This window comes from Arachis stenosperma, chromosome 9 (assembly GCF_014773155.1).
Source record: "Arachis stenosperma cultivar V10309 chromosome 9, arast.V10309.gnm1.PFL2, whole genome shotgun sequence".
In the NCBI taxonomy this organism is placed as follows: domain Eukaryota; kingdom Viridiplantae; phylum Streptophyta; class Magnoliopsida; order Fabales; family Fabaceae; genus Arachis; species Arachis stenosperma.
This window is the reverse complement of record NC_080385.1, coordinates 128,576,755-128,648,843: the sequence shown is the minus strand read 5'-3', so window position 1 is coordinate 128,648,843 and position 72,089 is coordinate 128,576,755. Positions and strand designations below refer to the sequence as shown.

The 72,089-nt window shown below is 38.8% G+C and overlaps 1 protein-coding gene, 2 long non-coding RNA genes and 1 other non-coding gene across 4 annotated transcripts; 2 read left to right on the top strand and 2 right to left on the bottom strand.

Annotated features, from left to right (window-relative positions):
* Positions 1 to 17,957: 17,957 nt before the first annotated feature.
* Positions 17,958 to 47,489, bottom strand: LOC130949923 (uncharacterized). Its single transcript, XM_057878520.1, has 3 exons — positions 47,449 to 47,489; positions 18,345 to 19,068; positions 17,958 to 18,203 (listed from the first exon to the last, which is right to left on the bottom strand). The coding sequence occupies exons 1-3, from the start codon at positions 47,487 to 47,489 to the stop codon at positions 17,958 to 17,960; spliced, it is 1,011 nt and encodes a 336-aa protein (XP_057734503.1).
* LOC130953257 (small nucleolar RNA R71) lies at positions 30,459 to 30,566 on the bottom strand. Its single transcript, XR_009075429.1, has one exon. It is a non-coding gene; the product is annotated as a small nucleolar RNA R71 (small nucleolar RNA).
* A 1,505-nt stretch (positions 47,490 to 48,994) lies between the features above and the next one.
* LOC130947906 (uncharacterized) lies at positions 48,995 to 49,412 on the top strand. The gene is made up of 3 exons (XR_009072858.1): positions 48,995 to 49,088; positions 49,164 to 49,257; positions 49,363 to 49,412. It is a non-coding gene; the product is annotated as an uncharacterized LOC130947906 (long non-coding RNA).
* A 221-nt stretch (positions 49,413 to 49,633) lies between these two features.
* LOC130947400 (uncharacterized) lies at positions 49,634 to 50,437 on the top strand. The gene is made up of 3 exons (XR_009072642.1): positions 49,634 to 49,660; positions 49,825 to 49,890; positions 50,233 to 50,437. It is a non-coding gene; the product is annotated as an uncharacterized LOC130947400 (long non-coding RNA).
* The last annotated feature ends 21,652 nt before the right edge of the window (positions 50,438 to 72,089 follow it).

The window sequence follows — 72,089 nt, the reverse complement described above, 5'->3', positions numbered from 1 at the left end:
TTTCTGAGGATAAGGCATCTTGGCTTTATATTCTTCAACCTTAGTTACTGCAGGTTTATTCCCTACAGAGGTGGTTGGAGAAGCCTTTTTAGAGGGGTTACTATCAGCACTCTCAGGTGTCTGATTCCTCATTGGCGTTTGAACGCTAGGAATGGGTGAGGAATGGGCGTTTAACGCCAACTTTTACCCTTTTTTGGCGTTTGAACGCCAGAATTAGGCAAGGAATGGGCGTTTAACGCCAATTTTTCCCCCTTTTCTGGCGTTTGAATGCCAGGAGTATTCCTCTCTGGGCTCTTACTATCCTCAGAGGGATTTTGGACAGTGGTTTGGTTATCCTCTGTCAGCTGTTCCTTTCTTGGCTTTTTGCCACTTTGAGCAGTGCTGTTCAATGTCTTTCCACTCCTCAGTTAAACTGCTTGGCATTCTTCTGTTATCTGTTTAGATAACTGCTATTTTGTCTGATTCAACTGTGATTCTATGTTCTTGTTAGCAATTTTAGTTTCTTGGAGCATCTCTTTAAATTCTGCTAACTGTTTTGTCATCAGGTGTAATTGCTGATTAAGCTCAATAATCTGTTCTTGAGGATTAGGACCAGTAGCTACTGCCATAGCTTCTTCTTTTGTAGAGGACTCATTGCTAGAGTATAGATGTTGATTTCTAGCAACAGTATCTATAAGCTCTTGAGCCTCTTCAATCGTCTTCCTCATATGTATAGATCCACCAGCTGAGTGGTCTAGGGACATCTGAGCTTTTTCTGTAAGCCCATAGTAGAAGATGTCTAACTGTACCCACTCTGAAAACATTTCAGAGGGGCATTTTCTTAGCATACCTCTGTACCTCTCCCAGGCATTATAAAGGGATTCATTATCCTCTTATTTAAAACCTTGGATGTCCAGCCTTAGCTGTGTCATCCTTTTTGGAGGGTAAAATTGATTCAGGAATTTGTCTGATAACTATCTCCATGTTTTTATGCTTGCTGTGGGTTGGTTATTCAACCACCTCTTAGCTTGATCTTTTACAGCAAATGGAAACAGTAATAATCTGTAGACATCCTGATCTACCTCTTCATCACGTACAGTGTCAGCAATTTGTAAGAATTGTGCCAGAAACTCAGTAGGTTCTTCCTGTGGAAGACCGGAATACTGGCAATTTTGCTGCACCATGATAATGAGTTGAGGGTTTAGCTCAAGGCTGCTTGCTTTAATGGGAGGTATACATATGCTACTCCCATATGCAGCTGTGGTGGGGTTAGCATATGACCCCAGAGTCCTTCTGGACTGCTCAGTTCCACTTAGGTCCATGATGGAGAAAGGGAATATGATATGGATTCACAAGTAAGGTAAATATTTATTTATTTATTTATTTTTGAATGAGTAACCAAAAATAGTAAAATAAATTAAATGGAAAATAAAATAAAGATTCGAAAACCAAAAGAGAATAAAATCAAAACAAATTGAAGACCAAATTAATTAATTAATCAAAAAGATTTTGGAATTAGCAATTAAAAAGATATGATTGAAAATTATTTTGAAAAAGATTTGATTTTTTTAAAATAAGGAAAGAGAAAAAAACAACAAAATGACACAAAACTCAAAATTTTTTAGAAAATCAAGCACAAATTTTCGAAAATTTTAAAGGAAAACATAAAGAAGACATCAAACTTAGAATTTTTAAAGATCAAGAAAGGACTAAGAACATGCAAGTTTGAAAAATTAAAAGAAAATAGAGGCATGCAATTGACACCAAACTTAAAATATGAAACTAAACTCAAATAAAAGACTCTAAACCAACAAAAATGAAACAATCCTAATCTAAGCAACAAGATAATCCGTCAGTTGTCCAAACTCAAACAATCCCCGGAACGGCGCCAAAAACTTGGTGCACGAAATTGCAATCACACTTTTACAATTCCGCACAACTAACCAGCAAGTGCACTGGGTCGTCCAAGTAATAGCTTACGTGAGTAAGGGTCGATCCCACGGAGATTGTCGGCTTGAAGCAAGCTATGGTTATCTTGTAACTCTTAGTCAGGATATCAATAATTCTCAAGTTTATTTGTGAAAAGTAAAAGAACATGAAATAGATACTTGTTTTGCAGTAATGGAGAACAGGTTGAGCTTTTGGAGACGCTCTATCTTCTGAATCTCTGCTTTCCTACTGTCTTCTTCTTCATGCACGCAAAGCTCCTTCCATGACAAGCTGTATGTAGGGTTTCACCGTTGCCAATGGCTACCTCCCATCCTCTCAGTGAAAATGTTCAACGCGCTCTGTCATAGCACGGCTAATCATCTGTCGGTTCTCAATCAGGTTGGAATAGAATCCAGTGATTCTTTTGCGTCTGTCACTAACGCCCAGCCCCTCAGGAGTTTGAAGCTCGTCACAGTCATTCAATCCTTGAATCCTACTCAGAATACCACAGACAAGGTTTAGACCTTCCGGATTCTCTTGAATGCCGCCATCAATTCTAGCTTATACCACGAAGATTCTGATTAAAGAATCCAAGAGATATCTACTCAATCTAAGGTCGAACGGAGGTGGTTGTCAGACACACGTTCATAGGTGAGAATGATGATGAGTGTCATGGATCATCACATTCATCAGGTTTAGGAACAGGTGATATCTTAGAATAGAAGCAAGCGTGATTGAATGAAAAACAATAGTAATTGCATTAATCCATCAAGACACAGCAGAGCTCCTCACCCCCAACCATGGGGTTTAGAGACTCATGCCATAGAAGATACAATATGAAACGTGTAAAATGTCATGAGGTAAAGATACAATGTCAAAAGATCCTATTAATAGTGAACTAGTAACCTAGGATATACAGAAATGAGTAAATGACGTAAAAATCCACTTCCGGGGTCTATTTGGTGTGTGCTTGGGCTGAGCATTGAAGCTTTCATGTGCAGAGACTTTTTCTGGAGTTAAACGCCAGCTTTTGTGCCCGTTTGGGCGTTTAACTCCAATTTTTGTGCCAGTTCCGGCGTTAAACGCCGGGAATTCTGAAGCTGATTTGCAACGCCGGTTTGGGCCATCAAATCTCGGGCAAAGTATGGACTATTATATATTTCTGGAAAGCCCAGGATGTCTACTTTCCAACGCAATTAAGAGCGCGCCAATTGGGTCTCTGTAGCTCTAGAAAATACACTTCGAGTGCAGGGAGGTCAGAATCCAACAGCATCTGCAGTCCTTTTTCAGCCTCTGAATCAGATTTTTGCTCAAGTCCCTCAATTTCAGCCAGAAATTACCTGAAATCACAGAAAAACACACAAACTCATAGTAAAGCCCAGAAAAGTAAATTTTAAATAAAAACTAATAAAAACATGCTAAAAATTAACTAAAATGTACTAAAAACATACTAAAAACAGTGCCAAAAAGCGTATAAATTATCCGCTCATCAGCGACTCAAATGGTCAGCCACTAAATTCTATAAACCACTTCTATCCTTAACTTCTAAATCAAATTCTTGCAGCAACAATATCCAACATATCAACCTTGGCTTAGACTCCTTCTTAGATAGTAAATACCTTATAGCTGCATGATCTGAATAAACTACTACTTTAGTACCAAGTAAATAGGCTTAGAATTTATCCAGAGTAAAAATAATAGCCAAAAGCTCTTTTTCAGTAGTAGTATAGTTAGATTGAGCAGCGTCTAAGGTCTTAGATGCGTAGGCAATAACAAAAGGGTCCTTACCGTCGCGCTGAGCTAGTGCTGCTCCAACTGCATAGTTGGAGGCGTCGCACATTATCTCAAATGGTTGACTCCAATCAGGCCCTCTTACAATGGGGGTTTGGGTCAAGGCGGTCTTCAGTTTATCGAACGCTTCCTTGCAGTCAGCACTCAGCTCGAACTCAACATCTTTCTGTAGCAGTCTGGATAGGGGCAGTGCTACCTTACTGAAATCCTTGATGAACCGCCGGTAGAAACCTGCGTGACCAAGAAATGAACGAACCTCCCTCACAGAAGAGGGGTAAGGTAGACTAGAAATAACATCTATCTTTGCTGGGTCAACTGAATTACCAGCATTAGAAACAACATGTCCTAGAACGATACCTTGTTGTACCATAAAATGACATTTCTCAAAGTTTAATACAAGGTTTGAACTAACACATCTTTCTAATACCTTAGCTAAACCATCCAAGCAAAGATCAAATGAATCACCATAAACACTAAAGTGGTCCATAAAAACTTCTATACAGCTCTCTAGAAAGTTTGAGAAAATACTAATCATGCACCGTTAAAACGTAGCCGGTGCATTACATAAGCCAAAAGGCATTTTCTTATATGCATACGTTCCAAAGGGACATGTAAAAGTAGCCTTCTCTTGATCTTTAGGAGCTATATGAATTTGAAAATATCCAGTATATCCATCTAGAAAATAGTAGTGTTATTTACCTGACAGGCGATCAAGCATCTGATCGATGAAAGGCAACGGGTAATGATCCTTGCGAGTAGCCTGGTTGAGGCACCTGTAATCAATAAAGACTCTCCAGGAGTTCTGCACTTTCTTTACTATGAGCTCTCCATGTTCATTCTCCACTGTTGTGACTCCAGATCTTTTGGGCACCACTTGTACTGGACTGTCCTATTCACTATCTGAGATGGGATAGATGATGTCTGCTTCAAGTAATCTGGTCACTTCCTTCTTGACAACCTCCAAAATAGTAGGGTTAAGCAGCCTTTGAGGTTGATGGACAGGCCTTGCGCCCTCTTCTAAAAATATTCGGTGTTCACAAATGCAGGGGCTGATGCCTACTATATCTACCAAGCTCCACCCAATTGCTTTCTTGTGTTTTCTCAGCACACTAAGCAGCTACTCCTCTTGTTGGAAAGTGAGTTCCCTTGCAATGATGACTGGGAGCTCATGATTATCCTCAAGGTACACATATTTGAGGTGGGGTGGAAGGGGCTTCAGTTCTATTTTCTGCTCCTGACTAGGCACTTGATCATCTGGAGCCATGTGTGGTGGTATGACATCTTCAGGAAGCTCAGCAGGCTTTCCCACACTTGCTTTTTGCTCCATGTGCATCTCTTCTATTTCTTCTTGATGGACTGCAGCCACTGTCTTCTCAATAATGTCACACTAGAAGATGGAGTGATCTTCTGGTGGGTGTCTCATGTAAGACCCAAGACTTTTGAAAAGTCCTATTTTAAACTAATCTCAAACCACATTTATTTACGATTTTATTTTCAAGAAATTATTTTATTGAAAATAATTAAAGACAGTTTTGATTAATTAGATTTGAGATGAATTAAGATTTTTATCCAAACTCTATAATTATGGATTATTTTACTATTTACAATGTAAAGTTTTAGAAATTCAAAAATAATGAGGTTTGGCTATTTAAATCAGAATTTCATCTAATTTATGATTATTGAATTATTTTTTATATTTAAATTATAGAGTTAGTAATTATGAAATAATAAGGATTTTTATATGATTTGGACTAAATAATTAATATTTTAAAATATTGATACTACTGTTTTGAAAAAATAAAGGATTTAATTATATTATTTTTAATCATTTGATTTAAACATTTTATTGAAAATAATTTATAAAAATTAATGAGCAAATAGTATTTTCTATAGGCAATTAGCGTTGGATTTAAATTTGGTTCAATCTCTATATTATCCCTATTTTATTTGAAATTACAAAATTACCATTGAACCAAATTTTACCCTAATCCTAAAACTCAACACACACAACCATAACCCTGAAAACCCTACCCGGTTCCCCTGACCCGGTACACACTACTGCACCTAACCCTACAGCAGCAGTAGCTGCAAACTGAATGAAGAGAAGAAAGAAAGGGGAAGCAGGGGAGGGGTTCCATGGAAGTAGAGTGAGGGGGGAGGAGGAAAGGCGGCACGGTGGGTGTCACTGCCACCGTCGCCGTCATTTCTAACAGAAGAAGAAAGAGAGATCTGAGGGGAAGTAGAGGAGATCGAAGAAGAAAGGGGGAAGGAGGTCACGTTGTTGCCGCTGCGTAATCCGCACCACCATTGCCGTCCGTCCATGGAGCCTTGTGTCGCGGCGGAGGAGAGGAGGAAGGAGCTCACTATCGCGTCACCGCGTCGCCATCGAGCTCGCTGCCGCCGCTGCCCAAGAAGCCCTCGCCATCACAGGTCAAATCTGAAGCGCAAGAGGAGGCCGCGAAGGAGGAACCACGCCACCTTTGTTGCCCGAGGTCACCGCCGCTGTTCACCGCTGTTGGGTTGCTGTTCTGCCGTCACCATCAGTAGGGGTTCTGCCAGGAGGGAGTTCGAGAGCAGAGCAGACAAGAGAGAAATCTGAGGCTGAGTTGGGAGTCCAACCATCATGCCCAGCCACCGTTCGCGTCGCCGGTGCCGCCTCCGTCGGAACTGCCACTGTTAGGAAAGGGTTCAGGCCACTGCGGGTGTCGTTATCAGAGAAGGAAGTTACGCCTCTGTGATTCTGGCCGCCAAAAAATGCCACTGCCGTCATCGGAAAACTCTGCCGGTAAGGGTTTTGAATTTGGTTTTCACTCGTTTGAGATTTCCGGAAGCTTTTCATCGCTGCGTGTTTGTTACAGTCATCGTCGCTGGAGTTCTGGTCGCCGCTATCGCTCGAGGTGGCTGCCGCCAGAACAGGTTAGAGACTGTCTCCGCTCTATTTCCTTTTCAGTAAGTATCTATGTTTTGGAAACCCCTACTTTAGTGTTCGGTTGTGTTTGGTTAAAGATCTTGAGGTTTGGTAACGTAGGTTGAGTTCTGATGATTGCGTATCGCATAAGCGTTGCTGTGACTGCTGTGCCGTTCCTTTTATTCCAGTAAGTGTCTCTATCTCGGAATTCTCGCCATTAGCTTTTAGTTATGAGTTTGAGATTTTTTGCGATATTGATGTATTAGGAAATAGTATCCAGCTTATATGTGGCGTTGAGGCTGTTTCTACTATTGAGAAAAACACGCGGAGCTGAGTTTTTGATTGTCGATTTCGGGTTGAGGCGGAAAGGACTCTGTGACGCGTTTGGGTTATGGTTATGCGTTTTGAGGTAAGGGCTTTTGTACAAACTAGTTTTATTTAAATTAGAAATTGTTATAAATAGATATGCTGTACAAAATGTATTTTTGGTGATTATGTGAGTCTTATGAATTGTCTGGTTTTATCTTGAATGAATATGGTTGCCTGTTTGATTGTAACAATGTCTGATTTTGATAAATTGGAGATGTCTGGATTGGTTAATTTGAATGATTTTTAATAATTTGAAAGTTGAGTTTGTTTTATTGGAAACTGATCTGGTCTTGAACCTGTCAGAAAGAGTTGATGATTGGTTTTGTTGGGACCCGAAAAGGGTGGCAAAGTCCAAGTTTTAGGGGAGATGCTGTCGAAATTTCTAGAAAATCTGAGATTTTGATTGGAATTGTTATTTTGGAAAAGAATGAATTATGCTTTGACTTAAAGGTTTGAGAAATAAGTTATGTTTGAACTTGCCTTATTAGGAAAATCTCTATATTTTGGATGTAATTATTAAGAAAGGGATTATGCCTTAAAAATCAATTTAAATATGAAATTTTTATGTTTTGGAATTTGATTTATGCAAACAGATTTTGGAGCGGTTTTAATGGATTTAAAATAAACATGGTTTTCAATTAATCTATTTCACTTTACGACATTTAGGGAGAGCTTGAAGTATTTTCTGGAACTTTGATTTATTAAAATTGAAACACTTCCCGAGCCCTTGAAAACAGATTTAAGAATGAAACTGAAATTGGTTTTCGGTTCAAAAATGATTTGGTTTTGGGTTTAAACCCTATTCTATTTATTCAACTCAAGAAGTTAAAGTTTCAGAGGTTTTCAAGGAATTTAAGAAATGAGTTAGGTTATTCTCCCCTGAAGTCTTGGGACTCTGCTGAGGAATCTTACGACCAAATCTTGATTTAGAAATGAATTATTGAGTCTTTTAAAGAGATTTTGAATTTGGCATGGTTTTGAGATTTTTGGAAGTGTTGGAAAGATATGGAAAGTGGCTCCGTTTTAAAAAGTGATTCTTGGCTAGCTGTGATTTGACTACATTGTTATTTAAAAGTAAATGGGCCAAGAATGATTTTGAAATAAGATATTGAGCCTGATTGATTGTGCATATCATCAAAATTGATGAGTTATTGTTTGGTAGGCGTAAGGGCCGGGTTCGTCCCGCTTATGCTGAGAGATTTGATAATTGAGGAGTTTGTTGATAAGTCGCTTGCGCCTGACAGGGACGGTGGTTAATCCCGCTTGTCGAGGTTGCGGCGCCCGCGTAAGGACGGTGGTTAATCCCGCTTACGTGTAGATGTGAGGTCAGAGGCAAAGTATCCCGCTCACATCCTTTCGGATCACAGGAGTGTGCAGGCACTGACATCCTGGACCGTGTGGCGGGCACGTTATCCCAGAGGGTTCCTATTTATACGTGATCGAAAGGCAACATTCCCATGGAAATGTGTCGGGTTGGCAATTGAACCGACAATGTGATATCACAGCCAGTAGGACAGACATTCATCATTTGCATCTATGTGGTATTGTTTGTGTATGCATATTGTATTTGGTTTGCCTATGTGAATACTTATGTTAACTGCTAACTGTTATACTTGTTGAAATTGCTCTTGATTGTGCTTGAACTACATTAATTGTGATTGTGTTTGAATTGATTGGTTTGTGATGAGTTAGTTGCTGATTGAGCTGTTTGGGCCGGGGACCGTGTTAGATTGGATGGGTTGAGACCGTAATTGGTATATCGAGTTCTAGAACTGTATAAAGTATCTGATCAGTTCAGCATAGACTTAATGAACCTATGCTTGGAACGGAATGATCATTTATACCGCGTAGGTAACTGCTTTCATGGTTGCGGTCTAGGAAAAACTTTTCAGGTATTTTCTTTAAGAAAGGAAAAAGTTTTGTTTTAGAATATTTGAGAAATTTAGCAAGTCTTCAAAAAGGAATTTTCTGGATTTCGAATGTGAACCTATGGTTTTTGGAAAGACTCATAAGACGAGCAATGATCACTGAACTCTAAGAATGATCTTATCTTTACATATCTTGTTATAGCAATTTCTGTAATCTTATAGTGAGAACAAGCGAGGACGACGTTCTCACTCCCCTACAGGTTATTCCTTTTCAAGATATGGAAGACGAAGCTTCAGGAGAATTATGTTTATTTTCTGTTTATTTGGTCTTTTTGTATTACCGTAGCTATTGTTTTCCCTCGCCTTTATCTTTATTAAGTTTGTAAGATGGATAGGAAATCATGATATGTATATTTGTATATTAGTGTTATATACATATATATATATATATATATATATATATATATGTATATATATCTGAAGGTTGTATCTGATTTGTATGTACATGTATGTTTATGTTTTCACGAAAAAGAGTTACTGAAAGGTTATGCGATTTTAAGTTTTAAACATGCTCATATTTTAGTCTTAAATATTAACAAAGTCGTGGTAATACTCGAGCTATCATAGTGGCACAGCCGGAAGCGTAACATTATGATAGTTAGGGTGTTACATTTGTGGTATCAGAGCGGTCTTTTCTGTAGAGCCTGAGGAATGGACCGACTATGCTTCAATTGCATACTCTGAGCATTTGTCATGTAATAAGTCTTGTTGAATGATGAGAATTAGAGCTTTATGCACATGACTGTCTATTGATTAATGCCATTAATCTTGCGTTGCATAATTCTTGATATTAAGTTTGGCCGGCTTAATACTAGTGAATTATGTATATGAAAGCACTGCTGGGTTATCATAGATGACATACAAATTTTGAGTAAAGTAAATCGAGGATTTTGGGAACGTTTGAGACGATTTCTCGAGGTTACTCAGTTATGTGCTTTGGATTCTGTTGGATGTATGGGACTTATTGTTTCTCAACTTATCTTGATGTTCTTGTTGTCATTTATTTTGAGAAGCAGTTTGGAGTTTTCAATCCTATTCTTCTGTTCATATGCATTCTTCTTTGATCCTAAATTGCATATGCTGGTTGAATTTCTTGGTGTATCTGTCCTTCTCTGTTTGAACTCTTTTTCTTGACCCATGTAATTTTTCGACATGACTTTGAACTTGTCTTGATGCAGTGTGCCTTTTTATGTCCTTACTCGTAGTCTTTTTAAAGAAATGGTGATTCAGTTTTTCTCTTCATTGACTATATTTATAACCAATTTTCAAGCTTTTATAAAATCGCTTTTGATTTAATATACACCTATCCATATAAAACTTTGAAAATATCTTATGCAATTCAAAAACTATTTATTTCTAATACCTCGCATGTTCTTTTACTGGTTTATGGAACTACACTTACTTTAAATACAATTTGACTTTTTAAGATAATTTCGTTACGGTCCCTATACGTAACTCTATTTGATTACGTACTTAGGTATTTTTTAAATTCTTAAAGGAAAGGCTTTTCACTTTATTTCTAGTTAGTTTTCATTTGACAAATTGACTTTAATTTAGCATGATACATTATTTACGTATTTGTTGTTCTTTTGAAAAGATTGGGTTCATACCTTTCCTCTCAAGTATGGGCTAATTCTTTAAGCTTTTGTTTCTATGGTTGTGATACTTGATTTTGTTTTTAACTAATCTTTTTCTTTTATGAGCACCATCAGTAGCCTCAGTTTTCCTTCTCTTGTGAATTCCATATTCCTCTAAGTCAGCTTGAATTTGTTTCTCTCTGGTGCATTGTTTGTCCTCTTAACTGTCCTTCTTTAGTCAAAGGTTCTTTCTTGAAAATTCGCTGTCGATTGAGTTGTCCTTCCTTACGAGTTTTGTATTCTTGGACCAATGTAAAGCTTGTTTGGTGTCCCATGCTTCGTGGATCTTATTTGAACTCCCTTGATTTAAGATCTTTTCTTGTTTGGTCTGATTTCTTTTAAGTATATCTTAAATATTCTTGAATTTTCTTATGTGATGGCAATTTCAAGTGTATTCTTAGAGTTTTGATGTGAACTTTTAAAACAAGTTTTGAATTCTCTTAAAAAGTCTAAATCAATTCTTCTTGCTTAAATTTCATCCATAGTTATTCTTTAAATTGACAAAGTTGTTTTGAAGTTGGCATGCACTAGTTTAAATGAAGTTTTGAAACCGACTGATAATCAAACTTTTATCTCAGAGTTTTCTTTTCTAAATAGAGTTTAACTTGTTCCATATTTGCTATAAAATTTTATACATGCTTGTTTGAATTTAAACTTTGAGAGTTCTTGGACAAACGTTTGATTTTCTTATAACCTTGCCACAACTTCAGTGTATACCTTTATTTGATTGAGTACCTAAACGTTCTTCAGGATTTTCAAAATTTTTTGGCCTTAACTCAATTGACTTTCATTTTTCAAACCTCACCTATTCCGTCTTTTACTTGGAAGCTATTTAGACAAAATGCAATTTAATTTTCTTTTAACCACATTGCAGTGTTGATATGTGTTTCTGTCACCCTTTTTGTGAAATGCGAGTTATATACATTTCTTTTAACACATGAGGTGTTCTTCTTTCAGTTTTTCATTCCTTATATTCAAATGTATTATGTGTACTAAAACATAAATTTTAAACCTTGAGAGTGTCATCACTAGCTTTAGTTAACTTTAATTTCTTCTATGATTTTATACTTGTTACCTCAGCTTGATTTAGTTCCAAACTACTGCCTTGCTTATCCTTTTGTGTTCCTATCAGTTATCTCTAATTCAAGAGTCTTCCTTAAGGTTGTTAAACTGAATTTCTTTCCAATACTCTTCATCGATTGTACATCCTTGTTTACTTGTGGATTCAGCAGTTTTTTTAGAACTCTTGCAGAGATTATCCTTGTTTGTTTTTCTTTTTCAAAGTCTTTTATCTTTCTGAGTAAACTCGAGAATTGTTTTGATGTCACGTGTGATCTTTAGGTATAGTAATGCGATGCGTTAGTTCCTTAAGACCTGTTTGTGGATCCGGAAGGTGAAGCGGCAAGTGTGCAACGTTATGAGACATCGTGAGAGTTTCGTTCCTTGCAAATAAGTTTGAAGATGTTATGCTTGCGAATGGTTATGGAATTGTGAAGTGGTTGACGGAGTTAGGAAGTTGAAGCTTAGAGAGGGGTACGAGGTACATAAGTGAAAGCTATATCTGTTGTTAGATACCAACTTGCTTTGTAGCCTTTTTGCCATGAAAACTATATCCTTGCCTTGTGACCTCCTATCTTGACTTGCACCTATTTTGTTCCTCTAAGCTTTTGTAGAATTTTGAAACCATATAATCTTCTTGCATTGAGCCTATCTTGTATCTTTCACCTTACACTATACCTTATCCTTATGTTTAAATCTTATGGATATTAGGTATTTGAACTTATGTATATGTATATATATGTTGAGATCTCTTGCTTTTCTAAAAGGTTTTTAAGGCTATGTATTATCTTATGTATTATTTTAATTTTCGAGGACGAAAATTTTTATAAGGTGGGTGGAATGTAAGACCCAAGACTTTTGAAAAGTCCTATTTTAAACTAATCTCAAACCATACATTTATTTATGGTTTTATTTTCAAGAAATTATTTTATTGAAAATAATTAATGGCAGTTTTGATTAATTGGATTTGAGATGAATTAAGATTTTTATCCAAACTCTATAATTATGGATTATTTTACTATTTACAATTTAAAGTTTTAGAAATTCAAAAATAATGAGGTTTGGCTATTTAAATCAGAATTTCATCTAATTTATGATTATTGAATTATTTTCTATATTTAAATTATAGAGTTAGTAATTATGAAATAATAAGGATTTTTATATGATTTGGACTAAATAATTAATATTTTAAAATATTGATACTACTGTTTTGAGAAAATAAAAGATTTAATTATATTATTTCTAATAATTTGATTTAGACATTTTATTGAAAATAATTTATAAAAATTAATGAACAAATAGTATTTTCTATAGGCAATTAGTGTTGGATTTAAATTTGGTTCAATCTCTATATTATCCCTATTTTATTTGAAATTACAAAATTACCCTTGAACCAAATTTTACCCTAATCCTAAAACTCAACACACACAACCGTAACCCTGAAAACCCTACCCGGTTCCCCTGACCCGGTACACACTACTGCACCTAACCCTACAGTAGCAGTAGCTGCAAACTGAATGAAGAGAAGAAAGAAAGGGGAAGCAGGGGAGGGGTTCCATGGAAGTAGAGTGAGGGGGGAGGAGGAAAGGCGGCACGGTGGGTGTCACTGCCACCGTCGCCGCCATTGCTAATAGAAGAAGAAAGAGAGATCTAAGGGGAAGTAGAGGAGATCGAAGAAGAAAGGGGGAAGGAGGTCACGTTGTTGCCGCTGCGTAATCCGCGCCACCATTGCCGTCTGTCCATGGAGCCTTGTGTCGCGGCGGAGGAGAGGAGGAGGGAGCTCGCTGTCGCGTCACCACGTCGCCATCGAGCTCGCTGCCGCCGCTGCCCAAGAAGCCCTCGCCGTCGCAGGTCAAATCTGAAGCGCGAGAGGAGGCCGCGAAGGAGGAACCACGCCACCTTTGTTGCCCGAGATCGCCGCCGCTGTTCACCGCTGCTGGGTTGCTGTTCTGCTGTCACCATCAGTAGGGGTTCTGCCAGGAGGGAGTTCGGGAGCAGAGCAGACAAGAGAGAGATCTGAGGCTGAGTTGGGAGTCCAACCACCACACCCAGCCACCGTTCGCGTCGCCGGCGCCGCCTCTGTCGGAACTGCCACTGTCAGGAAAAGGTTCAGGCCACCGCGGGTGTCGTTGCCGGAGAAGGAAGTTGCGCCTCTGTGATTCTGGCCGCCAAAAAACACCACTGCCGTCGTCGGAAAACTCTGCCGGTAAGGGTTTTGATTTTGGTTTTCACTCGTTTGAGATTTCCGGAAGCTTTTCATCGCTGTGTGTTTGTTACAGTTATCGTCGCCGGAGTTCTGGTCGCCGCTGTCGCTCGAGGTGGCTGCCGAGGCTGCCGCCAGACCGGGTTAGAGACTGCCGCCGCTCTGTTTCCTTTTCAGTAAGTATCTATGTTTTGGAAACGCCTGCTTTAGTGTTCGGTTATGTTTGGTTAAAGATCTTGAGGTTTGGTAACGTAGGTTGAGTTCTGATGATTGCGTATCGCATAAGTGTTGCTGTGACTGCTGTGCCATTCCTTTTATTCCAGTAAGTGTCTCTATCTCGGAATCCTCGCCATTAGCTTTCAGTTATGAGTTTGAAATTTTTCGCGATATTGATGTATTAGGAAATAGTATCCGAGCTTATATGTGGCGTTGAGGCTGTTTCTACTATTGACAAAAACATGCGGAGCTGAGATTTTGATTGTTGATTTCGGGTTGAGACGGAAAGGAGTCTGTGACGCGTTTGGGTTATGGTTATGCATTTTGAGGTAGGGGCTTTTGTACAAACTAGTTTTATTTAAATTAGAAATTGTTATAAATAGATATGCCGTATAAAATGTATTTTTGGTGATTATGTGAGTCTTATGAATTGTCTGGTTTTATCTTGAATGAATATGGTTGCCTGTTTGATTGTAACAATGTCTGATTTTGATAAATTGGAGATGTTGGATTGGTTGATTTGAATGATTTTTAATAATTTGAAAGTTGAGTTTGTTTTATTGGAAACTGATCTGGTCTTGAACCTGTCAGAAAGAGTTGATGATTGGTTTTGTTGGGACCCGAAAAGGGTGGCAAAGTCCAAGTTTTAAGGGAGATGCTGTCAAAATTTCTAGAAAATCTGAGATTTTGATTGGAATTGTTATTTTGGAAAAGAATGAATTATACTTTGACTTAAAGGTTTGAGAAATAATTATGTTTGAACTTGCCTTATTAGGAAAATCTCTATATTTTGGATGTAATTATTAAGAAAGGGATTATGCCTTAAAAATCAATTTAAATATGAAATTTTTATGTTTTGGAATTTGATTTATGCAAACAGATTTTGGAGGGGTTTTAATGGATTTAAAATAAACATGGTTTTCAATTAATCTATTTCACTTTACGACATTTAGGGAGAGCTTGAAGTATTTTCTGGAACTTTGATTTATTAAAATTGAAACACTTCCCAAGCCCTTGGAAACAGATTTAAGAATGAAACTGAAATTGGTTTTCGGTTCAAAAATGATTTGGTTTTGGGTTTAAACCCTATTCTATTTATTCAACTCAAGAAGTTAAAGTTTCAGAGGTTTTTAAGGAATTTAAGAAATGAGTTAGGTTATTTTCCCCTGAAGTCTTGGGACTTTGCTGAGGAATCTTACGACCAAATCTTGATTTAGAAATGAATGATTGAGTCTTTCAAAGAGATTTTGAATTTGGCATGGTTTTGAGATTTTTGGATGTGTTGGAAAGATGTGGAAAGTGGTTCCGTTTTAAAAAGTGATTCTTGGCTAGCTGTGATTTGACTACATTGTTATTTAAAAGTAAATGGGCCAAGAATGATTTTGAAATAAGATATTGAGCCTGATTGATTGTGGATATCATCAAAATTGATGAGTTATTGTTTGGTAGGCGTAAGGGCCGGGTTCGTCCCGCTTATGCTGAGAGATTTGATAATTGATGAGATTGTTGATAAGTCGCTTGCGCCCGACAAGGACGGTGGTTAATCCCGCTTGTCGAGGTTTTGGCACCCGCGTAAGGATGGTGGTTAATCCCGCTTACGTGTAGATGTGAGGTCAGAGGCAAAGTATCCCGCTCACATCCTTTCGGATCACAAGAGTGTGCAGGCACTGACATCCTGAACCGTGTGGCGGGCACGTTATCCCAGAGGGTTCCCATTTATACATGATCGAAAGGCAACATTCCCATGGGAATGTGTCGGGTTGGCAATTGAACCGACAATGTGATATCACAGCCAGTAGGACAGACATTCATCATTTGCATCTATGTGGTATTGTTTGGGTGTGCATATTGTATTTGGTTTGCCTATGTGAATACTTATGTTAACTGCTAACTATTATACTTGTTGAAATTGCTCTTGATTGTGCTTGAACCACATTAATTGTGATTGTGTTTGAATTGATTGGTTTGTGATGAGTTGGTTGCTGATTGAGCTGTTTGGGCTGAGGGCCGTGTTAGATTGGATGGGTTGAGACCGTAATTGGTATATCGAGTTCTAGAACTGTATAAAGTATCTGATCGGTTCAGCATAGACTTAATGAACCTATGCTTGGAACGGAATGATCATTTATACCGCGTAGGTAACTGCTTTCATGGTTGCGGTCTAGGAAAAACTTTTCAGGTATTTTCTTTAAGAAAAGAAAAAGTTTTGTTTTAGAATATTTGAGAAATTTAGCAAGTCTTCAAAAAGGAATTTTCTGGATTTCGAATGTGAACCTATGGTTTTTGGAAAGACTCATAAGACGAGCAATGATCACTGAACTCTAAGAATGATCTTATCTTTACATATCTTGTTATAGCAATTTCTGTAATCTTATAGTGAGAAAAAGCGAGGACGACGTTCTCACTCCCCTACAGGTTATTCCTTTTTAGGATATGGAAGACGAAGCTTCAGGAGAATTATGTTTATTTTCTGTTTATTTGGTCTTTTTGTATTACCGTAGCTATTGTTTTCCCTCACCTTTATCTTTATTAAGTTTGTAAGATGGATAGGAAATTATGATATGTATATTTGTATATTAGTGTTATATATATATATATATGAAGGTTGTGTCTGATTTGTATGTACATGTATGTTTATGTTTTCACGAAAAAGAGTTACTGAAAGGTTATCCGATTTTAAGTTTTAAACAGGCTCATATTTTAGTCTTAAATATTATAAGAGTCGTGGTAATACTCGAGCTATCAGAGTGGCGCAGCCGGAAGCGTAACATTATGATAGTTAGGGTGTTACATCTCATAGCTTCATCCATATTGAAGCTCACTGTTCTGCCATCTATCTCAAAAGAGTAGGTTCCTGAGTAGGCGTCCAGCTTGAATTTTGATGTTTTCAGAAATGGTCTTCTAAGTAGGACAGATGAAGGTTTTCCTGAGTCATTAGGGGGCATCTCCAAAATATAAAAGTCAATAGGAAATGCCAGCCTCTTAATGCTCATGAGCACGTCCTCAGTAATTCCAACTACAGAGATTATGCTTTTATCTGCCAAAACAAAACGTGCTTCCGACCTTTTTAAGGAAGGGAGCCTCAAAGCATCATATACAGATAATGACATAATACTCACACATGCACCCAAATCACAGATGCAGTCAAAAATTTGAATACCATCAATAGTGCAAGTCACCAACCATGGACCTGGATCACTACATTTTTCTGGTATATCACCCATTAAAGCAGATATAGAGATACCTAAAGGAATAGTTTCTAATTCATTAATTGTATCCTTATGTATGCACAAATCTTTTAGAAATTTTGCATATTTAGGTACTTGCTGAATGGCATCAAAAAGGGGAATAGTTACTTCAACCTTTTTGAAGATTTCCACCATTTTGGGATCGAGCTCCATCTGCTTCCTGAATTTCCTTGAAAGATGTAGAAAGGGGATAGGGGTAGCGTCTCTCGCAGCTTCCGCTGCTTTTGACGTGCTATTCTCTGGTTGAGTTACTTCTTCTGCAATCATGTTTTGTACCTCCTCTTCCTCTTCAGCATCTTCTACCTCAATAGCATCTCTAACCTGAATGTTCTCCTTTGATCTTGGCTCATCATGACTCCACTCTGGCAGTGTGGTTCCATACCTCAAAGTGATGGCATTGATGCCTCCCTTGGGGTTGGGTAACGGTTGAGACGGAAGCGCATTAGAGCTTACAAGTTGACTGTTGGGTGTATTCATAGATCTAACCTGTAAGGCTAGAGCCTGTACAACAGAAGTCAGACCGTTCAAAGTAGAGCTAAGTGTGTTCTCCATGGTATTTTGTCTTTGGTCAATGGACTGAAGTAATTCGTCATTGGAAGAAGAAGGTGCATAGGTGCCTTGAGGGCCTTGCTGTTGGTTATTCTGAGATCCCTGGGCTTACCTTTGGTGAGGTGCTCTGTAAGGCTGGTTTTAATTCTGCTGTCTATTGTTGTTGTTGTTCCACCTCTGATTTTTATTGTTGTCTTTGCCTTCTTTGTTGTAGTTGTCCCTCCATCCTTGATTGGAATTATCTCTCCATCCCTGGTTGGAGTTATCTTGCCAACCTTGATTGTAGTTTTCACTTTGGTTGTAATTGCTGCCTTGTTGATAGTATCCTTGATTTGGGCGGTCATAGAAATTATGAGTAGCTGCCATGGTGTTGTCTTCTTGTTGGAGCTGCGGACACTCATCAGTGTAATGAGTATAATCAGCACATATTCCGCATACTCTCTGAGGAACCAGCTGTTGACTCTATTGCGCTGGGGGAGGCTGAGGTTGTTATTAATTTTGTTTTATTTGCTTCAGTAGGTTAGTCACCTCATTCAGAGTCTGTGTGAGGGCAGTAGTCTCACTACTAGAGGAAACCTTTTTCACAGCCTTGGGATGGTTGTGCCTATGTCTGTAATTCCGAGCGGACTCAGCTAGATCGCTGATCAGTTGCCACGCTTCTTCTACGGTCTTGTACTTTTTAAGAGAACCATTACTTGCACCATCCAGTGTAGTTTTATCCTGAGGCTTCATGCCTTGTGTGAAATAACTGATCAACACCAGTTTGTCAATCATGTGGTAGGGGCATGCGTCTAGGAGGTTATTGAAGCGCTCCCAATATTCGTAAAGAGTCTCGGACTCGCCTTGAATAATCATTGAAATTTCTTTCCTCAGTCTATCAGTAACTTCAGCTGGAAAGTATTTTTCCAAGAATTCTCTCTTGAGCGTGTCCCAGTTAGTAACAACTGCTTCAGGTTGAGTGTAGTACCACTCCTTTGCCTTCTCCTCAAGAGAAAACGGGAAGGCGGCAAGCAGAATAGAAGTCTCAGTTGCACCATTACACCTAACAGTAGAACAGGCTATCTGAAAATCTCTGAGGTGCTTAAGAGGCTCTTGAGCAGGTAAGCCATGAAACTTCGGCAGTAGATTGATTATTGCAGTTTTCAGTTCAATATCTACACCCAGATTTGGATGACGCGCTTGGAAAGGTGCAGTGTAAAGTCTGGAGCTCCTGCTTCCTGGAAAGTAATCCTCCTGGGAGCTGCCATGTTCTCTGCGCTCAAATCAACCAAATCAGTAGAAATGGAGCTTGATTCTTCCTTAAATGACGTTTCAAATTCGTCCTCAGAAAGGACTAACTGACGTCAAGCCTGCCTTATACGTGAGATAGTTCTTTCAATTTCAGGATCAAATACGGGTAGGCTCGGATCAGGTAGTGAACGCGTCATTCAATGAAAGAAACATACAGCTCATGGTAATAAAAGAAAATAAAATGCAAATAAATAAATTCCAACCAATAAATTAGCACACTGTTGCAACTCCCTGGCAATGGCGCCAAAAATTGATGTGGCGAAAATTAGTCAATTAAGAATTTATAATGAAAGTAGCGTTGCAAGCATAGTTCTTAACCAACAAAAATCTACTTATCAATTCAAAAGGGGTGTCACAAAACAAGAATAAAAATACTGGGAGTATAAATCCCAGGTCTTCTCCTAACGAGTTGCAGAGAGAGTGCTATTTATTGATCAGGAAGTTTCTGAGAAGTTTGGAGTTGGAAAATAGAATTAAGCTAGAGAATTAGCAAAAGATTTAATTAACTATGATAAAAAGGCCTTGACTGGGAGAAGATTAATTGGAAGTTCTATCCTTGTTGGGTGTTCCCAAGTGTAATAGTGATAGGTTGTTGTTCTACTTAGTTATCCTTTACTGAAAAAAGGAAAGTCAAGTAACTAGCTAATCAACTCTATCCTCATGTCCTAATCCTCTCCGAAGGAAGGTTTAGAGTTAGAGACTAGAGAGTCAGCCAACAACTTCCAATTAGAATTAACACTTGAGTATTTCCAACTCCAGGGTCTCCTCTTAATCAACTCCCAAGTCAAGTTGGGAGTCTACTCCCTTGACATGGGTGCTACGTTCATAAGCATAAAAAGAGAATAAAGAGAAGACATGATAAATTGAATAATAACTGAGAATTAATTAAAGGTAAAAATAGTTCCTTGCATTAATAAATCCAAAAGTCATAAACATACGTATTTGAACAGAGTAAATGGGTAATAAAAAGAATAAAGGTATGAGGGAACAAACTAGAATAGTATAAACTTCAACAAAGGTAGTCAATCTTCTCAATATCCAGATCAAAAGTATAGAACTAAGAACTATGAATGTGAAGAACCCTAGAGGAGGAAGTGATTTCTCTCCCAGATTCAAAACTAAAACTAAAACTATGCAGAATGAGAATGTCTCGAGTCTCTGCTGTTCCCTGACTCTAGTCTATATTTCTGGGCCGAAAATTGGGTCTAAAACTGGTCCGAAATCACCCCTAGCAATTTTCTGCAACTGCTGTACATCGCGCATGTCACGCGTACGCGTGGGTCACGCTTGTGCGTCGTTTGTGGAAACTCCTTGTCACGCGTACGCGTCAGTAACGATCGGATTTCTGCTAGTAAAGAAATTTCACAAATATAATCGCGTTGTAAGTATAGTTTCTAAACTAACAGAGAATCCTTTCGTACAAAAGTTTGGTTGTCACAAGTAACAAAACCCAATAAAATTTATAACCGAAGTATTTAAACCTCGGGTCATCTTCTCAAGGAATTGCAGGGAGGTGTGTTTTATTATTGGTTATGGAAAACAGTATTTTGGGTTTTTGAAAGGTTTGAACAAGAGAAATAAATTACAGGAATTAATAAATCAATAGCTAAGAAAAATCTTGGCAAGGTATGAAAATTAGAAGTCCTATCCTAGTTATCCTTATCAATTGTGATGAGAATTGCTCGTTGCTCCCACTTAGTCAACCTCTAACTATGAAGGTAAGTCAAGTGGATAAATCAATATGAATCCTCAAGTCCTAGTCAATTTCCAAAGAAAGACTAGAGTTAGTAGAATTTAAGTCAATTAGCAACTTCCAATTATCAATCAACAAAAGAGTTTGATAACTCAAGAGTCTCTAATTACTCAACTAGAGCCAAGAATATAGAAAGCTAAATAAAAATTATATATCTGAAATACCTCAAATTGCATTAATAAAAGAAATCAAATCTAACATAGAAAAGTTCATAAATTAAATTGGAAAAATAAATAAAAGGAACATTGAACCTGGAAATTGAGAAGTAGAAATCCTAATCCTAAAAGAAATCCTAAATCCTAAAACCTAAGAGAGATGAGAGAACCTCTCTCTCTAAAAACTACATCTAAACCTAAAATTATGAATTATGAAAGTTGTATCTATATGTTCTGAGTCTCTGCATGTTCCCTGGCTTTATTCTGTGTTTCTGGGCCAAAAACTGGGTCAAAACACAGCCCAAAATTGCCTCCAGCAATTTCTGTTAATTCTGTAGATCGCGCTTGTCACGCGTACCCGTCGGTCACGTGTACACGTCATTTGACGATTTTCCTCTCCACGCGTGCGCATCAGGCACGCGCTCGCATCGTTTACGCGAACTCCAATCCACGCATACGGGTCAAGCACGCGCACGTATCATTGTGATTTTATCCAAATCGCGCACACGCGTCAACCATGTGTGCGCGTCGCTGTTCGCTGGTTGTCTCTTTTATTTCTTGTGCTCCTTCCCTTTTTGCAAGCTTCCTTTCTATCCTCTAAGCCATTCCTGCCCTATAAAGCCTGAAACACTTAACACACATATCAAGGCATCGAATGGTAATAAGAGAGGATTAAACATAGCAAATTTTAAAGCCCAAAGAAGCATGTTTTCAATCATAGCACAAAATCTGGAAGGAAAAAGTAAAACCATGCAAATAGTATGAATAAGTGGGTAAAGAGTTTATAAAAACCACTCAATTGAGTACAAGATAAACCATGAAATAGTGGTTAATCAACCTTCCCACACTTAAACATTAGCATGTCCTCATGCTAAGCTCAAGGAGATAAAATAAACAAATAGGAAAAAGTGAGACTCATGCAATGCAATGCAACCCATGTATATGAATGCAACTAGATGCAAAAGGCTTTTACCTACTTGGTTAAAAGTAAACAAATCCTTCAAGAAGAAATATAAACTGGATCTCACTAATTCCAATCATAAAATAAGGTACAAGTAAACTTGCAAAAGAAAATAGCTTATGAAAGCCGGGAACAAGGAATCGAGCATCGAATCCTCGCTGGAAGTGTATACACTCTAATCACTCAAGTGTTTGAGGTTTGATTCTCTCAATTCTCTACTAACCTTGCTTTCTAAGACTTGCTCTTTATCTAACAATCAACAAAGAATTAATACACAGATACACATATCAAGAGGTCTTTTAAGGGTTGTAATGGGGTTAGGGTCAAGGTGGGATTGTATTTGGCCAAGTGGACTAAAATCTGAATCCTTAATTAAGCTAAACCTTTCCCACCTAATTTAAGACAATCCATGTAATCACAATACAAGATCTAACTACCCATTAACTATGTTTACCACATATTCATGCATCCCAAATTTAAGTACAACTCATATGCATTGATATTATTACTTTAATTTGGGGCATTTTGTCCCCTTTTTTGTTTATTTGCTCTTTTTCATTTCATTTTCTTTGATTTTCTTGTATTATTTTTTTTTGTTTTTGTCTTTTTTATTTTGTTTTTCCCAATGCATATGATTAAGGTATTAAATGCATAAACATGTACTCAACATTTTTCACATTTTCACAAAAAGTCTAACATACTCAATTCCCAAACCAAATATTTCCAAACCCACTTTCCCCACACTTAATTCATGAGCACTTTCACTAGTCTAAACTAATCAAGGATTCAAATTAAGGACATTATTGTTTTTCGCTTAGAGTTAGTGATGAGCTAAAGTAAAGAACAAAGGGGTAAAATAGGCTCAACTTTGGTTTGCAAAGGATAATGAAAGGTAAGGCCATATTGGTATATAAGCTCAGTGAAACAAGGCCTCAATCATTTAAGTGTATGCATACATCAAATAATGGACATATAGAATTAAGCAAGACAAAGATCACAATTTTAGAGAGAAAAACACACACTAAAAATAAAATATTGGTTGATAAAATGCAACCAATCAAATAGGCTCAAAATCTCACTGGTTTTGTGTGTTCGAGCTCTCAAACCATGTTCCAAAATAAAATTTCTTCAAACAAGTTTTTCAAAAAGTTTAATTCAAATTAGTGAAATGCTATAAAAAGTTTCTTGAAAAAGAAAATATTACTTCAACCAAGTAGTAGCTAAATGCACAAAATCAAACAAATATACAAACAAACATGCAAATGCAACAATTAACAAGAAAAATAAAGCATTGGTGTTGAAATTGGAAATGGCTAACCCATGGAAGTCGGTATCGACCTCTCCACACTTAAAGATTGCACCGTCCTCGGTGTATGCTGAGATATGCAGGTGGACGGGTTGCTATATTGATGCTTTTTTCCAAGGATTGTGCAGGTGGAACTTGTTTGTTGCCCCATATAAAAGTTTCTCCCTTTTTCCTTCTTCGATGGCCAACCTGAAAGAAGAGAAAAAAGAAGAACAGTAACCCAAAAACAATGATAGAAAACAAATAAAATTATGAGTGGGTAATGCCAAATAATAAGAGTCTCAATTACATGGTAGCTACAACATGCAAGTGAGGAAACACTATAAGCACATGGCATATCAATGGTGCAGAATTTGCAACAAAGGAGAAGAGATAGTAGATAGTGAAAGACAATATAAATTCATGTCAATGCAAAAGGAATACAGGTATCATAAAAGATTGGCATCGACAGATAATTAATATCATCCAACAGTGTAATACAAGTCACTAAGCACCAAAATAGTACCAGAAAAGATACAATAGTGGAATAAGAACATTTAACACCAATGGTAAAATAACAACTTAGAGAAAAAAATAAGAATATACACAAAATTAAAATGTAATGAATGAAAGTATGCAAATAAATTAAGTAAAATAGAATGGAAGTGAAGAAGGATGAGAAGTTAAAGAGAGGAAGAAGTAGAAAGTGAAAAAGGATAAGGAAGAAAGAAGGAATAAGAGAGAATTAAAAAGGAAGAAGAGAGAAATAGGATTGGGGAAAAGATAAGATATCTGGCGCTGATGTAGTAAAACTGTGCGTCGCATGAGACGTGGACGCGTGGGTCACGCATTCGCGTGATTTCCAAAATCTTCAATTGACGCGAACGCGTCAGTCACGCAGACGCGTGACTTGATTTGCGCCAGTGGCGCGAGAGCAGCCGCGTGCTCGCACAACTCTCTGTCTCAAACGCCAAATTGCCAAAATTTAGGGTGAAGCGTGCGCGTGGGTGATGCGCACGCGTGGATGGCCTTAATTCCAAATTGACGCGGACATGTGAGGTACGCGTTCGTGCGATGGGGCTTTGTGCTTCTAGCACCATTCCAGCCTCACTCTATCTTAACTCTCTGTCATGCACCCATTTACGTCGAATTCACGGGGCACGCGTGCGCGTGGGTGACGCGCACGTGTGGAGGGCTGGATTTGCAAACGACGCGGACGCGTCAGGGACGCGTTTGCGTGGGCGTGTTTGTGCCTGGGGCAGGCCTCTAACCACGCTCCCGCGTGACTTTCTGTTTAATTCCCTTTTATCGCTAATTCTCCTTTGACGCAGACGTGTCAGCGACGCTGGCGCGTCCCGTGCTTCCTTTCTTTTTTGTGTGTGTGCAGTATGCAAAATGCAATGCTGATATGGATGTTATGAATAATTCCAGGTTCAATAAAATAGAATAAAATAAAATAAAACTTAAAAACAAACAAAACAAAATAAAAATTGAAATTGAAAAAGGAACGATCATACCATGGTGGGTTGTCTCCCACCTAGCACTTTTAGTTAAAGTCCTTAAGTTGGACATTTGGTAAGCTCCCTGCTATTGTGGCTTGTGCTTGAATTCATCCAAAAATCCACAACCAATGTTTGGAATTTCAATAGCCTCCGAGATCCCAAACTAGGCGCAGAAAGCCTTCAACCAAGTTAAAGCAAGTGACAAGGCCCCAAGAGTATTGATTGCTAGACTGAATTTCGGGGTCCCAAATATTGCTTTTGCACCCGTCTTCTTGTTGAGCAATATTGTTCCATCAGGGTGGCAAGCAGTCTGAATTCTCACTGAAACATCCAAACAACATCCTAGACCCATTCAATTGAGCTCTACACTAACCTTTGCGTTTAAACTTTGAGCACACAACCATGTTGAACCTTGCTTGACATTTCCTACCACTAACCATCTCCTGTTTGCTCTTATAGCCACAAAGAGCTCGAAGTTGCCCATCCGTCTCAAGCAAAGCATATTCAAGTGGGCTAATTAAGCTTAGAGATGAGAGATTTACCGACTTGAATGAAGGGATGAATGGTGATGGCTTTGGGGGAGAGGTCTCCAATAACTTTGGCAAGGTGATTTCCAGCTCCATTCCCTTGAGCTCTTCTTTGACAACTTCTACCTCTTTGCAAGCTTCTTCCTTCCTCTTGGTAGATTTCTTCCAATTCAATTTCTTCTTCATTGTTCACCAAGGGCATGGGAGGTTGTGCTTCTTCTTCTTCCATCTCCATGTCAAGTCCAATGGGAGAGGATTCAAATGTAGATAAGAATTCATCAATGATTGAATTCATCTCTTGATCATCCCCTTCAAAGTCTTCAACTATGATATGCCTTGGAGCTTGTACACCCTCCTCAACATCAAATTCAAACTCCTTAGAAGGGGGATCTGTGACTTGAGTTTCCCATGGAGGTTCCGCATCTCCTAAGTCTTCGACCACTTCTTCCTCTTCAACGATTATGGCTTCCTCCAATTGTTCTAATATAAAGTCATGCTGCTCACTGTCCACCAGAGTTTCTAGCTTCTCCTTCATACTGCGTTCTTCAGTAGATTCTCCACATGAAACCATGGGAGTTCCTTGAGTGTCTGAACGTCAGGAAGCTAATTAATTTACTACCTTGTCTGCAAGTGGCCATTAGGGTTCCTGTCTACACCAAGCAATCAATATCAAGGTGATCAGTCTCAATATCAAAAGTCTAGTGCTTCATTTACCCCAAACAGGCACTTACAAACAAGCATGCTATGAAATATCAAGTAGATAACCTAATAGCATCAAAGAAAAGACACACAGAGTATGCAAGGAAGCACAATCGGTCCATCCCTCAAGCTCACGAGGAAGAACCGCTCTGATACCACTAAATGTAACACCCCAATTACCCTAAGCTTTACCTCTAGCCGTAAAGCAAAGGTTAATAAGAGGTTACGACAGTTCTAAGGCTTATATATATATATATATATATATATATATATATATATATATATATATATATATATAAGGGGAATAATATATTCTAGAAAGCTGATGAAGGATTAAGCTCAAATTACAGAATTACAAAAGCGTGAGACGTTCACACGAAACTAACGCATAAGATACAAGGTATAGGTATAAGAGAATAAAACATATAATTATAAGAATATAATAATCATAGAGAACTAGTCGCAGCTTGCGGAGTTTAAGCTGACTAGTTACAAAAAGAAATATACAGAGTTTTAGAATTAAAATAGCTTATAGAACCTATCTCTCAAGTAAACCTCTAAGACCATAAAGATAAAACACAAAAAGATATGAGAGTAACTGATGAGCGGATAATTTATACGCTTTTTGGCATTATTTTTAGTATGTTTTTAGTATGTTTTAGTTAGTTTTTATTATATTTTTATTAGTTTTTAGTTAAAATTCACTTTTCTGGACTTTACTATGAGTTTGTGTATTTTTCTTTGATTTCAGGTATTTTCTAGCTGAAATTGAGGGACCTGAGCAAAAATCTGATTCAGAGGCTGAAAAGGACTACAGATGCTGTTGTATTCTGAGCTCCCTGCACTCGAACTGAATTTTCTGGAGCTAAAGAAGCCCAATTGGCGCGCTCTCAATTGCGTTGGAAAGTAGACATCCTGGGCTTTCCAGCAATGATAATAGTTCATACTTTGTCCGAGATTTGATGGCCCAAACAGGCGTTCCAAGTCAGCTCAAGAATTCTGGCATTTAACGCCGGAACTGGCACAAGAATGGGAGTTAAACGCCCAAATTGGCACAAAAGCTGGCGTTTAACTCCAAGAAAAGTCTCTACACATGAAAGCTTCAATGCTCAGCCCAAGCACCAAGTGGGTCCGGAAGTGGGTTTTTATGTCATTTACTCATCTTTGTAAACCCTAAGCTACTAGTTCTCTACAAATAGGACCTTTTGCTATTGTATTAGACATCTTTTGATCACTTTAGATCTTAGGATCATCTTTGGATGTCTAGTTCTTAGATTATGGGAGGCTGGCCATTCGGCCATGCCTAGACCTTGTTCTTATGTATTTTCAACGGTGGAGTTTCTACACACCATAGATTAAGGTGTGGAGCTCTGCTGTACCTCGAGTATCAATGCAATTACTATTGTTCTTCCATTCAATTTAGCTTATTCTTATTCTAAGATATCACTTGTTCCTCAACTTGATGAATGTGATGATCCGTGACACTCATCATCATTCTCACCTATGAACGTGTGCCTGACAACCACCTCCGTTCTACCTTAGATTGAGTGGATATCTCTTGGATCCCTTAATCGGAATCTTCGTGGTATAAGCTAGAATTGATGGCAGCATTCAAGAGAATCCGGAAGGTCTAAACCTTGTCTGTGGTATTCTGAGTAGGATTCAAGGATTGAATGACTGTGACGAGCTTCAAACTCGCGATTGTGAGGCGTTAGTGACAGACGCAAAAGAATCATTGGATTCTATTCCGACATGATCGAGAACCGACAGATGAATAGCCGTGCTGTGACAGAGCGCGTTGAACATTTTCACTGAGAGGATGGGACTGTAGCCATTGACAACGGTGATGCCGAATATACAGCTTGCCATGGAAAGGAGTAAGAAGGATTGGATGAAGACAGTAGGAAAGCAGAGAGACGGAAGGGACAAAGCATCTCCATACGCTTATCTAAAATTCTCACCAATGAATTACATAAGTATCTCTATCTTTATTTTATGTTTTATTTATCTTTTAATCATTAATCCTCCATAACCATTTGAATCCGCCTGACTGAGATTTACAAGATGACCATAGCTTGCTTCATACCAACAATCTCCGTGGGATCGACCCTTACTCGCGTAAGGTTTATTACTTGGACGACCCAGTGCACTTGCTGGTTAGTTGTGCGAAGTTGTGATAAAGAGTTGAGATTACAATTGAGCGTACCATGTTGATGGCACCATTGATGATCACAATTTTGTGCACCAAGTTTTTGGCGCCGTTGCCGGGGATTGTTTGAATTTGGACAACTGACGGCTCATCTTGTTGCTCAGATTAGATATTTTTCTTCAGAATTTTTAAGAATAAATTCTAGAGTTTCATGATGATCTGTTGAAGTCTGGCTGGCTGTGAAGCCATGTCTAATCTTATTGGACCGAGGTTTCAACTTATCATCACAAGAGCTTGTTGATTTCTATCAATTTTGCTGTTGAGAGCAATGATCTGCTAAGGCTTGGCTGGCCATTGGCCATGTCTAGTGTTTTGGACCGGAGCTTTCTTTGAAAGCTTGGCTGGCTGTGAAGCCATGTCTAATTCCTGGACCGGAGTCTTAGGCTAGCATTGCAATGATTCCTGGAATTCTCATTAAGAATTTTGAAACCTTTATTTTACCGAAAAATCAAAAAAATTACAAAATCATAAAAACCAAAAATATTTTATGTTTCTTGTTTGAGTCTAGTGTCTCATTTTAAGTTTGGTGTCAATTACATGTTTCTATTCTTCTTGCATTTTTCGAATTCAGTCATGTGTCTTCATTGATCTTCAAGTTGTTCTTGATAATTTCCTTTCTCTGATCTTTAAATTCTCTTGTCTTGAGTGTTTTGTTGTTTCTCATATGCATTCTCAATTTGTTAGTGTCAGTAGTATACAAACTTCTAAGTTTGGTGTCTTGCATGCATTGTTTATTTGATCTTAGTGGCATTTTGATTATTCCTCATCATTAAAAATTCAAAAAAAAAAAATTTTTAATTTGTGTCTTTTCAAGTCAATAATACAGAGAATTGAAGATTCAGAACATACAGCAGAGAAATTACACAGAAAAAGCTGGGCATTCAAAACGCCCAGTGAAGAAGGAAAACTGGCATTTAAACGCCAGCCAGGGTACCTGGCTGGGCGTTTAACGCCCAAAAGGGTAGCATTTTGGGTGTTAAACGCCAGAATGTATACCATTCTGGGCATTTAACGCCAAGATGGCACAAGAGGGAAGATTTTGTTTTTAAGGTCAAATTTTTTTTCAAGTTTTCATAATTTTTCAAAATCAAATCTTTTTCAATTCATATCTTTTCAATCATATATTTTCAAAATCAATTTCTTTCCACTTTTCAAAAGTACTTGCTAACAATTAATGATTTGATTCAATATTTCAAGTATGTTGCCTTTTCTGTTGAGAAAGGTTTAATGTCTGAATCATATCTTTCAAATTTCTTGTTAGCCAAGTCATTAATTTTAAAAATCAAATATTTTTAAATTGTTTTTTAATCATATCTTTTCAATCATATCTTTTTAAAATTATATCTTTTCAATCATATCTTCTTAATCACATCTTTTTCAAAATAATTTTCAATCATATCTTTTTGATTTCTAATTTCAAAATCTTTTTCAATTTCACTTAATTTCTTTCCCAAACTTAGTTTTCAAAAATCAATTACCATTTTTCAAAATTTTTTTTTAATTAATTCACTTTAATTTTCGAAAATTTCTTCCCCTCTTCTCACATCCTTCTATTTATGGACTAACACTCCTCCTCAATGCACAATTCGAACTCTATCTCTCTTGATAAGTTCAAATTCTTCTACCTCCTCCTTCTATTTTTTTTCCTCTGACACCTCAAGGAATCTCTATCCTGTGACATAGAGGATTCCATATTTTCTTGTTCTCTTCTCTTTCATATGAGCAGGAGCAAAGACAAAAGCATTCTTGTTGAGGCTGACCCTAAACCTGAAAGGACCTTGAAGCAAAAGCGAAGAGAAGCTAAAGCACAACTTTCTGTACAGGACCTAACAGAAATCTTCAAACAAGAAGAAGGCATGGCAGCCGAAAACAACAATAATACCAACAATGCAAGGAAGGTGCTTGGTGACTTTACTGCACCTACTCCCGACTTCTATGGGAGAAGCATCTCTATCCCTGCCATTGGAGCAAACAACTTTGAGCTTAAGCCTCAATTAGTTTCTCTAATGCAACAGAATTGCAAGTTCCATGGACTTCCATTGGAAGATCCTCATCAGTTTTTAGCTGAATTCTTACAAATCTGTGACACTATCAAGACTAATGGGGTTGACCCTGAGGTCTACAGACTTATGCTATTACCTTTTGCTGTATGAGACAAAGCTAGGATATGGTTGGATTCACAACCTAAAGAAAGCCTGAACTCTTGGGAAAAGCTAGTCAATGCCTTCTTGGCAAAGTTCTTTCCACCTCAAAAATTGAGTAAGCTTAGAGTGGAAGTCCAAACCTTCAGACAGAAGGAAGGTGAATCCCTCTATGAAGCTTGGGATAGATACAAACAATTGATCAGAAAGTGTCCTTCTGACATGCTTTCTGAATGGAGGATCTCTTCATCTAAAGAAGACGTCTGCAGAAGCTCAAGAACTCATTGAAATGGTTGCAAATAACCAATTCATGTACACTTCTGAAAGGAATCCTGTGAACAATGGGACGAATCAGAAGAAAGGAGTTCTTGAGATTGATACTCTGAATGCCATATTGGCTCAGGACAAAATATTGACTCAGCAAGTCAATATGATTTCTCAAAGTCTGTCTGGAATGCAAGCTGCACCAGGCAGTACTAAGGACGCTTCATCTGAAGAAGAAGCTTATGACCCTGAGAATCCTTCAATGGAAGAGGTGAATTACATGGGAGAACCCTATGGAAACACCTATAATTCTTCATGGAGAAATCATCCAAATCTCTCATGGAAGGACCAACAGAGACCTCAACAAGGTTTCAACAACAATAATGGTGGAAGAAACAAGTTTGGCAATGGCAAGCCTTTTATATCATCTTCTCAGTAACAGACAGAGAATTCTAAGCAGAGCCACTCTGACTTAGCAACCATGGTCTCTGATCTAATCATAACCACTCAAAGTTTCATGACTGAAACAAGGTCCTCCATTAGAAATTTGGAGGCACAAGTGGGTCAGCTGAGTAAGAAAGTTATTGAACTCCCTCCTAGTACTCTTCCAAGCAATACAGAAGAGAATCCAAAAGGAGAGTGTAAGGCCATCAACATGGCCGAAATTAGAGAGGAGGAAGAGGCAGTGAACGCCACTGAAGAAGACCTCAATGGACGTCCACTGGCCTCCAATGAGTTCCCTAATGAGGAACCATGGGAATCTGAGGCTCACACTAAGACCATAGAGATTCCATTGGATTTACTTCTACTATTCATGAGCTCTGATGAGTATTCTTCCTCTGAAGAGGACGAAGATGTCACTGAAGAGCAAGTTGCTAAGTACCTTGGAGCAATCATGAAGCTAAATGACAAGTTATTTGGTAATAAGACTTGGGAGGATGAACCCCCTTTGCTCACCAAAGAACTGGATGACTTGACTAGGCAGAGATTACCTCAAAAGAGACAGGATCCTGGGAAGTTCTCAATGCCTTGTACATTAGGCACCATGACCTTCGAGAAGGCTCTGTCTGACCTAGGGTCAAGCATAAACCTCATGCCTCTCTCTGTAATGGAGAAGCTAGGGATCTTTGAGGTGCAAGCTGCAAGAATCTCACTTGAGATGGCAGACAATTCAAGAAAACAAGCTTATGGACTTGTAGAGGATGTTCTGGTAAAGATTGAAGACCATTATATCCCTGCTTATTTCATAGTCCTAGAGACTGGGAAGTGCATGGATGAATCCATTATCCTTGGCAGACCCTTCCTAGCCACAGCAAAGGCTGTGATTGATGTTGACAGAGGAGAATTGGTCATTCAAGTGAATGAAGAATTCTTTGTGTTTAAGGCTCAAGGATACCCCTCTGTAACCATGGAGAGGAAGCATGAAGAGCTTCGCTCAAAACAGAGTCAAACAGAGCCCACACAGTCAAACTCTAAGTTTGGTGTTGGAAGGCCACAACCAACTTCTAAGTTTGGTGTTGAACCCCCACATTCAAACTCCATGTTTGGTGTTGGGAGGTTCCAACATTGCTCTGAACATCTGTGAGGCTCCATGAAGACCTACTATCAAGCTACTGACATTAAAGAAGTGCTTGTTGGGAGGCAACCCAATGTTATATTTATCTATTTTCCTTTGTTATTTTATGTTTTCTATAGGTTGATGATCATGGAAAGTCACAAAAACAATTGAAAAAGCAAAAATAGAATGAAAAACAGAAAGAAAAATAGCACACCCTGGAGGAAAAGCTTGCTGGCGTTCAAACGCCAGTAAGGGCAGCAAATGGGCGTTTAACACCCAGTCTGGCACCATTCTAGGCGTTTAACGCCAGAAAGGGGCACCAGACTGGCGTTTAACGCCAGGACTGGCAGAAGGAGCATTTTTGCTCGCCACTTGGTGCAGGGATGAATTATCCTTGATACCTCAGGATCTGTGGACCCCACAGGATCCCCACCTACCCCACCACTCTCTCTCTTCTTCACCCATTCACCAATCACCTCAATACCTCTTCCCCAAAAACCCCTCACCTATCAAATCCCACCATTTTCTTCACCATTCACATTCATCCTTCATAAAACCCCACCTACCCCACCATCCAAATTCAAACCACTTTCCCTCCCAAACCCACCCATATTGGCCGAACCATACCCCCCTCTCCACTCCTATATAAACCCATCTTCATTCCTTCATTTTCACACAACCTAAACACTACTTCTCCCCCTTGACCGAAACAAAAAGCCCCCCTCCATCTCCTCTATTTCTTCTTCTTCTACTCTCTTCTTTCTTCTTTTGCTCGAGGACGAGCAAACTTTCTAATTTTGGTGTGGTAAAAGCGTTGCTTTTTGTTTTTCCATAACCATTTATGGCACCTAAGGCCGGAGAAAGCTCTAGAAAGAGGAAAGGGAAGGCAAAAGCTTCCACCTCCGAGTCATGGGAGATGGAGAGATTCATCTCAAGGGTGCATCAAGACCACTTCTATGAAGTTGTGGCCATGAAGAAGGTGATCCCCGAGGTCCCTTTCAAACTCAAAAAGAGTGAATATCCGGAGATCCGACATGAGATCCAAAGAAGAGGTTGGGAAGTTCTTACCAACCCCATTCAACAAGTCAGAATCTTAATGGTTCAAGAGTTCTATGCCAATGCATGAATCACCAAGAACCATGATCAAAGTGTGAACCCGAACCCAAAGAATTGGCTTACAATGGTTCGGGGGAAATGCTTAGATTTTAGTCCGGAAAATGTAAGGTTGGCATTCAACTTGCCCATGATGCAAGAAGATGAACACCCCTACACTAGAAGGGTCAACTTTGATCAAAGGTTGGACCAAGTCCTCATAGACATTTGTGAAGGGGGCGCTCAATGGAAGGGAGATTCAAGATGGAAGCCGATTCAACTGAGAAGGCATGACCTCAAGCCCGTGGCTAGGGGATGGTTGGAGTTTATCCAACGCTCAATCATTCCCACTAGCAACCGGTCCGAAGTTACTATAGACCGGGCTATCATGATTCATAGCATCATGATTGGAGAGGAAGTAGAAGTTCATGAGGTTATATCTCAAGAACTTTATAAGGTGGCGGACAAGTCCTCTACCTTGGCAAGGTTAGCCTTCCCTCATCTCATTTGTCACCTCTGTAATTCAGTTGGAGTTAACATAGAGGGAGACATCCTCATTGATAAGGACAAGCCCATCACTAAGAAAAGGATGGAGCAAACAAGAGATCCCACTCATCATGAAATCCCTGAGATGCCTCAAGGGATGCACTTTCCTCCACAAAACTATTGGGATCAAATCAATACCTCCCTAGGAGAATAGAGTTCCAATATGGGACAACTAAGGGTGGATCACCAAGAACATTCCATCCTCCTCCATGAAATTAGAGAAGAACAAAGAATCATGAGAGAGGAGCAACAAAGGCAAGGAAGAGACATTGAGGAGCTCAAGCACTCCATAAGATCTTCAAGAGGAAGAACAAGCCGCCATCACTAAGGTGGACCCGTTCTTTAATCTCCTTGTTCTTTATTTTCTGTTTTTTTTTCAAAAATTATGCTTATGTTTGTCTATGTTTGTGTCTTATGATCATTAGTGTCTTAGTGTCTATGCCTTAAAGTTATGAATGTCCTATGAATCCATCACCTTTCGTAAATGAAAAATGTTCTAAATTGAAAAAGAGAAGAATTGCATGAATTTTGAATTTTATAACAGATTAATTATTTTGATGTGGTGGCAATACTTTGACTTATGAATGTATGCTTGAACAGTGCATATGTCTTTTGAATTTGTTGTTCATGAATGTTGGCTCTTGAAAGAATGATGAAAAAAGGAGACATGTTACTGAGGATCTGAAAAATCATAAAAATGATTCTTGAAGCAAGAAAAAGCAGTGAATACAAAAAAAAAGAGAGATTATGTGCGAAAAAAAAAGAGAGTGTGCTTAAGAACCCTGGACACCTCTAATTGGGGACTCTAGCAAAGCTGAGTCACAATCTGAAAAGGTTTACCCAATTATGTGTCTGTGGCATGTATGTATCCGGTGGTAATACTGGAAGACAGAGTGCTTTGGGCCACGGCCAAGACTCATAAAGTAGCTGTGTTCAAGAATCATCATACTTAACTAGGAGAATCAATAACACTATCTGGATTCTGAGTTCCTATAGAAGCCAATCATTCTGAATTTCAAAGGATAAAGTGAGATGCCAAAACTGCTCAGAGGCAAAAAGCTAAAAGCCCCACTCATCTAATTAATACTGATCTTCATAGATATTTTTGGAATTCATTACATATTCTCTTCTTTTTATCTTATTTGATTTTCAGTTGCTTGGGGACAAGCAACAATTTAAGTTTGGTGTTGTGATGAGCAGATAATTTATACGCATTTTGGCATTATTTTTAGTATGTTTTTAGTATGTTTTAGTTAGTTTTTATTATATTTTTATTAGTTTTTAGTTAAAATTCACTTTTCTAGACTTTACTATGAGTTTGTGTTTTTTTCTGTAATTTCAGGTATTTTCTGGCTGAAATTGAGGGACTTGAGCAAAAATCTGATTCAGAGGCTGAAAAGGACTACAGATGCTGTTGGATTCTGACCTCCCTCCACTCGAAGTGAACTTTCTGGAGTTACAGAAGCCCGATTGGCGCGCTCTCAATTGCGTTAAAAATTAGACATCCTGGGCTTTCCAGCAACGTATAATAGTCCATACTTTGCCCGATATTTGATGGCCCAAACAGGCATTCCAAGTCAGCTCAAGAATTCTGGTGTCTAACGCCGGAACTGGCACAAGAATGGGAGTTAAACGCCCAAATTCGCACAAAAGCTGGCGTTTAACTCCAAGAAAAGTCTCTACACATGAAAGCTTCAATGCTCAGCCCAAGCACACGCCAAGTGGGCCCGGAAGTGGGTTTTTATGTCATTTACTCATCTTTGTAAACCCTAAGCTACTAGTTCTCTACAAATAGGACCTTTTGCTATTGTATTTTGATCACTTTAGATCTTAGGATCATCTTTGGACGTCTAGTTCTTAGATTATGGGAGGCTGGCCATTCGGCCATGCCTAGACCTTGTTCTTATGTATTTTCAACGGTGGAGTTTCTACACATCATAGATTAAGGTGTGGAGCTCTGCTGTACCTCGAGTATCAATGCAATTACTATTGTTCTTCTATTCAATTCAGCTTATTCTTATTCTAAGATATCACTTGCTCCTCAACTTGATGAATGTGATGATCCGTGACACTCATCATCATTCTCACCTATGAACGTGTGCCTGACAACCACCTCCGTTCTACCTTAGATTGAGTGGATATCTCTTGGAACCCTTAATCGGAATCTTCGTGGTATAAGCTAGAATTGATGGCGGCATTCTTGAGAATTCGGAAGGTCTAAACCTTGTCTGTGGTATTCTGAGTAGGATTCAAGGATTGAATGACTGTGACGAGCTTCAAACTCGCGATTGTGGGGCGTTAGTGACAGACGCAAAAGAATCACTGGATTCTATTCCGACATGATCGAGAACCGACAGATGAATAGCCGTGCTGTGACAGAGCGCATTGAACATTTTCACTGAGAGGATGGGACTGTAGCCATTGAAAATGGTGATGCCCAACATACAGCTTGCCATGGAAAGGAGTAAGAAGGATTGGATGAAGACAGTAGAAAAGCAGAGAGACAGAAGGAACAAAGCATCTCCATACGCTTATCTGAAATTCTCACCAACGAATTACATAAGTATCTCTATCTTTATTTTATGTTTTATTCATATATCCTCTGTAACCATTTGAGTCTGCCTGACTGAGATTTACAAGGTGACCATAGCTTGCTTCATACCAACAATCTCCGTGGGATCAACCCTTACTCGTGTAAGGTTTATTACTTGGACGACCCAGTGCACTTGCTGGTTAGTTGTGTGAAGTTGTGATAAAGAGTTGAGATTTCAATTGAGCGTACCATGTTGATGGCGCCATTGATAATCACAATTTCGTGCACCAGAAAGCAGAGAGACGGAAGGGACAAAGCATCTCCATACGCTTTTCTGAAATTCTCACCAATGAATTACATAAGTATCTCTATCTTTATTTTATGTTTTATTTATCTTTTAATCATTAATCCTCCATAACCATTTGAATCCGCCTGACTGAGATTTACAAGATGACCATAGCTTGCTTCATACCAACAATCTCCGTGGGATCGACCCTTACTCGCATAAGGTTTATTACTTGGACGACCTAGTGCACTTGCTGGTTAGTTGTGCGAAGTTGTGATAAAGAGTTGAGATTACAATTGAGCGTACCATGTTGATGGCACCATTGATGATCATAATTTCGTGCACCAGTAACTATAACAAAGTAAAATAAATTAAAACCAAGGACAAACCATACTCCACCCTGTCACCATATCCGTAAGCTCACCGAAGTAGATTACGACCTACATCTGAAAAACAACAACAAAGTATGAAATGAGAACCAGAGGTTCTTAGTATGCTAACAATGCCCAATGATGTAAGATGTAACGCCCCGGGATGCCGAAGGCAATCCTAGAACTTCAAATCACATACTGATATTCAAGCTTAGAACAAAATAAATAAATATATAAAGAACTTAAACCATAAACCAGGGTTGTCTAAACCTAGGGGAATTCTGACTAATACTAATCACATCGTTGTATCCCACATCCTTCGCCAATCTTACCTCCGTACGATCCCATCACCACCGCCTACCTAACCTCCTCAGCACCAGACAATCACAATACAAATGCAAGCAAGTAAAACACTAGTAGAAGCATATAGAGCAAGTAGTTCAAATAAGCAAATAGGCATATTATTCATTTAGGCAAACAATTACAAGTCGGAAAAGCATACAAACAGGTAGAAAATGCACATGATGAATGTCTATCCTATTGGCTCGTGATATCATGTGTTGGTCCATAAATGCCAACCCGACACATCCTTTCGGATGTCACTTTTCTGCCGCACCCACGAATATAGTGTTGGGCACACTCTATTGACCCACGGATATAGTGCCGGGCACACGCTATTCACCCACGGATATAGTGCCGGGCACACTTGCATGCATAACCCAAGGATATAGTGCCTGGCAAACTCTTGTAGTAGAAAAGATTATAAATCATAATTCAATCCCAGGGACATAATACCCTGCCTGCATACTATCATACTTAACCCAAGGATATAGTGCTTGGCAAACTCTCATTATTCAACAAGTTCATCATTCCTCTTTGAGTCTTCAACTCATCATAACCATCATCAATTCATCACTTCCATTCTGAGCTCATTAGTTCATCAATCTCCCAATTCATTGTCAACAATCACCATATGCACCCCTCTTCCTGCTCTCTCAACAAACTCATCCGTAATACACCAGAAACCTAAACCTCCGTTTGCTAAATTTTCAAAGGAAAACTCAACTTAAACCCCTAGGACCTTTTCCATATTCCAATGCTCTAAAAATAAGCCCAAGAGTCTTAAAATAGTGTTATAGAAGCTTACAACCTTGTCAGGAAAGTGAAATAGTTGAAAACAAAATTTAAAATTATGAAACGGGGCGTGTATGTCCGCACTGGGGTGTGCGTGCGCACACCCAGGAAAATTTTGAAAGTGTGCATACGCACAGGGGTGTGCGTAGGCACAGGTACTAAAATTTATAAAGTCTGTTCACTCGCACAAGTTGTGCGAGCGCCCCTAATAGACGTCCCTTCCTGACTTGTGCGTGCGCACAGGTCTGTGCTTCCGCACAGGTCGTAATTCTTCATTGATGTGCGCACGCACAAGTTGTGCTAACGCTGCAAGCAGTAAGCCTTTTTCTGCCTGTGCATACACACAGGTCTGTGTGTCCGCACATAATGAGATTTGTTTAGGTTTGTGCGTGTGCACAAGGCTGTGAGTGCACATATATCAGAAATCCTGAAATTCTGTAACTCTGTAGAATTTCAGATTTTCAACACCAACTATGAATGATCATAACTTCCTCTACAAAATTCTAAATTTTGCAAACTTTATATCAAATCAAAGGGTTTTCAATAATCTTCAAATATAAATCAAATATAACAAATTTTGAAAATCGAGGCAAAAGTTATGATCAGACAAAGTTCAACAAAAATTCTTTTTCACCCAAGACCTTAACTCCTCAAATTTAACCATCTCTCAATTCAAAACCAAACCAAAACATGTCCAACCATCATAAACCACTACTACATACAACATCTTATCATTTCATATCATCCTACTCACTTTCACACTTAAATTACTAAGCCATTACATCATATCTCACTACCAATCCAAAATTTCCAATTCAATCATAAATTCACACTCATAATCATCATCAACCAAAAACAACCTCAACAACTAAAAAAAATCTCAACATTCATCACCAACCTTCATAATCACTAAAATACCAACAATCTTCATCAATTCATATAGTCATTATTATTATTGTTCCAATTCTTCTACACAACACCACTTCCATATTAATATCCATTATTATTCATCCACAACAACAACAACACTCCTAAAAAACAATAATTCACACATTCATCAATAATCAATATTTTAAAAACATCAACAATAATTCTCATCCATATTCATCACACATCATGCTCCAACACATACATTTCTCTCAATCTCATCATCAAACATATATCACAAACATTAACATATTCAATCCTATCTTAGGGTCAACTAGCCTAAGTGTCTAGAAACATTATATATTACATAAAGAAAACTAAAGCCATACCTTGGCCGATTCCCAAATACACCAAACACCAAAACGAAGCCACCGAGCTTGATCCAAAGCCTCAACCAACTCCAACAAACACCAAGGCTCAAACTAACAACACATATATCACCAAAATCAAAACCTAGAAACCATAAAGCAACCAACCAAGAGGGTTTAGTGAAAGTTAGGGCAATATTTACCTGCTACAAGAGATCACCTAAACAAGCAAAATCATAATTCTTGCTCAAGAACTAAACCCAAAATGCGTATAAACTTAGGGCAGAAAACTGGGGAGTGAGCTTCGAGTTCTTACCAAAAAAACTTAAATAGAAAGGAAGAGCTCGTCGAGAGCTTCGCATAGCCGCAAACGGCTCGTCAATCGGTTATGGCTCGTCAAATGGCTCCGGATCAAAAGTTATGGCTTAACAGCGCCCTTTTCTATTTTTGGGGAGCAAATAAGCTAAAAAGCTCTATATATGTTAGACCTTGGGCCCGGTTTGGGTCCGGTCCAACCCGTTAGTGTTTTTTGGTCCGTTTGGCCCACTTTGGGCCAAAACCTTTAAGTTAGTGTCCGATTTTCGATTCTAAATTATTTTTATCCTTTTAAAACAATAAACCACTTTTCAAAATATTATTTTCCAAAATACGCGGTACTGGATAGACTAGAGCCGGTACTGCTAGCTTAAGCGCCAGTACGCATTTTCACAGCAACTTTTTGAAAGGAAATACATTTTTCAACTCAGAAAATTTCACTGAAATCAAATTTCACATTTATATTTTCAAATTAAAACTTCTAAATTTTGAATCTATTCCGGGAAACTAAATTACTTTATTAAAACGGTTTTACGTGAAAACGCAGGTTCTTACACGTTTCGTACCGCCGTCCATACCTCAGCCAACATCTCCTCCATGAGCGTTACGCATCACCGTCCTCATGGGGGAACCTTCCTTTCGGTCTCCAATGAGCGTTACGCATCGCCGTCCTTACTGAGCCATCTCTATAGTATCAAGTGAGCGTTATGCATCACCGTCCCCACTAGATACTTGGCACTAAGGCCCAAACAACACTCAATTTCTTCTTTTAATCTTTTAATTCTTTTATTCTCTGTTATTTATTGAATTATATTTCCACTTAACTCAGCAACCTTTGTCTAAGTTTCGTTTCCAGTGTCATAACCTCTGTAAGAAACCTCTGTCTTTCAGGTGCGACTCTCTTTAGCCGATGTATGCAAATATAACCTTTGTAAGCAACTTCGGTCTTACAGGCGAGGCTCTCTCTAGCCAATGTATGTATTGATAACCACTGCAAGCAACTTCTGTCTTATAGGTGCGACCATCCCCTGGATTGGCCGATGTATCTCTGGAAGCGAATCTCGGTGGACTCACCACCATATCTCTGCTCGTTTTCAGCAGGTACATAATCATCTCAGTTCGTTCTCAATGCCAAACAATACTTCTACTTATCCCCTTTTTGTTTTGATCTTTCTTTCATTTCTTTTATTCCTACTCTCTGCTCTCCTGTGGAAGAGGTTCTTTTAATTCTTTTAATTTTTTCTCTCTACTCTTCTATGACAGAGGTTTCTTTAATATTTTTCTTTCCTTTTCTTTTCTTTCTTCTTCTTTTCTTTCCTGTCATTCTATAATATAAACCAATTTCGCATTATTCCCTCGCCTCTCCTTATGTGTCTTATAGAAAAGAATTATAAAGTTCTTTAATTAAGTATGCGTTCTCTATAGCTTTTAAGATCATTCTGTTTGCTCTTCTCTGATTTATGATAATATTAATAATATATTTACTAGATAATATTCTTAATAAAATAATAACAATAGTATAAATAAGATATTTTCAATAGTAAATAAGTAATATATATATATATATATATATATATATATATATTTTCCTTAAAACTTAGTTTATAAAACCTTACTTTTAAACTTTTTCAATTACTTTCTAAATCATGAACCTTTTAATATTCTATTTTTAACCTCAATATTTTATAAAATTATATTTGAACCCTGATGAGAGAACTTTTGCGTGGTCTAGAAATTTGCGGATAAATCCTCGTTGCAAGTATAGATCTAAACCTTCAAAAGTCCTTTCATACAAACGTTTTGGTTGTCACAAGTAACAAACCCCTTTAAAAATTGTTAACCGAGTATTTAAACCTCGGGTCGTCTTCTCAAGGAATTGCAGGGAGGTATGTTCTTATTATTGGCTATGGAGATTGTAAATTGGGGTTTTGAGAATTTAGGCAATGGGCACAAGCATATTTTCAAAGCAATAAAAATAAATAACTGTAAAATAAACTCTTGGCAAGGTATTAGAACTGGAGGTCCTATCCTTATCAATTGTGATGAAATTAGGATTTTAATCTCACTTTGTTAACCTCTAGCTATGAAGGTAGATCAAGTGGATTAATTAGCTTAATCCTCAGGTCCTAGTCAATTCCGATGGAAAGACTAGAGTTAGTGGAGTAACTCCCCATTTCAACCACTCCTTTATTTGACAACTCAAGCGTTACCAATAAATCAACCAAGGCCAAAAGGGAAAAATCTAAATTATTTATATAAATAAAGGAAAACAATAATAGATCTGAAAATACCTCAAATTAGCATTAATAAAGATATCAAATGTAACATGGAAGAGTTCATAAATTAAATTAGGAAAATAAATAAAAATAAAGAACCTGGGATTGAGAGCTACTCCTAAAACTAAGAGAAATCCTAAATCCTAAGAGAGAGAGAGGAGAAAACCCCTCTTAAAACTAATCTAAATCATGAGAAGTGAATTATAAGTGCCTGATTATGAATGGATGCATTCTCCCACTTTATAGCCTCTAATCTATGTTCTCTGGGCCGAAAACTGGGTCAGAAACAGCCCAGAAATCACTTCCAGCACTTTCTGGTCCATACAGATCGCGGAAAAGTGACGCGGTCGCGTCGTCCACGCGGCCGCGCGGGTTGTGTTCCTGCCAGGTCACGCGTCCGCGTGACCCACGCGTTCGCGTCACCTGGCGTCGGGGCAGCTATAGTAAATTATATATCAAATCAAAGCCCCGGACGTTAGCTTTCCAACGCAACTAGAACCGCATCGTTTGGACCTCTGTAGCTAAAGTTATCGCTGTTTGAGTGCGAAGAGGTCAGGCTGGACAGCTTAGCAGTTTCTCCAACTTCTTGTATTCCTTCCACTTTTGCATGCTTCCTTTCCATCCTCTGAGCCATTCCTACCCTGTAATCTCTGAAAACACTTAACACACATATCAAGGCATCTAATGGTAATAAGAGAGGATTAATAATAAGCAAATATAAGTCCAAAGAAGCATGTTTTCAATCAAAGAACATAATTAGGAAGGCAAATGTAAAATATGCAAATAGTATGAATAAGTGGGTAGAGAGTAGATAAAAACCACTCAATTGAGCACAAGATAAATCATAAAATAGTGGTTTATCAACCTCCCCACACTTAAACAAAAGCATGTCCTCATGCTAAGCTCAAGAGAAACTATAAAGGAATGAAGAGGAATGGTAGAATGCATGAGATGCAACCTATGAATGCAACTAAATGAAAAATGTTTCTGCTTACTTGGTTAAAAGCAAATAAATCCTCAAGAATAAATATGAACTGGATTTCACTAATTCAAATCATAAAAATGAAGTACAAATAGACATGTAGAAGGAAATAGCTCATGAAAGCCGGGAACAAAGAATCGAGCATCGAACCCTCACTTAGTAGTGTATATCACTCTAATCACTCAAGTGTTTTAGGTTCGATTCTCTCAATTCTCTACTAACCTTGCTTTCTAAGGCTTGCTCTTCATCTAACAATCAACATAAGTTTAATGCATAAATACACATATCAAGAGGTCTTTTAAGGGTTGTAATGGGGTTAGGGTCAAGGTAGGATTGTATTTGGCCAAGTGGACTAAAATCTGAATCCTTAATTAACTGAAACTTTCCCACCTAACTTTAGACAATCCATGTAATCACAATACAATATCTAACCATCCATTAACCATGTTTTCCACATATTCATGCATTCTAATGTCAAGTATAACTCATATGCATTGCTTTCACCACTTACTTTGGGGCATTTTATCCCCTTTCACTTATTTTGCTCTTTTTCTTTTCTTTTTCTCCTTTTTTTTTCAATGCATATGATTAAAGTATTGAATGCATGAACATATTCTCAACATTCTTTCACATTTTTAGAAAATTCTAACATACTCAATTCTCAAACCAATTGTTTCCAAATCCACTCTTCCCCACACTTAATTCATAAGCATTCTCACTAGTCTAAGCTAACCAAGGATTCAAATTAAGGACATTATTATTTTTCGCTTAGAGTTAATGATGTGCTAAAATAAAGAACAAAATGGGTAAAATAGGCTCAAAATTGGGTTGTAATAGATAATGAAAAGGTTAAGGCCATGTGGGTATGTAAGCTAAGTGAAACAAAGGCCTCAATCATATAAGTGCATGCATACATTAAACAATGGAAATATAGAATTAAGCAAGACAAAGATCACAATTTTAGAGAGAGAAACACACACCAAAAATAAAATATTGGTTGATAAAATGCAACCAATCAAATAGGCTCAAGATCTCACTGGTTTTGTGTGTTCGAGCTTTAAACCATGTTCCAAAATAATATTTCTTTCATACAAGTTTTTCAAAAAGTTTTATTCAAATTAGTGAAATACTATAAAAATTTTTTGAAAAAGAAAATATTACTTTAACCAAGTAGTAAAATATGCACAAAAACAATTAAACATGCAAATGCAACAACTAATCTACAAAGAAAATTTAAACATTGGTGTTGAGACAAGAAAGTACTAACCCATGGAGATCGGTATCGACCTCCCCACACTTAAAGATTGTACCGTCCTCGGTGCATGCTGAGATGTGCAGGTGGACGGGTTGTTCCAACTGATGCTATTTTTCAAGATTTTGCAGATGGACTTGTCTGTCTTCCCATGTAAAATTCTTTCCATTCCCTTCCTGGTGGCCATCCTGAAAGTAAAAGGAAAGAAAAGTAACCCAAAAATAAAGATAGAAAATAAATGAAATATGGGTTGGGTAATGCCAAACGATAATGGTCTCATTTACATGGAAGCTTCAACATGTACGTGAGAAAAGAATAGAAGCCATGGCATGCCAGTGGTACAAAATGTACAACAATGGGGAAGAGAGTGGGTAAGGAAAGAGAATGTAAGTTCATGTCAATGCAAAATTAATACAAATAACGTAAAAGATTAACATTGACTTAAATAATATTGTCCAACAGTGTGAAACAAGTTACCAAAATAAATTCAAGAAAAGATGTAACAGTTGAATAAGAAGGGATATTTAACACCAATGGAAAAATAAAAAATTCAGAAAAGAAAATAAAAATATGCACAAACTTAAAATGCAATGAATGAGAGTATGCAGATAAATCAAAATAAAATAAAAAGAAAAATAAGAAGAATTAGAAGGGAAAGAAGGGAAGAAGAAAGAAAGAAGAAAGAAGAAAAGATAGAAGAAATTAGGATTGGGGAAGAAAAGATAAGATATTTAGCAAATTAGGATAAGCTGTGCGGCACAAGCGACGCGGACGCATGGGCACGCGGTCGCGCGACTTGCACTGTAAGTTAATCGACGCGGTCGCGTGACTCAATTTATGCTACTGGCGTGAGGGCAGCCTCGCGCTCGCATAACTCTCTGTTCAAAATCTTATTTTGCCAAATTTTGGGTGACGCGATCGCGTAGGTGACGCGATCGCGTGGATGGCCATTTTTGAAAAATGACGCGGCCGCGTGGGGCACGCGGTCGCGTGGGAGGGCTTGGGCTTCTAGCACGAGTCCAGCCCAATTCCAGCACAACTTTCGGCCATGTACCTTTTTGACGTCAAAAATCAGGGCGCGCGGCCGCGTGGGTCACGCGGTCTCGTGGGAGGGCATTATGCCCATGTGACGCGGACGCGTCAGCGACGCGGTCGCGTGGGTCGATATGTACCATTAGCACGCCTCCAGCCACGCTCCGGCGTGACTCTCTATTCACTTTTATTTTTCCTTTCTCTCCAAGCGACGCGGATGCGTCGCTGATGTGATCGCGTCGCGTAGCAAAATTTTTTTTTTTATGCAATATGCAGATGCAAATGTAGTGCTTAATGTGAATGCTATGCATGATTCTAGGTTCAATAAAATAAAATAAATCTCAAAAACAAACAAAACTAAATAAAATTAAAATTTGCAAAATGAACGATCATACCATGGTGGGTTGTCTCCCACCTAGCACTTTTAGTTATAGTCCTTAAGTTGGACATTTGATGAGCTTCCTACTATAGTGGCTTGTGCTTGTACTGATCCAGGAATCCCCACCAATGTTTGTACTTCCAGTAGCCTCCGGGGTCCCAAACTAGGCGCAGAAAGCCTTCAAGTAAGTTAAAGCAAGTGACAAGGCCCCAAGAGTGGTGATTGGTGATGGAGAGATTATTCTGTGGTTGACAAGGAAGTGCACTAGAGCTTGAGTGTTGATTGTTGAAGGTAATTGGTGGTCTGATTTGGGTGAAGAGAGCTTGTATAGTAGAGTTTAGATCGGCAAGTGCTTTCTCCATGGAGGTTGGGAGTAGATAGGAGGGTTCATTTGGTTTATAAGGTGGTTGGTATGGTGGATGAGGGTTAGGGTCATATGGAGGTGAATGGCGGAAAGGGGCTTGTGAGTGTGGCGGGTTGAGGTTATGTTGAAAGGATGATCTCTGAGCATAGGGTGGGGCTTGTTGGTAGCTACAAGGTGGTCCACCATATCTATCAGCTTGGGATGCATTGTGGCCTGGTCTTTGTCCATGATATCTAGGATGGTGTTGTTGCCTAAAGGGTTGATTAGATCCTCTTGGCTCCATCCATCCTTGATTGGTCTGACCTTGATGCATATTCCTGCTGTGGTTTCTATTTCCTTCAACAAAGTTAGAACCAAACTCAAAGCGAGAGGGGTGAGAATTCATAGTAATTAATAAAAATTAAAAACACAAATAAATAAACAAGCAAAAGAAATTTTTTTTTGAAAATTATTTACAATAACCAATAATAAGGCACACGTTTGCAATTCCCCGGCAACGGCGCCATTTTGATGAGAGAACTTTTGCGTGGTCTAGAAATTTGCGGATAAATCCTCGTTGCAAGTATAGTTTCTAAACCTTCAAAAGTCCTTTCATACAAATGTTTTGGTTGTCACAAGTAACAAACCCCTTTAAAAATTGTTAACCGAGTATTTAAACCTCGGGTCGTCTTCTCAAGGAATTGCAGGGAGGTATGTTCTCACTACAAGAAAAATACCCATTCAGCCACACTTTTTTTAAGCTACATTTGAAAAGCGTAGCCTATTCATAGAATAGGCTACGCTTTTCTCCGTGTTGCCTTTTTATATGAGAAAAGGATACACAATTGTGGCATCATTTAAAAAGTGTAGCCTTAGGTATTTTAGAAATCACTTATAAAGCGTAGCCGTAGGTTAATATCTATAAGTTCACTTTTTGTATCAAAGGAAACGCTTTTAGAGAGTAGCCTATTCATTAAGTTTTGGGTGCGTTTTAAAAGTGATGCCTAATGTATGAGACCAAATCCTAACACTTAGTGAAATTTTTATTCCTCTTTCAATTCTCTCCAAAAGCACACACGCACACAGCACCTTCAATTGGAGGAACCCTCACCTTCGCCAATCCTTTGGCACACAATCCTCACCTTCGCCATTCTCACCTTCAACACACATCACCTACGACACTCATCACCTTCGCCTTTTCACCGTCGCTGTTGACTGTCGCCACCCAGTCACCACTCACCACATGGCTGCGCCACTCACCAGTCACCAGCTCACCACTCACAAGCTCACACTCTCATCCTCTCTCACACACACACAAAAGAGGGAAAAATCAGAAAAGGGAAGAACGGGAAGAAGAAGAGAAGAAGAGAGGAGAGGGGAAGGAAGGAGAGGACGACGCCGGCTAGGGCTCTACTGCGTGGACCATCGTCGTTGCGTGCGCTGACCGTCACCTCGCATTGCCATCTCGTGCACTCACCGTCGCCGCTCAGCATCATCGTCGCATGTGCTCACTGTCGCTGCTCAGCATCGTCGTCGTCACTCAGCATCGTCATTGCCGCTCTCCTGAGAAGGTATGTATCGATTTTCAGTTTGTTCTGTGAAATTTGGGAGGTTTTGGGTTCCAATTTTAGGGTTTTTAATTAGGGGTTGTAGCTTCTGGATATGACACTGATAGGAATTGGGGGTTTTACTGCATGAATGGTTTTAGCTTCCTGGTAGCCGAGAAGCATGTAGCGCAGAGCACTCGACTCCTCAACTGATGAAGAGTCCTTGATCAAATTCTTGATCTCCTTCACAACATCCAAGTAATCTGAATCCGATAACCACAATCCATTAGTGGAAATTCTTCAACTTTATCACAACAACACAAATTCAGCATTTTCTATATTGGGAGAGAATCACACAGAACAGAGGAATCGAGGCAGAGCACCTGAAAAGAAAATAGGAGAAGTGCATGTAGAACGTGTGGTTGAGACAGCATACTTGTGCTCTCCATAGGAGGAAGGGTAAGAGAAGAGAGGATCTTGAATTGGATCCAAAGGGGAAGATCTGAATAAGCATTTGGATTGAGAAAGAATGGTGTAGAGAGCGAGGAAAAGAGTTGTGAAGAGGTATACCAGAGAAAAACAGAGGAGCTTGAATTGGAAGATTAGAGGTTTGGTAGTGGTAAAGCCATTTTTGATGTGTTTTGATGTGAGAATGCAGACAGTAACTTGTGTCTTTGCTAGCTGCAAGCCTTCCAGACAATGCTACTTTCTTCTTGACCTATGTGGCTCTCAAGTAAGATAATATTTCATATTTCATTTATTTATTTACTATTATTCTTCTAGTAATGCTGATTAAGTCTGTTTGTTATATATGCTAAAGGGTGCATTAATGCAAACTTGATTTACAAATGGTGTTTCCATGATCTTGTTAGTTATCATCTTCTTATGAAGTTGGGTTGTGCATATGATTTAATGTTCAACCAAATTAAATGACTTCTATTCTGTTTGTTAGATTTTTTGTTGGCTATGGTCTTGAGCTGTCCCGATTATAATAATTACTTGATGAGGTAGAGATTTTTCAAGTCTTTTTATAATAACAAAAGTTGGATGTGTAAAAATGTAGAATAACATAGAACATAACTGAAATAAGGACATACATATATGCTGCTGAAGGCACTTGTTTATGTTGATTGCATGTATCTGAAGGTTCTACAAATGTTCTGTTTCTCAGTAAATCTTTTACTTTACATAATTTATTTTGCTCCCAATAACACTACATAATATTATACACTCAAGATGCAAGCTCAAAAGAAAATGAAATGCAATCTCTATATCTGCCCATTTAGTTAATTAACATTGCATGTATAAAATTGATTTCTTTAATATTGAAGCTTGATTGGTGTTCTATTTTTCATCTCATTTTAATATTTGTTTCTATAGAAAAGCCATGCCATATGTCATGTATTACATGTCTTGGTCAATGAATTGTTACCTTCTGCGAATTTGCTCATTTTTTAGCTAATTAAGACTTATATTTTTATTTTTACTGCTATCTTTGCAGGTAGGATCGAGGTACCTAGATCATTTGATTGTGGAATGAAAATATGGTAAAGCAGCTTCTCTATGTCCCAATTTGCTGCGAGGATCAGCTTCAGCATGGGAGAGGTACTGCATGGCATTAGTAGTTTTGTTTGCAGTTTGTGATTTGTTATTCAGTTACTGATGGAATGTATTCGACAGATGGGTATTTCACTTTGCCCACCTCCGTCAACTTCCTGTTTTGGTTCCTTACATGCCAACAGAAAACCCTAGACTACGTGATACTGCTTATGAGGTAGGCTAAAACAAAGCAGTCGCTTTCAAAACTGATGTGCTTACGTGGTATCTGTTTTGAACTGATGTGGGACCAAAAACTTTGATTTTGATTTTGGTTCTACAGGTTGCCCTTGTGGCATTGGCTACAAATCCATCTTATCATAAGGATCTCTTGTCCACTGTGAAATCATGGCCATCTGTAATTTATTATGCATTACCTGTAATTTCAGCCATCGAACCTCAGCTCAATACTTCATCCATGACCTATTCGCTCAAGGAGGTTAGCCTGATTATTATATTTTTCTTCTTTGAATCTTTTTTACCATTTTAGACATTAACTTGTACTTATTCTTTGTCAGGCATTGGCAGAGTTGTATATTATTGCTGGGCAATATGATAAAGCATTTTCATTTTATGCTGATGTACATTTTCTGATTAATTTTTCCAGTGTTCAGGTAGCTATTAAATTAATTAAATATCATTCAAATGCTTTGATAGTAGGATAAATAGTCTTTAGTCTATTTTGTTTTGACTGTTAATTCACTTTCCTTTTCTTTTTTCTTTTTCTTTTATTTGAAATTTTCAGCTTATGAAACCAGAACTCTTTGATTTCATTGATAAATATAACCTACAAGATTCAATCCATGAAAAGGTAAAATTATACTTTGTAGCAATTGATATTCAAGTTTCATGTTTTTATATGATTTTGTGGTATTCTCTAATGTGCAAAATCATATTTCTCATCTTTGTTGGCATTCTATTGCAGCATCCGATGAGTTTCATTTACAAGCTTCAGTGTAATATATTAGAATCTTGAGCAAACATGTTTTCAATAGTTGTGGATTGAGATTGAACATTTCTTAGACATTTATAGGGTTAAAAAAGTAGATTGATCTTCTTCTTGAAGATGGACATATTTTCATGTTCTATCTTGTTTTTGTTCTCATTGACTGATAAATGGACTGTTACTTGTTTACATTTGCTTCTTGTTCAGGTTGTCCAATTGATGATGTTGGATTGCAAGCGTGCAGTTCCTTTATTGATCCAGCATAGGGACTTAATAAGTCCACAAGAAGTTGTGAAGCAACTTCTAAATGCTGATGTTAAGTGTGACTGCAGATACTTTTTACATTTGTATCTCCATTCACTATTTGAAGTAAATCCGCATGCTGGGAAAGACTTTCATGATATACAGGTAGGCTATTTTCCTTTCATTTAAGCATTGCAGGCTTCCTTTTGTTTGGGAGCTAAGGTGAACCTTATTGCTGCAAGTTTGTGTTTGCAACCTTTTAGGTTTTAACAGACTCTAGCCATGCCCTACTTTTGTAATGCATTTCTTTGTGATAATTGGTGCACGAAATTGTGATCACTACAACTTCGCACAACTAACCAGCAAGTGCACTGGGTCGTCCAAGTAATACCTTACGCGAGTAAGGGTCGATCCCACGGAGATTGGTGGTATGAAGCAAGCTATGGTCATCTTGTAAATCTCAGTCAGGCAGACTCAAATGTATAATGGTGATGAACGCATAAAACATAAAGATAAAGATAGAGATACTTATGTATATCATTGGTGTAAGAGCTTCAGACAAGTGTATGAAGATGCCTTCCCTTCCGTCTCTCTGCTTTCCTACAGTCTTCATCCAATCCTTTCTTACTCCTTTCCATGGCAAGCTCGTGTAGGGTCTCACTGTTGTCAGCAGCTACCTCCCATCCGCGCAGTGAAAGCTAATGCAAAGCACTCTGTCACAGTGCCGCCAATCACCGGTTTGGTTCCCTCCCCTACCGGAATAGAATCACTCTTTTGCGTCTGTCACTAACGCCCAGTAGGTTACAGGTTTGAAGCACATCACAGTCATTCAATCATTGAATCCTACTCAGAATACCACAGACAAGGTTTAGACCTTCCGGATTCTCTTGAATGCCGCCATCAGGTCCTGCCTATACCACGAAGATTCCGAAGAATCCAAGAGATATTCACTAAGCCTCGGATGCTTGTAGAACAAGAATGGTTGTCAGTCACCTTGTTCATGGGTGAGAATGGTGATGGGCGTCAATCATCACCTTCATCATGTTGAAGAACAAGTGATATCTTGGTAAAAGAACAAGCGGAATTGAATGGAAGAACAATAGTAATTGCATTAATACTCGAGGTACAGCAGAGCTCCACACCTTAATCTATGGTGTGTAGAAACTCCACCGTTGAAAATACATAAGAACAGTGTGATCATTGGTTTCGGCCCCTAGAGAGGGAACCAGAAGAACCAAGATGAAAATACAATAGTAAAAGGTTCTATATATAGAAAACTAGTAGCCTAAGGTGTACAAAGGTGAGTAAATGACATAAAAATCCACTTCCGGGCCCACTTGGTGTGTGCTTGGGCTGAGCAATGAAGTAATTTTCGTGTAGAGACTCTTCCTGGCGTTTAACTCCAGCTTTTATGCCAGTTTGGGCGTTTAACTCCCATTTAGGTGCCAGTTTGGGCGTTTAACGCTGGGAATTTTGAGGCCGGATTGCTTCGCGGGTTTGGGCCATCAAATCTTGGACAAGTATGGACTATTATATATTGCTGGAAAGCCCTGGATGTCTACTTTCCAACGCCGTTGAGAGCGCGCCAATTGGGCTTCTGTAGCTCCAGAAAATCCACTTCGAGTGCAGGGAGGTCAGAATCCAACAGCATCTGCAGTCCTTTTTAGTCTCTGGATCAGATTTTTGCTCAGAACCTTCAATTTCAGCCAGAAAATACCTGAAATCACAGAAAAACACACAAACTCATAGTAAAGTCCAGAAAAGTGAATTTTAACTAAAAACTAATAAAAATATAATAAAAACTAAACTAAAACTACTAAAAACATACTAAAAACAATGCCAAAAAGCATACAAATTATCCGCTCATCACAACACCAAACTTAAATTGTTGCTTGTCCCCAAGCAACTGAAAATCAAATAAGATAAAAAGAAGAGAATATACTATAAACTCCAAATTATCAATGAAACTAAGCTCCAAATTAGATGAGCGGGACTAGTAGCTTTTTGCCTCCGAACAGTTTTGGCATCTCACTTTATCCTTTGAAATTCAGAATGATTGGCTTCTTTAGGAACTCCGAATCCAGATAGTGTTATTGATTCTCCTAGTTAAGTATGATGATTCTTGAACACAGCTACTTATTGAGTCTTGGCCGTGGCCCAAAGCACTCTGTCTTCCAGTATTACCACCGGATACATACATGCCACAGACACATAATTGGGTGAACCTTTTCAGATTGTGACTCAGCTTTGCTAAAGTCCCCAATTAGAGGTGTCCAAGGTTCTTAAGCACACTCTTATTGCCTTGGATCACAACTTTATTTCTTTCTTTTTCTTTTCTTTTTCTTTCTCCCTTTTTTTTTTTCGTTTTTCTGCTTCTCTCTTTTTTTTTTTTTTTTGTATTCACTGCTTTTTCTTGCTTCAAGAATCATTTTTATGATTTTTCAGATCCTCAGTAACATGTCTCCTTTTTCATCATTCTTTCAAGAGCCAACAATTTTAACATTCATGAACCACAAATTCAAAAGACATATGCACTGTTTAAGCATACATTCGGAAAACAACAAGTATTGTCACCACATCAAACTAATTAAGCTAGTTTTAAAGATGAATTTGAAATCCTGTACTTCTTGTTCTTTTGTGATAAAAACAGTTTTCATTTAAGAAAGGTGATGGATTCATATTGATAGCTTTAAGGCATAGACACTAAGACACTAATGATCATAAGACACAAACATAGATAAACATAAAGCATAATTTTCGAAAAACAGAAAAGCAAAGAACAAGGAGATTAAAGAACGGGTCCACCTTAGTAATGACGGCTCTTTCTTCTTCTTGAAGATCCTATGGAGTGCTTGAGCTCCTCAATGTCTCTTCCTTGTCTTTGTTGCTCCTCTTTCATGATCCTTTGATCTTCTCCAATTTCATGGAGGAGGATGGCATGTTCTTGGTGCTCCACCCTTAGTTGTCCCATGTTGGAACTTAATTCTTCTAGGGAGGTGTTCAGTTGCTCCCAGTAGTCTTGTGGAGGGAAGTGCATCCCTTGAGGTTTCTCAGGGATTTCTTGATGAGAGGGGTCTCTTGTTTGCTCCATCTTCTTCTTAGTGATGGGCTTGAGGTCATGCCTTCTCAGTTGAACCGGCTTTGGATGCCATAAATGGTTATGGAAAAGCAAAAAGCAATGCTTTTACCACACCAAACTTAAAAGGTTTGCTCGTCCTCGAGCAAAAGAAGAGGGAAGAGAGTAGAAGAAGAAGAAATGGAGGAGAGGGAGATGGCTTTGTGTTCGGCCATGTATGGGGAGAAGTGGTGGTTTATGAAGGATGGATGTGAGTGGTGAAGAGAAAGAGATGTTGAGGTGATTGGTGAATGGGTGAAGAAGAAGAGAGAGTGGTGGGGTTGTTTGGGGATCCTGTGGGGTCCACAGATCCTTAGGTGTCAAGGAAAAGTCATCCCTGCACCAAATGGCATCAAAATCCACGTTTTGAGCCATTTCTGGCGTTAAACGCCGGGCTGGTGCCCATTCCTGGCGTTTAACGCCAGGTTGGTGCCCTTTACTGGCGTTTAACGCCAGTCTGGTGCCCCTTTCTGGCGTTAAACGCCCAGAATGGCACCAGACTGGGCGTTAAACGCCCATCTGCTAGCCTGACTGGCGTTTAAACGCCAGCAGGTTCTTCCTCCGGGGTGTGCTGTTTTTCTTCCTGTTTTTCATTCTGTTTTTGCTCTTTTCATTGTTTTTGTGACTTCTTATGATCATCAACCTACAAAAAAGATAAAATAACAAAAGGAAATAGTTAATTATAAAACATTGGGTTGCCTCCCAACAAGCGCTTCTTTAATGTCAGTAGCTTGACAGATGGCTCTCATGGAGCCTCACAAATGATCAGAGCAATGTTGGAACCTCCCAACACCAAACTTAGAGTTTGAATGTGGGGGTTCAACACCAAACTTAGAGTTTGGTTGTGGCCTCCCAACACCAAACTTAGAGTTTGACTGTGGGGGCTCTATTTGTCTCTGATTTGAGAGAAGCTCTTCATGCTTCTTCTCCATGGTGACAGAGGGATATCCTTGAGCCTTAAACATCAAGGAGTTTTCATTCACTTGAATGATCAGTTCACCTCTATCAACATCAATCACAGCCTTTGCTGTGGCTAGGAAAGGTCTGCCAAGGATGATGGATTCATCCATGCACTTCCCAGTCTCTAGGACTATGAAATCAGTAGGGATGTAGTGGTCTTCAATCTTAACCAAAACATTCTCTACAAGTCCAATGGAATCTCTATGGTCTCATTTTGAGCCTCAGATTCCCATGGTTCCTCATTTGGGGAACTCAGAGGAGGTTGGTGCACGCCCATTGAGGTCTTCCTCAGTGGCGTCCACCTCCTCTCTTTCCTCTCCATATTCGGCCATGGTTGTGGCTTTGCACTCTCCTTTTGGATTTTCTTCTGTATTACTTGGGAGAGTACTAGGAGGGAGTTCAGTAACTTTCTTACTCAGCTGACCCACTTGTCCTTCCAGATTTCTGATAGAGGACCTTGTTTCATTCATGAAACTTTGAGTGGTCTTTATTAGATCAGAGACCATTGTTGCTAAGTCAGAAGTACTCTGCTTAGAACTCTCTGTCTGTTGCTGAGAAGATGATGGAAAAGGCTTGCCATTGCTAAACCTGTTTCTTCCACCATTATTGTTATTGAAACCTTGTTGAGGTTTCTCTTGATTCTTCCATGAAGAATTATAGGTGTTTCCATAGGGTTCTCCTAGGTAATTCACCTCTTCCATGGAAGGGTTCTCAGGATCATAAGCTTCTTCCTCAGATGAAGCCTCCTTAGTACTGCTTGGTGCATTTTGCATTCCAGACAGACTTTGAGAAATCAAATTGACTTTGTTGAGTCAATATTTTATTCTGATTATTTGTTTGTATCTTTCCCAAGCTTCATAGAGGGATTCTCCATCCTTCTGTCTGAAGGTTTGGACTTCCACTCTAAGCTTACTCAATTTTTTTGAGGTGGAAAGAACTTTGCCAAGAAGGCATTGACTAGCTTTTCCCAAGAGTCCAGGCTTTCTTTAGGTTGATAGTCCAACCATATTCTAGCTCTGTCTCTTACAGCAAAAGGGAATAGCATCAGTCTGTAGACTTCAGGGTCAATCCCATTAGTCTTGACTGTGTCACAGATTTGCAAGAACTCAGCTAAAAACTGATGAGGATCTTCCATTGGAAGTCCATAGAACTTGCAATTCTGTTGCATTAGAGAAACTAATTGAGACTTAAGCTCAAAGTTGTTTGCTCCAATGGCAGGGATAGAGATGCTTCTCCCATAGAAGTTGGGAGTAGGTGCGGTAAAGTCACCCAGCACCTTCCTTGCATTGTTGGCATTATTGTTGTTTTCGGCTGCCATGTCTTCTTCTTCTTTGAAGAATTCGGTCAGGTTCTCTCAGGTTCAGGGTCAGCTTCAACAAGAATGCCTTTGTCTTTGTTCCTGCTCATATAAAAGAGAAGAGAACAAGAAAGTATGGAATCCTCTATGTCACAGTATAGAGATTCCTTGAGGTGTCAGAGGAAGAAAAATGGAAGACAGAAGTAGAAAATTCGAACTTATCAAAGAAGATGGAGTTCGAATTTTGCATTAAGGAATAGAGTTAGTCCAAAAATAGAAGGATGTGAGAAGAAGGGAAGTAATTTTCGAAAATTAAGTGAAAGATTTTGAAAACATTTTTGAAAAACACTAATTGATTTTCGAAAATAAAAGTGGAAAAGAAATCAAGTGATTTTTGAAAAAGATTTTGAAATTAGAAATCAAAAAGATTTGATTGAAAACTATTTTGAAAAAGATGTGGTTAAGAAGATATGATTGGTTTTAAAAACATGTGATTGAAAAGATATGATTTGAAAACAATTTTAAAAGATATGATTTGAAAAACATTTTAAAAAGATTTGATTTAAAAATTAATGACTTGCCTAACAAGAAAAGATATGATTCAAACATAAAACCTTCCTTAACAGAAAAGGCAAAAAATGTTCAATCAAATCATTTAATTGTTAGTAAGTATCTTTGAAAAAGGAAAGAAATTAATTTTGAAAACATTTGATTGAAAAGATATGATTTGAAAAAGATTTGATTTTGAAAAACTTTGAAAACTTGAAAAAAATTGATTTTGAAAACAAAATCTTCCCCCTTTGCCATCCTGGCGTTAAACGCCCAGAATGTGCACATTCTGGCGTTTAACGCCCAAACCTATACCTTTTTGGGCGTTAAACGCCCAACCAGGCACCCTGGCTGGCGTTTAAACGCCAGTCTGTCTTCTTCACTGGGCATTTTTGAATGCCCAGCTTTTTCTGTGTGATTCCTCTGCAGTATGTTCTGAATCTTCAATTCTCTGTATTATTGACTTGAAAAGACACAAATTAAAAATATTTTTTGGATTTTTAATAATAGGGAAAAATTAAAATGCAACAAGAATCAAATAACAATGCATGCAAGACACCAAACTTAGCAGTTTGAGCACTACTGACACTAATGCATATGAGAAACAACAAAACACTCAAGTTAATAGAATTCAAAGATCAAAACAAAGAAATCATCAAGAACAACTTGAAGATTAATGAAGACACATGCATGAATGCAATAAGAACAGAAACATGCAATTGACACCAAACTTAAGATGAGACTCTAGACTCAAACAAGAAACATAAAATATTTTTGGTTTTTATGATTTTGTAATTTTTTTGGCTTTTTCGAAAATTAAGTGAAAAGGAAAATAAAGGTATCAAAATTCTTAATGAGAATTCCAGGAATCATGCAATGTTAGTCTAAAGCTTTAGTCTAAAGGAATTAGACATGGCCGGCTAAGCTTCAGCAGGACATTGCATTCAAGAGCTAAATTAATGATGATCAATCAGCTTTGGTGATGATAAGAACATCACTTTGAAACACTAGAATTCATTCTTAAGAACTCTGAAGAAAAATAATACCTAATCTAAGCAACAAGATGAACCGTCAGTTGTCCATACACAAGAACAATCCCCGGCAACGGCGCCAAAAACTTGGTGTTGTTGCCGGATCAAAATATGGCACTGTTATTGCAGGGAACAAATGCGAAACTGTAGTTGGGACATTTAATTCCCCGGCAACGGCGCCAAAAACTTGGTGCACGAAATTGTGATCACTACAACTTCGCACAACTAACCAGCAAGTGCACTGGGTCGTCCAAGTAATACCTTACGCGAGTAAGGGTCGATCCCACGGAGATTGGTGGTATGAAGCAAGCTATGGTCATCTTGTAAATCTCAGTCAGGCAGACTCAAATGTATAATGGTGATGAACGCATAAAACATAAAGATAAAGATAGAGATACTTATGTATATCATTGGTGTAAGAGCTTCAGACAAGTGTATGAAGATGCCTTCCCTTCCGTCTCTCTGCTTTCCTACAGTCTTCATCCAATCCTTTCTTACTCCTTTCCATGGCAAGCTCGTGTAGGGTCTCACTGTTGTCAGCAGCTACCTCCCATCCGCGCAGTGAAAGCTAATGCAAAGCACTCTGTCACAGTGCCGCCAATCACCGGTTTGGTTCCCTCCCCTACCGGAATAGAATCACTCTTTTGCGTCTGTCACTAACGCCCAGTAGGTTACAGGTTTGAAGCACATCACAGTCATTCAATCATTGAATCCTACTCAGAATACCACAGACAAGGTTTAGACCTTCTGGATTCTCTTGAATGCCGCCATCAGGTCCTGCCTATACCACGAAGATTCCGAAGAATCCAAGAGATATTCACTAAGCCTCGGATGCTTGTAGAACAAGAATGGTTGTCAGTCACCTTGTTCATGGGTGAGAATGGTGATGGGCGTCAATCATCACCTTCATCATGTTGAAGAACAAGTGATATCTTGGTAAAAGAACAAGCGGAATTGAATGGAAGAACAATAGTAATTGCATTAATACTCGAGGTACAGCAGAGCTCCACACCTTAATCTATGGTGTGTAGAAACTCCACCGTTGAAAATACATAAGAACAGTGTGATCATTGGTTTCGGCCCCTAGAGAGGGAACCAGAAGAACCAAGATGAAAATACAATAGTAAAAGGTTCTATATATAGAAAACTAGTAGCCTAAGGTGTACAAAGGTGAGTAAATGACATAAAAATCCACTTCCGGGCCCACTTGGTGTGTGCTTGGGCTGAGCAATGAAGTAATTTTCGTGTAGAGACTCTTCCTGGCGTTTAACTCCAGCTTTTATGCCAGTTTGGGCGTTTAACTCCCATTTAGGTGCCAGTTTGGGCGTTTAACGCTGGGAATTTTGAGGCCGGATTGCTTCGCGGGTTTGGGCCATCAAATCTTGGACAAAGTATGGACTATTATATATTGCTGGAAAGCCCTGGATGTCTACTTTCCAACGCCGTTGAGAGCGCGCCAATTGGGCTTCTGTAGCTCCAGAAAATCCACTTCGAGTGCAGGGAGGTCAGAATCCAACAGCATCTGCAGTCCTTTTTAGTCTCTGGATCAGATTTTTGCTCAGAACCTTCAATTTCAGCCAGAAAATACCTGAAATCACAGAAAAACACACAAACTCATAGTAAAGTCCAGAAAAGTGAATTTTAACTAAAAACTAATAAAAATATAATAAAAACTAAACTAAAACTACTAAAAACATACTAAAAACAATGCCAAAAAGCATACAAATTATCCGCTCATCAATAATCCAGCTACTTCATTATGTGCTTCAATTGTAATACCATACCCATATTCATATACCATATGCATTTCGGTGATGGGCTTTTCCCCATTTATCTTCAAATAGTGTCTGGTTGTTATGATATTTGTTTTGTGCTGCTTAACATCAATAATGGTTTGTATTTGCTGAATACAATTAAAAGTTACTGTTTATGACATTCAATAATCTGGTTTTTTTTGGTCTTATGTGCATGGTGGACGAAATTGTGATCCATGTTCTTTTGTACTTGTATGAAATCATTATTATGGCATCGGTTGTTTTCACAACTCCGTTCAACTAACCAGCAAGTGTACTGGGTCGTCCAAGTAATAAACCTTACGTGAGTAAGGGTCGATCCCACAGAGATTGTTGGCATGAAGCAAGCTATGGTCACCTTGTAAATCTCAGTTAGGCAGATTAAATTTGTTTATGGTTTCGAAAATAGAAATAAGAAAATAGAAATAATAAAAGGGATAGAATACTTATGCAGATTCATTGGTGGGAATTTCAGATAAGCGAATGGAGAGACTGTATGGCTCAAGGACGCCTACTTTCCTACTGCTTCAACTCAATCCTTCTTACTCCTTTCCATGGCAAGCTGTGTATAGGGGTTCACCGTTCGACGATGGCTACTTTCAATCCTCTCGGGAAAATGGTCCTCTGCGGCTGTCACTCGCATGGCTAATCGTCTGGAGGCATCACCTGGCCGAAGGCTACATCCCATCCTCGCAGTGAAAACTATGCTCACGCGCTCTGTCACAGCACGGCTAATCACTGGTTGGTTCCCGCGTCTACTGGAATAGAATCCCTTGATTCTTTTGCGTCTGTCACTAACGCCCAGCACTTGCGAGTCTGAAGCACGTCACAGTCATTCATTACCGGAATCCTACTCGGAATACCACAGACAAGATTAGACTTTCCGGATTCCCAGGATCCTACTCGGAATACCACAGACAAGGTGAGACTTTTCGGATCCTCATAAATGCCGCCATCTTTCTAGCTTATACCACGAAGATTCTGTTGGAGAATCTAAGAGATACACATTCAAGCTCTGTTGCATGTAGAACGGAAGTGGTTGTCAATCACACGCGTTCATAAGTGAGAATGATAATGAGCGTCACATAATCATCACATTCATCATGTTCTTGGGTGCGAATGAATATCTTGGAATAAGAATAAGATAGAATTGAATGGAATAAAATAGAATTGCATTAATACTTGAGGTACAGCAGAGCTCCACACCCTTAATCTATGGTGTGCAGAAACTCTACCGTTGAAAATACATAAGTAAAAGGTTCAGGCATGGCCGAATGACCAGCCCCCATGATCTGAGAACTATGCGTCCCAAGATGTCTAATACAATAGTTAAATGTTCTATTTATAATAAACTAGCTCCTAGGGTTTACATGAGTAAGTAATTGATGCATAAATCCACTTCCGGGGCCCACTTGGTGTATGTTTGGGCTGAGCTTGATCAATCCACGAGCTGAGGCTTCTCTTGGAGTTGAACTCCAAGTTATGACGTGTTTTGGGCGTTCAACTCCGGATCATGACGTTTTTCTGGCGTTTAACTCTAGACAGCAGCATGAACTTGGCGTTCAACGCCAAATTACGTCGTCAATTTCCGAATAAAGTATGAACTATTATATATTGCTGGAAAGCCCTGGATGTCTACTTTCCAACGCCGTTGAGAGCGCGCCAATTGGAGTTCTGTAGCTCCAGAAAATCTATTTCGAGTGCAGGGAGGTCAGATTCCAACAGCATCAGCAGTCCTTTTGTCAGCCTTTTTCAGAGTTTTGCTCAAATCCCTCAATTTCAGCCAGAAATTACCTGAAATCACAGAAAAACACACAAACTCATAGTAAAGTCCAGAAATGTGAATTTAACATAAAAACTAATAAAAACATCCCTAAAAGTAGCTTGAACTTACTAAAAACTACCTAAAAACAATGCCAAAAAGCGTATAAATTATCTGCTCATCACAACACCAAACTTAAATTGTTGCTTGTCCCCAAGCAACTAAAAATCAATTAGGATAGAAAGAAGAGAATATACTATAAATTCCAGAATATCAATGAATATTAATTATAATTAGATGAGCGGGACTTGTAGCTTTTTGCTTCTGAACAGTTTTGGCATCTCACTTTTTCCTTTGAAGTTTAGAATGATTGGCTTCTTTAGGAACTTAGAATTTCGGATAGTGTTATTGACTTTCCTAGTTAAGCATGTTGATTCTTGAACACAGCTACTTATGAGTCTTGGCCGTGGCCCTAAGCACTTTGTTTTCCAGTATTACCACTGGATACACAAATGCCACAGACACATAACTGGGTGAACCTTTTCAGATTGTGACTCAGCTTTGCTAGAGTCCCCAGTTAGTGGTGTCCAGAGCTCTTAAGCACACTCTTTTTGCTTTGGATCACGACTTTAACCACTCAGTCTCAAGCTTTTCACTTGGACCTTCATGACACAAGCACATGGTTAGGGACAGCTTTGATTTAGCCGCTTAGGCCTGGATTTAATTTCCTTGGGCCCTCCTATCCATTGATGCTCAAAGCCTTGGATCCTCTTTTTACCCTTGCCTTTTGGTTTTAAGGGCTCTTGGCTTTTTCTATTGCTCCTTCTTTTTTTTTCTTTTTTTTTTCGCCATTCACTGCTTTTTCTTGCTTCAAGAATCAATTTCATGATTTTTCAGACCATCAATAACATTTTTCTTTGTTCATCATTCTTTCAAGAGCCAACAATTTTAACATTCATAAACAACAAGATCAAAAGAAATATGCACTGTTCAAGCATTCATTCAGAAAACAAAAAAAAATATTGTCACCACATCAATATAATTAAATTAAATTCAAGGATAAATTCGAAATTCATGTACTTCTTGTTCTTTTGAATTAAAACATTTTTCATTTAAGAGAGGTGAAGGATTAATGGATTTTATTCATAGCTTTAAGGCATGGTTACATACTAATGATCATGAAATAAAGACACAAAACATAGATAAACACAATATTAAAACCGAAAAACAGAAAGAAATAAAGAACAAGGAATGAATCCACCTCTAGTGGCGTCTTCTTCTTGAAGGACCAATGATGTTCTTTAGCTCTTCTATGTCCCTTCCTTGCCTTTGTTGCTCCTCCCTCATTGCTCTTTGATCTTCTCTTATTTCTTGGAGAATGATGGAGTGCTCATGATGTTCCACCCTTAATTGTTCCACATTGTGGCTCAAACCTTCTAAGGAAGTGTTGAGTTGTTCCCAATAGTTGTTTGGAGGAAAGTGCATCCCTTGAGGCATCTCAGGGATTTCTTGATGATGAGCTTCCTCATGCACCTCTTGAGAACCGTGAGGGGCTTCTCTTGCTTGCTCCATCCTCTTCTTTGTGATGGGCTTATCCTCTTCAATGGAGATGTCTCCTTCTATGATAACTCCAGCTGAGTAACATAGATGGCAAATAAGGTGAGGAAAAGCTAGCCGTGCCATAGGTGAGGGCTTGTCGGCTATTTTGTAGATTTCATTGGAGATGACCTCATGAACTTCTACTTCCTCTCCAATCATGATGCCATGAATCATGATGGCCCGATCCACAGTAACTTCAGATCGGTTGCTAGTAGGAATGATGGAGCATTGAATGAACTCCAACCATCCTCTAGCTATAGGCTTGAGGTCCAGTCTTCTTAGTTGGACTGGCTTGCCTTTGGAGTCTCTCTTCCATTGAGCTCCTTCCACACAAATGTCCATAAGGACTTGGTCCAACCTTTGATCAAAGTTGACCCTTCTAGTGTAGGGGCGTTCATCTCCTTGCATCATGGGCAAGTGAAACGCCAACCTTACATTTTCCGGACTGAAATCCAAGTATTTCCCCCGAACCATTGTGAGATAATTCTTTGGACTCGGGTTCATACCTTGATCATGGTTCCTAGTGATCCATGCATTGGCATAGAACTCTTGAACCATTAAGATTCCGACTTGTTGCATGGGGTTGGTTAAGACTTCCCAACCTCTTCTTCGGACTTCATGTCGGATCTCCGGATACTCATTTTTCTTGAGCTTGAAAGGGACCTCAGGGATCACTTTCTTCTTTGCCACAACATCATAGAAGTGGTCTTGATGGCTCTTGGAGATGAATCTTTCCATCTCCCATGACTCGGAGGTGGAAGCTTTTGTCTTCCCTTTTCCTTTTCTAGAGGATACTCCGGCCTTAGGTGCCATTGGTAATGGAAAAACAAAAAAAAGCTTATGCTTTTACCACACCAAACTTAAAATATTGCTCGCCCTCGAGCAATAAAAGAAAGAAGAGAAGAAGAAGAAGAAGAAAATATGGTAGAGAGGGAAAGTGATGGTTCGGCCAAGGGTGAGAAGAAGGGGTTGTGTTGTGTGAAAATGAAGTAGAATGGAAGGGTATTTATAGGGAGAGGGGGTAGTGTGTATTCGACCATTTAGGGTGGGAATGGGTGGGAAATTGGTTTTGAATTTTTGAAGGTAGGTGGGGTTTATGGGGAAGAGTGGATGGATGTGAGTGGTAATTGGGAAGAGGAATTGAGGTGATTGGTGAAAGTTGTTGGGAAGTGTGACATGGGGAAGAGTGAAATTAGATTCGGAGAGTGTGATTAGGATTAAGAGGGAAGGTGGGAATATGGTAGGTGGGGATCCTGTGGGGTCCACAGATCCTGAGGTGATCCTGTGGGGTCCACAGATCCTGAGGTGTCAAGGAATTCCATCCCTGCACCAAATAGGCATGTAAAATGCCTTCGTGCATCATTCTGGCGTTTAAACGCCCATCGGTGCACATTCTGGGCGTTTGACAAACCCCAATTTGAGGATTTGTCTTGTATTGAATTTGGAGTATTTTGATAACCTTTTGTCACATTTAGCCTAGGAATTAGCATGGTTTTGTTATCTCTCCCATATTCGTGCTTAAGTGTAAAAACATGCTTTTTAAGCCTTATTTTGATGAATTCTAATTTCTCTTTGATTCCATAAGATGCCTTGATGTGTTTGCTAGTAATCTCATGTTGAAATAGGCTAGGCATGGATCAAAGGGAGCAAGGAAGGAAGCATGCAAGTGGAGAGAAGCACAAAAAGCCAAAGAGTTGATCTCGGCCAAGCACGCGTACGCGCACAAGGCGCTCGCGCGCACATCGCAGAATTGGCAAGGGACGCACATGCGTACCATGCGCGCGCGCGTCGTAGCCTGCACGTGATTCTTTTATTACAACACGTGCCTGGCGATTTTGAGAGGTTTCAGCAACCAACTTTGGCGCCAAAATGCATATAAGAGCCAAGGATTGAAGGGGATTGATATAACATACACACATTCACTTCCATAGACTAATTCTAGATCATTAGGTAGATATTTTTAGTTAGTTACATTTGTAGAGAGAGAAACTCCAACTTCTCTCTAGGATTCATCTTCATTTTCTCAATTCTCAACCATTCCTTGGTGAGATCTATTACAACACTCAATTTACTTTGTTCATGTTGTAGATCCTCTTCTCTAATCTCAATTAGTGTTGTAATTGTTCAATTTTTGTAGATCTTAGAATTAGCTTTGTTGTTTTGGATTCTATTGATTCAATAAAGATCTCATTTTCATTGTTGTTCATTGTGATTGTTGTTAATCTCTTGTGTTGAATTGCTTTAATTCTAAATCTCTTCTCAATTTTTCCATGTCTTTCATTCTTGCCCTCCAAGTGTTTGAGAAAATGCCAACTTTAGATATGGAGTAGCATTCCCTCACTTGGCCTAGTGGTTGAGTCATTGGAGACACTTGAATAATGGATGTCAATTGTTGATTGAGAATTGAGGATTGCTAATTGACTTAGAGTGCACTAAACCTAGACTTCCCAAGGGTAAGGCTAGGACTTGTGACTTGAGTTAATTACTTTTACTTGACTTTCCTCTATCATTAGGGGTTAACTAAGTGAAGCAACACTCCTTTGTCATCACAATTGAAGGAAGCTATAGTGATGGGACTTCCAATGTTCAACCTTGGCCAAGGATTTTAATATAGATTGATTGTTGTTTTCTTTTATTCACACTTTTATGCCACACTCTTCAAACCACAAAAAGACCACTTAACCGAGACATGCATCCTTGTAGCATTCCTAGGGAAGAACGACTCGGGACTAATACTCTCGATTATAGATTGTAGATTTGTTTGATGAATGGATTTTGCGTCGGTTTAGACTATACTACGATTGACTACTTAATAATTTCTATACCGGCAAAAATTCATTCGTCAAAATGGCGCCGTTGCCGGGGAATGCGCATGAGTGCCATGTTTTTGGTTAATGTAAATATGTGAATATTGTGAATATATTTGTCTTTTGTTTGTTTGTTAGTTTTTGTTAGTTTTAGAATCTCTATTAGTTTTGTTCTTATTTGCCACTATGAATTCTCGTCCTTGTGGTTTTGGATATGACCATGACTATTTTGTAGGCAATGAAAACTTGAATGATGGCTCACATTATGGGAGAGACGAATTCGTAGGAGGGGAGCCATATCCATATGAGCAATCATCATGGCAACCTTCCCCTTCAAGTTACTATGATGGTAATCCTTCCTATAATGCATATCATTCCTATGAATATGACGATTCTTATCATGGTTATACCACCCAACCACCACCATTCTATGCACCATACTCTCAACCCACACCTTATTTCCACCAAATGCCCACATATGATCCAAATCTATATTCCCCCTATGCATGCCCTTATGACGACTATGAACAAGCAACCCTTGAATCACCACCACTCCAACATTTTTATCCCCCAACCCAAGTTCCCATGGAGGATACACTTGGCATTATTCTTCAAGAGCAAGAAGAACTCCAAACCGTCTTCACTAGTTTCACCTCTACCCTCCAAGAATTTACGTCCCGCATAATTTCACCTTCTACCAATAACCAAAATTATTTCCCACCTCAAAGCTTTGATGAATCTTCTTTCCAACCATATTATGATTTCTCTTCTCCGCCACAAACCTCCATGGAAGCATATCAATGTCCATTAATCCAAGAGCAATATGATCCTACTCATGTTAGTAAAGCGGAACAAGAACTAAGGGATTGTTTCAAGGAAGAAATGGGTCGACTTCAAGCAACCATCCGTCAAAAGATAGACTCTTGGGGTTCGTATCACAAGCGAAATGAGTTCAAGGATGACTGTGAGAAAGCAACCAAAGATGGAGGTATGAGAGAGACTTTAGAGTCTCAAGTTGAGCGTAAGGAAACGGAGTGTGTGTTGCAACAAACGGAGAAAATGGAGATTGTTGAAGATAAAGAAGTGGAAGAAGACCTAGAGGAGGTTGAACAAGAAGGAAGTTCCATCAACGAAAATAACTCTACATCAAGTGACAATGGTGATCTTGTTGAAGCTTCCCCCTTCGAATGTGAAACCGATGTTGAGGAGGGTGCGCAACCTCCAACACATGACTTGATCAATAGTAAAGGTTTGAAGGAAGTTAGCAAACAAGAAGAATTTGAAAAGAGTTATCAAAAGATGGAAATCATCATGGAGGAGCCAAAGGAAGTAGAACCTACAATGTCAAGACCATTGGATATCTTCCTTACTAAGTCGCCGTCCCAATTACAAATTGAGTGGGTAATCATCTCACCCTTTAATTTTCTTGGCCCATATCAATATGCGTTGTTAGAAACGGACGGTCAACTTAGAACTCTTTGCGGGTTAGAGAGTAAGAACGGATTAGATGTTGGTAGACAATGGGAAACAAGGCGCATAAAGGACGGAAAATCAAACTTTGAGTTTCAAAAGCCGAGTGAAGCCAAACTCGATGGGATTAAGATGATGAGTATGAGTCACAAGGAGAATTCAATAAGATTGTCACCCTATTGGAAGCATGAAGATCAAGAAGAAAAGGAGTTGACAAACAAAGTATGGGACCCCGGAACATACATAGATCACTATCAACTTAGGGGCCGTGTTACTTGCTTAGGCCCCCTTGAAGGCCTTGTACGTTTAAATTGGACCCCGGAGGCTATTGGAAATGCAAACACTGGTGGGGATTCGAAGAGGAGTTTAAGCATAAGCCACCCTAGCAAGGACTCCACCAAATGTCCAACTTAAGGACTTAAACTAAAAGTGCTAGGTGGGAGACACCCCACCATGGTAAACTCTTTCCATTCTTTTAAATTTACTTAATAAGTGATTTGAGTTACCATTGTAGGTAGTTTTTCATCTCATAATTAGATTGTTTGTGTACATTAGTTGCTAGCATATTAACATGTATGTTGTGCATAGTAGAAATAGAATAAATCTCAAAACCAACTTGCATTTTAGAAAGTGTGTGATTTTGACTAAATAAGGAGTTGTAGGCACCATGGGGAGCCTTTGGGCAATTTAGAGCTTTTAGGCATTTTCTTGTTCAAAAAAAAAAAAATGATGAGAAAGAGGAGGAGGGTGGACGCGCGCGCGCACTGTACGCGCACGCGTCCCTGTATGGACGCACCATGAGCCACACACCCGAGAGTTGGGCCCCCTTGGGCAAACATTATGCCTCGAGCCCAACTCAACCCACGCGGACGCGCAGAACGTGCGTGCGCGCCGTCTTTAAGCAAATGAACGTTCACGCGGACGCGCACTTGCCGCGCCCGCGCCGATTTGCTGCTGCAACACTTGAGCCAATCCACAGAGAGTTGAGCCAGTTCTGGGCCATCCTTAAGCCCCTGGCCCAACTTGCTTCGCGCGGACGCGCACATGCCGCGTGCGCGCCGTTTGTCATAGCTCATCAACTTACGCGGACGCGCACTGTACGCGCACGCGTCCTTTCCTATTTTGCTCATCCACGCTCAAGCGCGCTGTACGCGCACGCGTAGGTCCCTAGATTCCCTAATGAGCGACGCGCACTGCGCAGCCGCGCACCCCCATTTTTTCTCCCCCCATTTTCATCTTCTTCCCCTCTCACCCCCAACCGCCGCTGCTCTGCCGGTACCACCGCCACAGCCAGAGCCTACCGGTGTACCTATCCCGGATCCTCAGGATTAGCATCGAGGACGATGCTTGATCTTAAGTGTGGGGAGGTAGCCGGTGGCATCATTGGATACCGGTGAACATTTTTAGCCACCTTTCTAGCTATCTCACTTTGCACACCTTTTTGTGTATATTTGATGTATTTTGAGTTTATTCTTTATACATTTTTGCATATCTTTCTTTTTAGTTCGTGGTTGTGATTAGAAATCATACTTTGACTTGCAAACACTTGGTCACCCTTTTTGCACAAGAAATTGGTTTTAAGTGAAAAAGGAAAGGGTGAACTAAGAAAAATTTTTGAATTTTTCAATCACAACAATGCTTGGTCAAACATTGAAAGTTTCCAAGGAGTTTGAACATAGGGCATTTACCCAATTGATTGAAGGAAAATTTTGGTGAACTTGCTTGAATTTCATACTTTGTGAAGCATGTATTGAACTAAGAACACAAGCTTGTGAGACTTGAGCCTATTGATGTGGTTACATTTTATAGCCACTTATCTTCCATTCGTGTGTGAATTTATTCTCTTTCTATGATTGTAATCCTTGATTTGCTTGATTCTATATATCCATTTATTTCTTGTGTCTATGCATTTATATGATTGAGGCCATTACTTCATTAGCCACTTACCCAAATAGCCAACCTTTTATTCTCCATTGTTAGCCAATTTTGAGCCTATGCTTAACCAACTTATTCTCAATTTAGCACATTACAAGCCCAAGGCGAAAAACCAAGAAAAGTCCTTGTTTGGATCTTTGATTAGCCTAGGCTAATGAGAGTGTGTATTATTCAAAGTTGGTGAGGCTTGGGAACATTGGATGGGAAAAAGGGGTAGTACACTTTCATGTTTAGGAATTGGGTACATACTCATGTATTGATCAAATGAATAGACCTTATGCATTGATGTTTTTGTATATAGTTGACAAAAGAAAAAGAAATGAAAAGAAAAAAAAAGGAGAAAAAAAAAAGAAAAGAGAAATAAAAGTGAAAATGAGAAAAACAAAAGGAAAAAAATATATAGAAGAAAAAGAAAAAAATATATAGTAAAGAGGGGACAAATTGCCCCAAGGTAAAGTCAATAAAAAGGAATCAATGCATAGGTGTTATGAATAAAATAAGAATGCATGAGTATGCAAGAAAAAGTGAAGAATGGGTGGTTAGAATAGTTCGAATTTGTATAGGTCATTATGTAGGTTAGGTGGGAAAGTCTATGCTAATCAAAGATTCAATCCTAGTCCACTTAACCATAAATGATCCTACCTTGACCCTAACCCCATTACAACCTAAATGAAAGACCTCATGATGAATGTATGCATGCATTGAATAAATGTTGATTGTTAGAAGAAAATCAAATTTTGGAAAACATGATTAGAAGAGAATTGAGTGAATTAACCCTTAAACACTTGAGTGAATAGAGCGGATACACATCCGGTGAGGGTTCAAAAGTTCAATCACATGTATTCACCCATATTATCTATATTCTTACAAGTTGAACTCTTTTTGATGATTCAATACAATTGTGGTTTGGGCTTAACTCCTATTGCCCTAACTATTGTGCTTACACATGTTCTCTTGGGAATTGACTTGTTTGAACTAAGCATTTCCATTTGCTTAGGTAGTTGCATTTAGATAGGATTCATATAGTTTAGTTGCATTCAATGTCATACCCTTTAGTTCCTTCTTATTTTAGCATGAGGACATGCTAAGGTTTAAGTGTGGGGAGGTTGACAAACCCCAATTTGAGGATTTGTCTTGTATTGAATTTGGAGTATTTTGATAACCTTTTGTCACATTTAGCCTAGGAATTAGCATGGTTTTGTTATCTCTCCCATATTCGTGCTTAAGTGTAAAAACATGCTTTTTAAGCCTTATTTTGATGAATTCTAATTTCTCTTTGATTCCATAAGATGCCTTGATGTGTTTGCTAGTAATCTCATGTTGAAATAGGCTAGGCATGGATCAAAGGGAGCAAGGAAGGAAGCATGCAAGTGGAGAGAAGCACAAAAAGCCAAAGAGTTGATCTCGGCCAAGCACACGTACGCGCACAAGGCGCTCGCGCGCACATCGCAGAATTGGCAAGGGACGCGCACGCGTACCATGCGCGCGCGCGTCGTAGCCCGCACGTGATTCTTTTATTACAACACGTGCCTGGCGATTTTGAGAGGTTTCAGCAACCAACTTTGGCGCCAAAATGCATATAAGAGCCAAGGATTGAAGGGGATTGATATAACATACACACATTCACTTCCATAGACTAATTCTAGATCATTTGGTAGATATTTTTAGTTAGTTACATTTGTAGAGAGAGAAACTCCAACTTCTCTCTAGGATTCATCTTTATTTTCTCAATTCTCAACCATTCCTTGGTGAGATCTATTACAACACTCAATTTACTTTGTTCATGTTGTAGATCCTCTTCTCTAATCTCAATTAGTGTTGTAATTGTTCAATTTTTGTAGATCTTAGAATTAGCTTTGTTGTTTTGGATTCTATTGATTCAATAAAGATCTCATTTTCATTGTTGTTCATTGTGATTGTTGTTAATCTCTTGTGTTGAATTGCTTTAATTCTAAATCTCTTCTCAATTTTTCCATGTCTTTCATTCTTGCCCTCCAAGTTTTTGAGAAAATGCCAACTTTAGATATGGAGTAGCATTCCCTCACTTGGCCTAGTGGTTGAGTCATTGGAGACACTTGAATAATGGATGTCAATTGTTGATTGAGAATTGAGGATTGCTAATTGACTTAGAGTGCACTAAAGCTAGACTTCCCAAGGGTAAGGCTAGGACTTGTGACTTGAGTTAATTACTTTTACTTGACTTTCCTCTATCATTAGGGGTTAACTAAGTGAAGCAACACTCCTTTGTCATCACAATTGAAGGAAGCTATAGTGATGGGACTTCCAATGTTCAACCTTGGCCAAGGATTTTAATATAGATTGATTGTTGTTTTCTTTTATTCACACTTTTATGCCACACTCTTCAAACCACAAAAAGACCACTTAACCGAGACATGCATCCTTGTAGCATTCCTAGGGAAGAACGACTCGGGACTAATACTCTCGATTATAGATTGTAGATTTGTTTGATGAATGGATTTTGCGTCGGTTTAGACTATACTACGATTGACTACTTAATAATTTCTATACCGGCAAAAATTCATTCGTCAGCGTTCAACGCCCATGTAAAGCATGTTTCTGGCGTTGAACGCCAGTTTCATGCTTGTTACTGGCGTTCAGCGCCAGTTTTTCCTCTCTGGGCACATTCCTGGCATTCAGCGCCAGAATGTTGCTTGTTTCTGACGTTCAGCGCCAGAATGGTGCTCTGTTCTGGCGTTGAACGCCAGCCAGATGCATCTTACTGGCGTTGAACGCCAGCCCGTGCGTCTTCCAGGGTGAAATTTTTTTCTTCTGCTGTTTTTGATTCTGTTTTTAATTTTTATGATTTTTTTCGTGACTCCTCATGATCATGTACCTAATAAAACACAAAATAACAATAAAATAGAATAACATAAAATTAGATAAATAAAATTGGGTTGCCTCCCAATAAGCGCTTCTTTAATGTTAATAGCTTGATAGTGGCTCTCATGGAGCCACAAGGTGATCAGGTCAATGTTGTATAGTTGTCCACACCAAACTTAGAGTCTGGATATGGGATCTTAACACCAAGCTTAGAGTTTGGTTGTGGCCTCACAACACCAAACTTAGAGTTTGACTGTGGGGGCTCTTCTTGACTCTGAACTGAGAGAAGCTCTTCATGCTTACTCTCTTCTGTCACAGAGGAATGGCCATGTGCCTTAAACACAAGGTAGTCCCCATTCAATTGAAGGACTAACTCACCTCTGTTGACATCTATCACAGCTCCTGCTGTGGCTAGGAAAGGTCTTCCAAGGATGATGCAATCATCCTCTTCCTTCCTAGTGTCTAAGATTATGAAATCAGCAGGGATGTAAAGGCCTTCAACCTTTACTAGCACGTCCTCTACTATTCCATAGGCTTGTCTCAATGACTTGTCTGCCAGTTGTAATGAGAACAAGGCAGGTTGTACCTCAATGATCCCCAGCTTCTCCATTACAGAGAGTGGCATTAGATTTATCCCTGACCCCAGATCACACAGAGCTTTT

Coding starts and splice junctions, on each gene's coding strand:
- LOC130949923 (XM_057878520.1), bottom strand. CDS start 47,489: ATGACGATGCTGAGTGACGACGACGATGCTGAGCAGCGACA. Junction 19,069..47,448: donor GACGATGCTGAGCAGCGACA/GTGAGCACATGC, acceptor ATTTGAGCGCAG/AGAACATGGCAGCTCCCAGG. Junction 18,204..18,344: donor TCACACAGACTCTGAATGAG/GTGACTAACCTA, acceptor GAGTGTCCGCAG/CTCCAACAAGAAGACAACAC.